This window comes from Lactuca serriola, chromosome 1 (assembly GCF_051521515.1).
Source record: "Lactuca serriola cultivar US96UC23 chromosome 1, Lser_US96UC23_V15, whole genome shotgun sequence".
In the NCBI taxonomy this organism is placed as follows: Eukaryota; Viridiplantae; Streptophyta; class Magnoliopsida; order Asterales; family Asteraceae; genus Lactuca; species Lactuca serriola.
Genome location: NC_136408.1, coordinates 105,058,755 through 105,119,681, shown reverse-complemented (window position 1 = coordinate 105,119,681; position 60,927 = coordinate 105,058,755). Strand labels below are relative to the sequence as shown.

Below are 60,927 nucleotides of genomic sequence, written 5' to 3'. Positions count from 1 at the left end.
TCTCTCTCTCTCTCTCTCTCTCTCTCTCTCTCTCTCTCTCTCTCTCTCTCTCTCTCTCTCTCTCTCTCTCTCTCTCTCTCTCTCTCTCTCTCTCTCTCTCTCTCTCTCTCTCTCTCTCTCTCTGAACACACACACTATTAACATAAACACACATAAATCAATTTATGGGTTTTTTAGGAATAACTGCTAGCATAAACATACATAAATTGATGGATGATTTAACTGAAAGAAGAAGAAGCACTGTATTTGGGTTTGAAATCGGATGTAATCTATTTGGGTTGTTTGGATTCCGATTTGGTATTCTACCTTTCCCCATGGATGAAGAAGCAATAAATTTGGGTTATGTTTGCAGGAAACGAAAACCACAAACCACAAATAGATATGGATTTTTGTTGATGCTACAACCAAACGACGTTAATAATGGTGTTTGTGGATGGATCTCCAGGGGATAGGAGGAAGACAGTCTTGCTACGCCCCTGACTTCAAATCGTCATCGATGGTGAATCTCCTAAGTTCGTCATCGTTCCAAGTGATGTTCATCGGGTGTGTGCCAGGTGGTGTTCATTGGAGCTCATCGTCATTTTAGGTGGTGTTCTTCGAGTAGAGTTTTGTATGTGACTTTCGTTTCAGATCTTGCATTCCCCATGCATCTTCGTTTCAGATCTGGAAAGAGCAAACCCACCTTCAAGCATAGTAACCTTTTTGTTCATGTGTAAAACTGGAGGTGGGAGTTATAAAGCTTGTATTTTGATGCAACTTTTACAGATTATTGAAATCGATTTTTACAATCTATGGTTCAGATCTAGGAGAGAGAGAGAGAGAGCCTATGGGTAGGTTGGACCGACATGTTTTTTAAAATTTTTCTTGTGTTTGTTTTCTAATTAATAAGGTATTAAAACAAATATGAAAATACAAAAAAGAAATGAGAAGGGAAAAATAGTCCTTTCAACATTTTTTGAACTAAAATCATAGGAAATTCTTGATTTTGGACCTTCCATGCAAGTTAAAAGCGTTTTGGACCATATCCAAAGTTTTTTGAATACCACAGAGACCAATTTTACAGTTTTGTCTTTGCAATACTTATGGTTAATGGTTGTTAGCATTTTTTAAAGGAAATGTGAGTCGCATATTACATTTTGGTAATAATCCAACTATCCAAATGTTTTCAACAACATAATGGTTTAATTAAAAGAGGCCCATAGAATAACGAAGAGAAAGGGACATGAATTCATAGGATATCAAAAGTGTCTAGCAATAATTTTATTCCATAGTTGTAAGAGTGTGTCCAACCTAGAGCAATATAAGATCTCCAAAAGCAAAATTGATGTCAATTAAAATGCATTACAAGAAACTCAGGCAACTAATCAATTACATTGTACTAAAGGGAGACCCTACAACACTAAGAGTTCCAGAAGAGTGACATCGTGTATGTACCGATGGAATACCTAAAACCCTAGAGGGGGTCACCTCTTGTGCTACAAGTTCCATCAATGGCTTCCCCTAGCAAAACATAACTTAAATCTACTCAAAAGTAAAGAAATTACATGAACACAGGCAAAAACTAGCCTAACCCCTTCAGACGTGCTCCTTCCGAAAATAACAAGTATCCAATGACATCTCGAACTGCAAATAATAAATCTTTTCAAAATGAGTTTCTTGACTATGTTTCCAATGAATAGGTGATAAATGACATCCAAAATCCAAAAAATTAAACAGAGTCAACGTATTGATTAACTATAATGAACAAAAGATATCAAAGACAACATAATTCAAAGATAATCTCTGAAAAAATTGATATAACAAGTAAAAGGGATTTCTCTTGCGACTTTCAAAAAGTCAAACACAAGGAGGTTTTCGAAGTAGAAACTTACCCATCAGCACTTCCACATAGGCATAGAGCGAGAAGTAGTTTATCCTCTCATCATTAAAATGCCAAACAATTTGGGAACTTAGGGTTTACTGCCCACCGACGAGTTTTTTACATAAACATAGTTATCGAAAATTTCATTTACCAAGTAAAGGTAGTTTCAACTTTATTTACCAACTAGTTGTATTTTTAATTAAAAAAAAACCTAGTAAACTCCGTTTCCTTCACACGATTTTCTCTCACGCGTTCCCTCCTTCGTTGTACTCGTCTTCATAGTGCTTCCATCGCAAGAACCACCTACGGCTCTCCTTCCACCGCCGGAATACCCTACAACCGCCCTAAGTCTGTCGGTCCTAGGTAAGTCCTTCTAATTGGCTTCTGTTGGTTAATGCTTTATTGCATAATATGTGTCTTTTCCTTATTGTTATAGGTTTCTTGTTTATCTTTTACTCCACTGTAATGTATGTTAATGGTTCTTTCATCACTTCAAACATGTTGCTACTGTGCGTGAGTTTCATTGCTTTTGTATTTAGTTTTTTTTACTATAATACCTGTTCTTTAAGATCTTGCAAAAGTAACTTATGTGATTCTTATAATACCTGTTCTTTTCTAGGGTAGTAAGTTTTGTAACATCATATAGTAAGTTTTGTAATATGATGTCAATATGATGTTAAGTTTTGTAACATGTGTTTTATATATTAATATGATGTTAAATCCTTTGAAATAAATACTTTTGTTTTTATAGATTTTCATTGCCATGACATCAAAATTTATTACATTATTATGTTATTGGGATGGAAAAATTTGTGACGGAGAAGAAGGTATAACTTACAACAAGTCTCCAAATCAAGCTATCAAGGTTCAATGCGGAATACAGTTCAATGAACTCATCGATCAAATCCATATTGCTACGTCGATTGATAAGCAACAAAAGCCCATTAAAGTAATTTGCAGATATCCATCGGTTGTTGGAAAAGTAATGAAATATATTCCTCTCTCAATTACGGATGACAATGTCATTGAGATCATATTTGATGCGTGTAGTCTCCATCAAGAACTAAGTAATATTGATCTATACTTAGAAGTTGAAGTCAATGGCATTAAAAATCACACAGAGACAGTATTGAAAAAAAACTAATTTTCTATATTGATTTTCAAAGTATTGATAAAAATCTTCTATATTAATTTTCAAAGTGTTGATAAGTGTGATAGTAAAATTAAAAGTCTACTCAAATTGGCCAACATTACTATAGTCTAGGGGCCAATTTTAAATAAAGAAAAAATGGCTTTACACCATATTTAGATAGTACCAACGTAAAGTTTTTGAGTTATTTCTTTTTTGTTATCTCACTGTTTCTATACGGTCATACACAAAAATTAGGAATAGATTTGGATCATCTTTGTTCCATCTCTAAACTTGATATCTTCATAATTATTTTTCATTACTTCCACGAAAATGCTAAGTTTTACTTTTATTTTTGTTGATTTTTTTTATATTAACTACAGATGTTGCGAAACTTTTTCGATAGAACAAGAAAGGGACACAACTTTATCACCTACTGCGATTCATACTATTGGTGTGTCATACATGATTCAAAATGAGGACTTCAACATGATTTCTCAGTTTTGCAGTTGTGAACAATGGAATGGATTGTAGATTTGACATGGACAATGAAGAAGATGAAATTGGTCAGGAAAATTTATATGATAATGAAAATGATAATGAATGAGATGCAAGTGTAATGAGAGATGTCATTAAGGTGCCGACTAGTTTTACAAGTTTAGAAGGAATAGATGTGGCTAATGTTGACAATTGGATGATGTCACAATCTGAGAATACAAATGATTTAATTCAAGATTTAAGAGAAAACTCTGTTAAAAGTAAGGAAGAACTTATCAGAGCCACCAAGCTTTACACGATTAAAAAGCGCCGACAATATGAGTTTATCGAAACATGTCCAACTATATGGAAGATAAGATGCAAGTTATGTTCATAAACTGGTTGTAAGTGGCAATTGTGTGCATATAAACGCCAACGTAGTGGGTATTTTGAGATAACACGATACACAGGTCCACATACTTATTTTAAAAATAGGATTACTCAAGACCACCTAAATCTAGATGCAAGCTTGATAGCTCAAGAAACAGAGCACCTTATTAAGGAACAAACATCTATTAGTGTCCCTACTTTGAGAGCAGAAATAATTGATAAATTAGGATACACTCCTTCATACAGGTAGGTTTGGTTAGGAAAGCAGAAGGCGATTGAACGAGTATATGGAAATTGGGAGGAATCTTATATTATTTTACCAAAATTTCTTACTGTACTCCAATTTTTTAATCCTGGAACAATAGTTGAATGGTGCACTACGAGATCAATTGATGTGGATCAAATAGAGTTTAGACATGTTTTTTGGGCTTTTTCTCCATCTATCAATGGATTTAAGCATTGTCGACCTGTTATTAGCATTGACGCGGCACATTTATATGACAAGTACAAGGGAAAGATGATGATTGCAATGCGAGTGATGGTAACAATCAAAATTTTTCCTTTAGCATTTGCTATTTTTTAGAATGAGTCATATAGTAGTTGGCATTGGTTTCTAAATCATGTCAAGAAGAATGTGGTAAAAGAAAAAGAGGGCATTTGTTTAATATCTGATTGCCATAGTAGAATACTAAAGGTTGTTAATGAGCGAGGATCTCCCTGGTTGGAGCCATATAGTATTCACAGGTATTATTTATTTTATTTCATTAACCACTTTTATGGTACGATTAATTTATAAATGACATTTGAAAATATTTTTACAGGTATTGTTTGCGACATTTCGTCAACAACTTCAATGACAAGTTTCGTAACTCACAATTGAAAGTTTTAGCTTACCGTGCTTGGAGTCAGAACCAAGTTCGTAAGTTCAATTCCATTATGGAAGAAATTGGAAAAGTAAGGGGATGTTTGGTATAATCTGAATTTTTAAGAGGTCTGAATTGCAATAAGGGTCTGAATTTTTAAAATCTGAATTTTAAAAGGTTGTTTGGTTGGAACCTCTGAATTATTGTGCTGAACAATAAAAATGACTATTTTACCCTTATGTATTATTTCTTTTAATTACAAATTTATACTTCTTATTAATACATCGTACTTTAAAAACTATGACCAATTATTCTAATTAGGTAGAAATAGGAAATACAATGCTATGATAGCTAAATAGAGGACAAATATACTGATAAAAATCCAAGAATCGTACGTATATAAACAATTTCAAAATCAAAACACTTTACATTTTAAATTCCTCTTTATATATATAAACAATTCCACATAAATTGTAATCATCTCTAACCTAACTGTAATCATGATTAGAATGTTTACAACTTTGAAAAACATAGATATTAAACACCATGAATCTTGAAATGCTATTTCTTCACTTTTTCCAGTCTCGTTTAGAAAGCGAAGACTAATAATAAATAATTAGAAACACAAAATCAATAAGCTTTAAACTATTAATAGCATTGAATTATGGCAGCCCCAACACAACAAAAATTGCAATCAACAATGAGAAGAACAAGAGCTAATTGCAAACTGAACACAACTCAAAAAACAATAACAGTTCATAAAACTACAATTCATATCTGAAACATAAGCACCACATTTGATTCAGTGTTTCTTTCTTAACTACAACCAAATTCACAATCTAACAGAATAAAAAAAGTGGAATCTACACATACGTTAAATTAAATAATCACATAAAGCATGAGATGGTGAACTTCATCAACAAATAAACAAGATAGCAGCAAAAAACATCACAAAAATCATGATTTTCTGAAGAACAAAACAACAAAAACCAATATTTGAAACAGTACAAAGCATCATTACCGATTTCAGCAAAAACCAAGAGAAAAGAAATGAAGAAATAGCGATTTTATGAAGAACGAAAATCATACATGCTTATGCAATTACGGCAAAAACAAAGAAAACGATCGCGCCGAAGTGAACGTGGGAGGGTGGCATACAACAAAAGCAAACAACAATCAAAGCAATTAGAGGAAGGTCTCCATTGTTGCCATCCTCAAACAGGGATAGTTGCGTAAGGTGAAGATTAGGGGATGACGACACTAAAGGAGGGATAGAGAACAGAGGCGGTGGCGAAGGGAGGTGTCGGAGGTGGTGTTGATGCTGGAAGGAAGTCGGAGCCTCAGAGGGTGTTTTTGTGTCTTGTATGCAATGGGGGGGGGGGGGGGGGGAGCATGTTTATGCGATTAGCGCAAAATGGGAAGCAGCCCTTTTTTTCTTCTTTCAGATGCGATAACATGTCTGACCGAATAAGATATAAATTTCAGATTCAGATATAAAATTAATAGCTAAACAAACACTCTTAATGGAAAAGATTCTGATATGCCTCTTATTAAGAGGCAAACAAACAGCCCCTAAATGCACAAGCTCGCCAATGGCCTTAGGGGAACTCACTTTGTAGATGGACACTTGCACATCATTGTGGAAAGCATTATGGATTGCTCACCACAAATATGTCAGAGATTTTCAACAGTGTACTTAAAGGTGCTCGTTTTTACCAATCACTTCATGTGTCCAACTTACATTCTATAGATTGGTTTACTACTTTGATGTCAAACATCTTTTAGGATCAACTGCTCAAGCTAAAGGAGATATGTTTACACCCCATGTGCTAGTAAAACAAGTAGCATCAATGTCAAAAGCTACTGCACACAGCTTGAAATCATTTAACCGAGCAAAAGGAATTTTAGCGGTGGTTACCCAGAAAGAAAAAAATGTGTAAGTTGTTTATTTGGAGATAAAATGTTCATGTAACAGAGACTTTTTAATGCTTTGATATTTTCTAAAACCCTTAAGGTCATCAGTTCGAAGACGCAAAGATATCTCCTCTCATTTATTCTGAAAAAAAAAATCATAAGATAAAATAGTATGAAACTGATTTCCTACACGCCATTTATGCTTTTTTTAATAAACAAAAAGAGACCACAATAAGATATAAGATTATTGATTATAAAATATGTTTATAAAACTATACAATACCTTAGTCTTAGTGCTTCTGAAGGTGGAGGATTTAACTATAAAACACAAAGAAATTATATAATCATGTCAATTTTCATTAAAACTAAATGAAAGTATATAATTACCTAATAAGAAATAACTTGCAAGTAAAATATTGTAATGAGAAATGAAAGTACAATGCTATAATAATTTTTGTTTTTTTGGAATCAAGAATTTAAGTGATCTAACCAAAAAAAAGTGACGAGTAAACCAGGGGGTAGGGGCATATAAGTAATTAAGCACTTGAGTTACCTATACCATAAGTCTTTCAAACCATGGAACTAGTAATTGACATTGTTCATATGTTAGTAAATTACATATGAATTATGGAGGAGGTACTCGTGCAAACAACAAAGAGCAGGTGGAGAAGAAGAAGTGTTGGTAAACCCAAAAATGAAACATCTTGAAGCAAGGTACTGATTTGGAATTACAAAACACTTGTATAAAATATACAGGTTATATTTTGATCCATGGTTGATTATGTGAAAGAAACCCCATTCTTTGCAGACTAAAGAGAGGATAGGGAGGGATGAAGGGTTTGTATATATATTTTGATACATCAAAAACAAAGAAGTTCTATTGAAATAAAGTAGACCTGATTGAAACTTGAAAAATAAACAACGAAAGTTGTTTTAAAGAAAATGTTAGATTGCACCAAGCTTATAAACTAGTTTCTAGGAGATAAACTTTATATTTTATCTTAATAACCATAGACAATTTTAATTTTAAATTATTCAAAAGTACCTATTCTTACAGTTAGAATGCCATGCCTCTAGTTATAAAACAAAGTCAATGAAGACTCTGTTTGATTGGCTTTTATGATTAAAACAAAGCCAATGAAGATGATTATAGGAACAGGAAAGCCAAAATATCTATAATCATGGAGGGAATTAGCATTTTAAACAATCAACTCTTTCATAAACAACCAAATGTAAGTGAAAATTTGCCAGATAAACAGTTCAGTAAGGTTGACGTAAAAGAACTAAAGAATACTACAATTGGTAGAACATTTTTGCTTTTGTGGAGGCTCGAGGGAACTGCATAATTTTCATCGCAATTTCAAGTCTTTTTTGAACATTAGAAGCTCTACTTATTTTAATGGTAAACTTCTGGAGAGAAGGGGAATGAGCAAGAAGAAGCTTTATAAAAAGCAGTTCCGGTTTTGATCCTTCTAAATATCTTATCTCCACAGTTGTCAGTCGACACAATTTATAGTCCAAGGAGTTTGGAGATTTCAAAATACTTGACGCAGGCCCGATGTCAGCTTGAGGCTCCTAAAATAGCATAAAAAATTCAACCACACTTTAGCTTCCAACTCGTGTATCGTATAACCAATATATATATATATATATATATATATATATATATATATATATATATATATATATATATATATATATAGGGATGAGCATGGGTCGGTTTGGGTCGGTTTTTGGCTAAAACCAAACCAAACCGTAGAAAGTCAGTTTTTCGGTTTTTAAAACCATATAGGTTCGGTTTTTGCATGGGTCGGTTTTTCGGTTTTCCGGGTTGGGTTTATGGGTTTTCGGTTTTAAACCGTGGGTTTATAAGCTCCTGTTTTTTTTTTCTAGTTTTTGGGTTCAAACCTAGTGAAAATACGTTGCGATAAATAGTATTATATCTACTTTAAATATACTAAAATAAGAGTGCGAATTCTAGTATTATAAAAACATAAAAGTGTTCAAAAGATCAAAGTTTAACACCATTAATAGTTTGTTGAAAATAAACATAAAGTATTAAAGAGATAAAATGTAAAGTCTAAAACTAAAAACTTAAATCATAATATAAAGAATATATGTGGGTCGGTTCGGTTTTTATGGGCGGGTTTATACATCAAAACCGAACCAAACCGTTATTTTTCGGTTTTTGTAAAATTCAAACCTAAACTATCGGTTATTGCTTTGGTTTCGGTTTTTCGGTTTTTGTTATGTCGGTTTTTTTTGGTTTTTCGGTTTTCGGTTCAGTTTTTGCTTATATATATATATATATATATATATATATATATATATATATATATATATATATATATATAGAGAGAGAGAGAGAGAGAGAGAGAGAGACACACACACACACTTTACCATCTCCAAGTTCATAGTCAGTGTTTTAAGATTTGGTGAGTTCCGAAGCAAACAAAGAGCACCATGAAGCTGATCCAAGTCCCCAAATTGAAATTTTCCGAACCACAAATGCCTTAAGCTATTAACTGGATGCGGAAACCACTTTGGAATATTTTCTGCAGTAAACATCTATGAGGTGAAAGTTAGATTTTAACTTGCCTAACTAGCATGAGAACCACATTTGAGATAAATAGTAGTACATCTTTGTGCAAACTCTTTTTGAGAATTATACCTTGAGGAACTGAGCATCGATATAAAAAAAACGAATTTTGGTCAAGTTACTTAACAATGTGGCGAACATGGCATCAGGATAAGCAATGACAGTTAAATTCCTCAGTTTTGTAGCCTTGATGTTGAAATTGTAGACATTTGTGCATGAATACAGGGACAACGTTTTTAGCTGTGGTAGGTTGATCTTAGTTCCACACAAGTTAGCCCCAAAATCAATATCCTTCAGAAGAAGTTTTTCAATGTTGAGAAATCCTTCAAACTCAAGTGGTGGCTTAAAAAAACAATTTTCCAGTTCCAACTTTGTCAACTCAAGACAATAAAACACATAAGAAGGAAGTTCATAATGTTGATTTGAACTAGTAAGAATGAGTTCCTTGACTCCATTTCTTGATAAGAGTAGCATCCATTGATCGACTTCTTGGAAGCTATCAACAGACATGTTTGGTATATGGTGATGAAATTTCAAGATAGGACCTTTGTGAAGGGTCAAGACTTGGTTTATGATCTTTATAAACTCATTATGACCAAAAGCTTCATTTTTTGCAAATTTCTTTGAAAACTTCTTATCAAAAACCAGAGCACGTATTTCTGTCCATCTATACCTCCATGTTTTAGATATAATGCTTGTCCTTACAGCATCTTCAAATGGGACCCGCTCTAAAATTGAGTCTACCAAGTCCTCTGGCAAGTTATTGATTCTATCTTCTCCAATACAAGTTACAGAACTCCTTTTATAATTCTGTCATTAGATTCAGAAATAAAAAGGGGACTTGGTTATTCCAAGAAAAATGGAAATCAATAAGAAACACAGAACAAGTTGACATTTCTGATACTCTTCTTAGTATCCTTTTATTATCAAAGGAGGTTTTGGGTGTGGTAACATAACTCATGAGAGAGAAATTGTTTTATTTGAAGTGCATATAATTTAATAACTGTAAGCATTTTTTAGGAAATGTAACTCAAAAATTAGTATTTTGTAACCTTATTAGATGATAATCCAAGTTTCTTAAAGAAGATAATGTTTTAACAAGAGGGCCACAGAAACTAGCAATGGACCAGAAATATGGTAGGGGCTGCATATATCATATCAAATGCAAGAAGAGTAACAAAGGGACATTGACTTGTTGTTTGTTCAAAAAGACATGAATGCCCTTTCACTCTCTTTCATCCAAAATAGCCCTAACAGCATGCCCTGATTTTTATGGTTCACCTCTGTTTTTTATAGCATTTAGCGGATACAATTTCTTAACAATCATTTAATCAGTATCTTCATTTCTGTGATCCAATGATACGTGATAACTTGATAAATCACAAAAAATGAAATCCCAAAATAGAGTTTACGTATTCAACTTGAATGTACAAAGCAATCATAAACATCATGATTCAAACACAATCTCTCAAATAAGTTCATATAGCAGTAAAAGGATATCGAGATCTCCCATACGACTTTCAAAGGAAAAATAAATAAATAAATAAACATGAAGGATAACGCTTTAATGCAGTACCTACCCATCTTACCCTCTGCCGATCATCTGCGGTAAAATGACACAGAGTTAGGGTTTACTCTTTACTGCCCACGGCCCTAAATTAAATAGAGAGTATATTTAGTTATTTACCATAGATGGCCCTGATGTATAGTAAAAGTTGCAAATTAAGTTCTTTTTTGGTTTTACACCCATGTTCTTGTGGTTTTATTTTACATGGGTTGAGTAAAGAAAATAAAATATTAAAAATGTAAATAATAAGTATTTTTTAAAATAAAATTTTGAAATAATAAATGAAGAAACATATTAATTGCAATTTAGTATAATATTTATTAAATTTGATAATATATATATATATATATATATATATATATATATATATATATATATATATATATATATATATATAAGTATTATATGGCTTTTATGTATAAGTATTATATGGCTTTTTAATTTTAAAAATTGAAAAAAGCTATAAATTGACATGTGAATATTATTTATTTTAAAAATATTACAAAATGACAAGTGTCAAAACTCATTAAAGATTGACATGTGGCAAAATTATCTTCATTTATTATAGTAGATTGTCCTTAAAACGTCTAATCTAATTTTTGGTTGTTTATTTTTATAGAATGATGAATTTGAGTGTGAATTTTTTTTCTTTTTATAATTTTTTAATCTTTTCGAGTCAACTACACGGATGGTTCTTATGGTTTGGAGTAATTTATTGCATCTTTGGTCCTATCAAACATACAAGTAAAATTTGTATTACTTCTGTTTGTCATTTCTAAATTAAAAAAATAATAGAAAAAAAAAATTAAAACATCCCCCCCCCCCAAGTCCACATTTTATTCCCACCCACCCTTTCCTTTTACATTTTAACAAATTTCCCCAAACCCTTTTTCCGACGAGAGAACGCTAACACTTTTCGAGAGAGAGAGAGAGAGAGAGAGAGAGAGAGAGAGAGAGACACCACCCCATCGACGACCAATTCCGATAATTTTTTATGGGAACTTAGAATGGAAGCTAAAACGCAAATTTTGAAGGTATGTGGGAGAATCAACAGATTTTGCCAGAGACATAAATGAAGCGACGGAGGTAACAAATTTCCTATTCTTGATCCTCTATTTTCTCACTGTTAAGTTTGATCCTGACACTCAAGATGTTGGTCTTAATTTTGGTTTGATTTTAATCTCTCTTTAATGGTGGATTTAGTTTTGGTAGGAAATTTGGTTTTTCATGTTGCAAAATTTATGGTTTATCAACCTACAAAATCTCGGTTTCATTTGGCAAAGTAGAAGATTTTCAAAATCGATGTGGGTGTGGTGTTGAGTGTTAGAGGTGAAGTATTAGGGATTTGACGGAGTCTTTGTGACTTTTCAGGGTCGACGAAAAGAAAGATGTGTACATCTCATTTTTTTCCGGTATGTTAATATTTATGTAGTTTTATTATTTAATTTAATTATTTTAATTTTAAAAACGAAGGAAACACCAAAATAACCTAAACTGAAATAGAAATGGAGAGGAGGGGTTGAAAGGGCATGTTTGAAACTTAAATTATTAGACTTCATGGAACTTAGGGACCATTTGCGTCAAATTTGCCAAAATAAATTCCCTTTATGGTTTCAAAACGAGAATGACCTATCTTTCATCATTATTTTTGTTCTAGGGGCAACCCCAAACCCTAGAATTGCAATCCTTGATGAGTAAGAGTTCACTCCAAAAAGAAAATTTCTAGAATTCTTGTGTTTGAAGACCTTACAGTATTGTTTGGACGATCCACGAAGATCAAACATTTGGATCTTCAAGAAATTTTAACTGAAGGTTCCTACGAAACAAATGAAAGTTTTGACCGGAGGTATTTCAATTTCTCTTTCTGGAGTTAGAGTTACCGGTTTTCAAACAAGGTAGAAGTTTTAGGAAGGTTTATGGAAATTATGTTTGGTACAAGCCTTGTTTGTAGCATTCAATCTCAATGGCCTAGGTAATATTTCTTCATTATTGAGTGTATTACAGATGTAGAGACATTATGTGTTCATATGGGGATGAACCCTAGTCAATAGGGTTAGGTGTTGGATCGAAAACCCTAACCCTAGTGTTAAAATGTGGTTGAGAGAATCAATATTATGTCTTGTTCTTAGTAACATTATAAATAATTCATGGAAAGTATTTTGGACCTGAAACCCATACCCAAGGTTCAGAAATTGATTATAGTAAATTTCATTAGATTTGACCTAAGCCTGAAAATGGCTTTAATTAGGTTGATAAATGTGATATTCACAAACTTGTCAAGATTGAGTTGCATGCTATGATATGTTGTTTTAAAATATTCGTAATAAATAGTAGAAAATCGTATGAAAAATTGTGATGTGTCCTTGAAAGGTTATAATGTTGAATTTTCATTGTATGGAGTAATGATACATAATTAATGGTTTTGAGGAGGCTAAAGTAGGTTCGAACACATTACTGTTTTGCGATGTATTCTAGGAAAATAAACCAATAACTAATATATATATATATATATATATATATATATATATATATATATATATATATATATATCATTATCATTATCATACATACTTATAAAACTAGCATTTTTTCTTGAATCTCATGCATTTGAAACACCCTTTTTTAACTTCCTCAAACCACATTCATTTGAAACCCTCTTTTTAAACTAATGCAACTCAGAAGTTTTTTTAATTATGATTTAACACTTAAAATATACTTTCTATCTCACTCTTTCTCTCTCTCTCTCTCTCTCTCTCTCTATATATATATATATATATATATATATATATATATATATATATATATATATATTATAATAGTGGTCAAAACACTTCAACCAAAATTCATTTAAAATCTAATATTGCAAATGCTTTTTAATAATAATTGTAAAAATTTCAATATGTGTTACTTAATTGATTGATTAATAAAAATATTAATGTTTTGAAACTCCTAACTCTTAAGCTTATATTATTTAATTTGTTACTTAACTAAAATATTTTTCCTACATAAAGACAACATTTTTATGTTTGGTTACTCATATTTGTTTATGTAATTAGAAAACACGGTGTATATAGAATGACTACTTCAATTTCACATAGGAATCGATACCACTAGAGAGGAATGTTGTCTTTAACCGGTGGTAGACGATCAACATACTCTTTTTTAATTATTTATATTAATGCTTAGTAATATCTATTTTATATTCCTATTCACCTTAATTTTTTAGGTACAAATTAAGGAAGAGGATTCTCGGCGCATCAACATAAAGTCAAACGTACACCTTGCAAAATATATAATTAAAATTAAATATCATATTTAGTAATCGACTTATTTAAAACTTTTGATGACATTTATGTATAATGATATATTTTGTATGACTTTATTCTTAATTTCAGTGTTTAATATTTGAAAGTTCATATACAAAATTTTGGATGTTTTGGTGTAATATAAATAATATAATACAAAGTTTATTAGTTCAATATTGTTTAGTAATAGCTCATTGAAAACAACTTATTTCTTATTTTATTTAAAAAAATATTATCGGGCATAAGAAAAGTAGGTTATATTAATTTTTTACAAAAACTTATAACATATATTGGATATTATAAAAGTAAAAGTAAAGTTTATAAGGTATGGACTATATTAGATAGTATCAAAATATAAAGTGATGGATTTTTATGTTATTTGATAATTCGGTTGATGCCCAAAACATGACAAAAACGTAAATTTCAACATATTTCTATTTTTTCCTATAATTATTTTAACCACTTAAATGCATTCTTATGCAACGCACAAGGTTACACCTAGTCTACCCTAATAAATGAAAATGTTATTGCCACTTGTCATTCTCTCATTTATTTGGCCACATGTCATTTTGTCATAATTTTGAAATATATTTATTTTTCACTTGTCAATTACTTCATTATTCATTTCCACTATATCATTAATTTAGTTTCCATAAATTAAACCTACTATAATAACTATTGATTTCAAATTTGAAATTTCAATTTAAATTTCAAATAAATTTAGACTTTAAACAATTGTGTTTAATCTACCCTAATAAATGAAAATGTTATTGCCAGTTGTCATTCTATCATTTATTTGACCACATGTCATTTTGTCATAATTTTGAAATATATTTAGTTTCCACTTGTCAATTACTTCATTATTCATTTCCACTATATCATTAATTTAGTTTTCATAAATTAAACCTACTATAATAACTATTGATTTCAAATTTGAAATTTCAATTTAAATTTCAAATAAATTTACACTTTAAACATTTGTATTTAACATTTTATTATAATAACTCGTTTAGTACACGGGTCTAACAATTAAACCCATAATTTTAATTAATTTATTTTTTGCACGTTTTTTTTTTCATAATTTTCACTTATTACATATTTCAAATTCAAAATAAACTTTTCATCTAATCGCTCATGTTTAACATTATGTTTTAATTAACCCGTATAATATATGGGTTTCACAACTATTATACTTATAAAGAAGGCATTTTTCCTTTCACCACATTCATTTGAAACTCTCATGACTATTCAATTTCTTACTAATAATGATTATAAGTTGGTTAATAAGGTTATATAAAGTTATGTTTTTTAACATTTAATATATTATACTTAATTTATTAGTTTTAATATATTGTTGGATGTAAACCATTATCATTTTAAAACTACAATTTTTGAACAATTTGTATAAATTACTTAAATTATTAATTTAAATATAACATTACATTGTCAACTTAAAATGAAATTTAGTTTAACTTAAACAACCCAAAGAATATTTTGTAAATAGTTAAAAGTGATAAATTGTAGTGTCTTTCTAATAATGATTATAAGTTGGTGAATAATCATCATTATCATTATCATTATCATTATCATTATCATCATTATATACTTATAATGGAGACATTTTTCCTTTCACCACATTCATTTGAAACTCCCATGCACTTTTCCTTTTACCGCATTCAATTGAAACTACCATGACTTTTCAATTTCTTTCTAATAATGATTATAAGTTGGTTAATAAGGTTATATAAAGTTATGTTTTTTAACTTTTAACATTTTATACTTAATTTATTAGTTTTAATATATTGTTGGATGTAAACCATTATCATTTTAAAGCTACAATTTTTGAACAATTTGTATAAAATACTTAAACTATAAATTTAAATATAACATTACATTGTCAACTTAAAATGAAATTTAGTTTAACTCAAACAACCCAAAGAATATTTTGTAAATAGTTAAAAGTGATAAATTGTAGGGTCTTTTTAATAATGGTTATAAGTTGGTTAATAAGGTTAAATAAATATCAAACCTTAAGGGTAATCATAAATAAACTAAATTTCAATATTGAAATAATATATTTACTTCTACTTGTAAGGTTATGTATTTAATTTTTAACATATTATACTTAATTTATGACATTTAATATGTTGTTTTATGTAAACCATTATCAGATTAAAGTTACAACTTTTAAACAGTTTGGACAAAATACATAAATTGTTATTTTAAATATAACATTACAATATCAACATAAATATAAATTTCAGTTCTACTTAAAAAATTCAAAGAATATTTTGTAAATAGTTAAAAGTGATAAATTATAGTGTTAAATGCAAAAAAATTGTAATATCAATGTCACAAAAATATTTCGTAAAGTTATATTTATAATCGTTAAAAATTTTCAACTAAGTAACTTAAAATAACTTATAATAGCAATAGTTAAAAATAACTATATACAAATGATTATATTGTTACTTTGAAAAAAAACAACGTTTAATGTTTTAAATAATTATAATAATAGAATTTAAAATGTTAACCAAATAAATTTCAAAAAATTAATTAACAATAACAACTATATATAAAATTAAACCATATATTATATTTAACTTTATTCATGAGTAACTCGCTGGTAGAGGTCATTCAAACGATTGAGATTATATCGTTATAACAGATGTATATATTAGCATATAATTCACAACAATCAGTATATAATATCAATTTAGTATACGAATTATTATATAAGATTTAACAACAACGTTATTGTTATAATTAATAAAACATATATTTATAAAAATTTCAACTATGTATGTTTTGCTGCGCAATGCGCGGGCGTTCGCCTAGTATATATATATATATATATATATATATATATATATATATATATATATATATATATATATATATATATATATATATATATATATATATATATATATATATATATATATAGTCGTTCAAAGTTAATATGGTTTAATATAGCCATTTTTCTTAAAGTATATTGATTTGAAACTCCAACAAAACTTTCAAGTAATTAATCACTACACTACCACTAAAGAGTTTTCAACTTATATATATTAACTTTCAACTAATTAGTTACTAAAAATCAAAAGTTCTCTCATTTATGGTACTTAGTTGTCGTTAATTGATATAGCTTTTATGTAGAACATATTTATAGAATTTGTAGAATAAGATGGAGAGAACGATAAATAAGAATACACAAACCTCCACTGGATGCATGTTTTTTGTGTAAAATGAGAAAGATGTAATCATGGTAATCAAAGATCTTAATTTGTATAAGTTAATGTATTTTTTGATATTTTTTCTTATTGTTCACATGGTCTTCTTTTATGAAATTGTAAGTTCAACTAATATAATATATATTGGTCCAAAAATTTTGTAGTTCAAATTTTATTTATATCCATTTTGTTCTATAATTCCTTCATGAGTTTGCATAAGCTATTATTATTATTATTATTATTATTATTATTATTATTATTATTATTATTATTATTATTATTATATTATATTATATATATATATATATATATATATATATATATATATATATATATATATATATATATATATATATATTAGAAATTGTTAGTCTTATTTACGAACTGTAGTTGTTAATTCACTAACAAACCCAAATACTAATGAATAATTTCTAATTCTCGGTTTAATATTGTTTGTTATAACATGAGAAATAAGTAGTAATTCATATGGTAGTATGTTTAGAAGCAAAAGAATAAAATTAGGTTGTATTTATTTTTTATATTAAAGTCTTCGTTTCTTTTTATATGATAACAATCGCCATTAATAAAAATAATTAATGAAATTAAAAATTTGCAATAAAATACGAAAACAATAATTTTTAAACCAGCTAGACGGCAAACAAAATTTTTAGCAAACCAACGAGACAATATTTGCAATTTATTTGATAAAAGCAAAGTTTTTTAAAATATTTCAAGAAAAATTAAATATTATAAAAATAATTATAATGTATAATATTATAAAACAAGAAGTTTAAGTTGCGTTTGGAATATATTATATACTAAGAAAAACCTAAATTTTCTTTTACTATTTTCTAAATTAAGTTTACATATGTATAATATAATTTTTATTTCGTAAATTAGGATTATATATATAGTAACTAAAACCCATGGTTAAAAAAGTAATTTCGAACATATTTTAAAATTTTAAAATTTTCAAAATAGCTATTTTAACTGTATGATTGCAAACTTGCGCAACGCGTGAGACTACGTCTACTATATATGTGTCTATATATATATATATATATATATATATATATATATATATATATATATATATATATAATACCTTATAAAACATATTTAGTCAAATGCCGAATTCTAAGTCGTACAAACCTTATTGCTATATGTACAAACTTTTTATGCATGGGTCAACATACATTCTAAATCTCGTTGGGACTTGACTAAGTCGCCATCCCCTATCCCGTCTAACAACCTCCCCCACTATATATGACCTTTCCCCCGCACTTTAATGCTATGTTCACTATTTATATAACCCATCACCTCCGACCTCACGCTCCCTTGACAACCACAAAAAAGCCATAATACACCGTTCTCCACCTCTTGCTCCACTACTATGCTATTCCAACCGCCGATCACTACCCATATGCCCTGCTTTCAGCGTCGCCGACTAGTCCCACCATCTGCCATCGATACCATCATCATCACCATCACTATTGTTTACCACCATCATTTACAATACCTAATGCCAACTTACTTCCCATTCCCCATCAACCTATGTCGGCTCCACTATAACTTTTACAAAATCTCGAAGCCCGACCACTATAGAAGAACCCCGAATGCCACTGATATTGCCATATTTATACATATTTTTAGGCAATATTGATTTACATTTTTATTAATATTTTGGTTATTTGCATAGAATAATGGTACTTATAAGCTAAAATTATATTTTGCAGGCAAATAGGAGCATTTTCGAAGATAGGGACTGAAACTGACAAGACATGGAACTTTGGAGGCTTGAAGAAAAGAAGAATGAAAAAATCAGCAAAAATATGTGCTCACGACGTGAGTATTTGATAACTCACGACGTGAGTGGAGATTTCAAGAAGATAAGCGTCCGGGAGGAGGAGTCCTTGCATAACACGGATATATCCGAACTCACGACGTGAGACATTATTTCTCACGACGTGAGATGTGAATTATCAGAATGTATAAATACCCTCCTCCATTACGACTTGAAAAACTTTTGGCTGAAGAAAGAGGTTCCATAAGGCAATTTTTAACAGATGAAAGGTTCTGGAAAACGGGTTTCAACACCAAAAGAATAGAGGTTCATAATTAGTTTACTTATTTGATACTTATGAACATGTTTGCTTATTTAGTTTGTGTTTGTTTGTTAGTTGCTATTATGAGCAGCTGAATCTAGCTGCTCTTGTCTGGCTAGATGAAGCTTCAAACTTATGAATAACTTAATTTTACATGGATTTATTTAGTTGGTGAATTGCATGTGTTTGATTTACTGTTACCTAGCATGCTTATTTTTGTTGCTTTAGTTGCTCAAATTCATGTTCTGTGTAGCTTAGTGACCATTAACTACAAGAACTTGATAACCTAATAAATTAGTGAACATTGAATTGCTAGAGCTAGGATCAACCAAAATCTTAGTTAGTGTAACACCGTGAATTTTCAAAATAATTTTTCGCAAATATAAAAACATTTCTCATTTAATTTCATAAAACATTAAGTTTAAATTTTCAATCCGTATCATACAAATCCCAAGATCACATAAATATATCAAAAGTCCCCTGCGTGTGTACAGATCAAGCCGGCGCCTTCCCACGGTCATCGCTAGTACCTGAAACAACAACACTAACACTGTAAGCACGAAGCTTAGTGAGTTCCCCAAAATACCACACAAAAAAACACATATTAGCCACTCGAGGCTATAACTCTATGGGTCCGTGCACCCAACTCTGTGAACCCTCAGGCTCTAACTCTAGGAACCTTCCGGTTCCAACTCTGTAAACATGCACAGCATATATCACATAGAAATAATGCAGTACAACCTATAAGATACATAACATACAAATACTCTGTCACATAACTCTGGTTACCTACTCAAGGTAAAGTATAGTGAGAAGACTCACCTCACGTATCTCGGTATCTCACGAATCCTGGAAATCCCTCGTGCTCGATCCTCCGAGCTCTACTCCTCCTATAACATCATATGTCTCTAATTAACACTTTTTATCTCTAAGCCTGACTATCCCTACAAAGTCAACACAGGTCAACTCTGGTCAACGGTCAACGGTCAACTTTGCCCGGACTCGGTGAATGCACAAGGGCAACTCGGCGAATCTAGACGTTTTCACCAACTCTCTAGGATTCCCTTTTTACACGTCGAGTACTCCCCCTGACTCGACGAGTTCCAACTGGCAGAATCGCGGGGCCACCCCGACTCAACTCACCGAGTCTCAAGAACAACTCGGCGAGTCCCAGCTCGACTCAGTCCACTTGACCACCCTTCCTAACTCGCCCTGACTCACTGAGTCAACCCATGACTCGACTGGACCACTCACTGGCCGATCTAAGGGAAATCTTCAAGCTACTCGCCGAGTCTGCTCATCGAACTCGGCGAGCCCATGCCATGCAATCACTCAAACTCGCTTCTAAGGTCAGATCTGTTCCATCAATTCATAGATCTGGCCTTCCTAGACTGATTCACCACGTAAAGCCCCTATCTTGGCGCACATAACACACCCCATGGTTCATAAATAGCGATTTGACCTAAGGCATAAGGATTCCAATCCAAAACCTCCATTGATTCCCAAAAAGCTTGGGCAAAGGGACACTCTGGACCCCCAAGGGTCCAGATCTATGGTCTAAATCGCTTAAGGGACCAAAGGAGCACTAGATCTAGCCACAAAAGGGTTCAATAAACCCTAAATCAATGTAAACATCAACATAGAAGAGGATAGCTCGAAGGTATTACCACAATAGTGATGCTCTGGACTCCAAACTCTCAGAAGATGGCTCCTCTTGCTTTCCCCTTAGCTGATTTTCCCTTTCCTTGCAAAATGACACCCCCAAGATCACTAATGGCCTCCTACTTTGCTCCAAACGCTCACACTCGATTAGGATTTCACTCAAGGGACTGGTGAGCACAAATGACGGCCATAAGGCCCTTTAAATAGGTCCCAAACCCGAGAAATTAGGGTTTCATTAAACAGCGCGGACTCGCCGAGTTCATATCCTGGACTCGCCGAGTCCATATCCTGGACTCGCCGAGTCCAGGCGAATCCCGCGTCCAGAATCGCGATCCTACTCGGCGAGTCTGAGCTCCAACTCGCCGAGTCCCCTCTCAAAACACCAAAAATTGAAAGCATAAAAGATACCTGGGAATTCGGGCTGTTACAACTCTCTCCCACTAGAACTAGACTTCGCCCTCGAAGTCTCGCTCTATAAATAGCTCCGGATGCTGCTCACGCATCTCACGCTCTGACTCCCAGGTCATTTCTGATCCCTTCCGATGTTGCCACTGAACCAACACCAAGGGTACCTCCTTGTTCCTCAGAACCTTGATCTGACGATCTCTGATGGCCACCGGCCTCTCGGCATAATTCAGGCTCGCATCCACCTGAATATCCTCTAATGGAACCACTGCCGACTCATCGGCTATACACTTTCTCAGCTGCGACACATGAAAAGTGTCGTGAATCTGCCCTAACTCTGCTGGTAAATCCAAACGATAGGCTACCCGGCCTACCCTCGCAATCACACGGAATGGTCCAATATATCGGGGCCCCAATTTGCCCCTCTTCCTGAATCGAATCACTCCTTTCCAAGGAGAGACCTTCAGGAGAACGAGATCGCCGACCTGAAACTCAAGCTCGGATCGACATCTGTCCGCATAACTCTTTTGTCGGTTCTGGGCGGTCAATAACCTCTGTCTGACCTGCTGAATCTGCTCTGTCATCTGAAGCACGATCTCTGTACTACCCATCACTCGCTGCCCAACCTCTCCCCAACAAATGGGGGTCCGACACCTCCTACCATACAACAGCTCAAAGTTTTAATTTGGACAATTTAAATTTCAAACCCTAGATTTTAAAAGGTTTAAAATACAACCCTATACTAATATAATATTACAAGATTAATATATATATATATATATATATATATATATATATATATATATATATATGTATAACTAAAATGCTAGTCTTACCGTTAGTAGGCCTCATTCACGAAGCCGATCTATAAGGTGGGTATAAGGTTGCGACCTATAAAATGGCGCTTAATGGGTGTACACTCACACCCACCGCTTGCTTGATCGGTGGAGGGTCTTTAGCCGAACGGGTAGGATAGGGCAACCTCATCCTCTCATTAAAAGTATAATAGGAAATACAAAGTAACTACACATATTTTAAAATTTCCCAATCTTAGTTACTTTAGGAAAAGTGAATTGATGCAATCCCATGAAATTACACTTTGCACCCTTGCTAAGAAGTTAGTGGAGCGTGTGTGGTTTACAGGCACACTAATTGGTTCTAAGCAAAGGTGACAAAGGGTGATTCATTGTTTATCATAGTTCGATGGAGCGTGTGTGGTTTACCGGCACATCGAATAGGTGATCGTTACAATGAAGGCACCATGTGAATTTGCATGGTAATTCACACCCGCTTTGTGATCCTCGGTATCCCAGTCACAAACTAGAGGGGCATATCGAGATTTAAACATGCCATTGAATAGTTTCAATGAATCTCATCCGATCCTAGGAATTCTCAATACATTTAGGACTAATAATTAGGTTTTATGGTGGAGAATTAGTGAATCGTCATTCACTTACCTTCAATTTATTTGCATGTTAGATTACGACATCCCTTTTCTAATATGTAAATGTTGTTGTTGGATCCTAGCCCTAATTTTTCTTATTGGGTGATAATTAGGGATTCATATTCTAATCTATCTTTATCCTTTCTATTTGTAGATGTCAAACGCCAACAACGCTGCTGCTAGTTCTTTCACGTTGATGAGCCTTTGCCAAAAGGTCACCTTCGATGGAACGAACTTAAGCGAATGGACAAGATACATTCGCACGATTGCTCGCTACGAGGACAAGGAGTATGTCCTCGACGAAAAGCTCGAGAAGATCAATCTAGAAATTGCTACTCCGGCTGAAATGGCTGCTTTTGAAAGTCATGAGCGAGATGCAACGAAGGTACATTGCATCATGATAGCCACCATGAACTCCGAATTCCAAAAGTCCTACGAGGACATGTACCCGTACGAGATGCATGAAGAGTTATTGGAGAGATACCACCAAAACGCGATACAAGAGCGATATGAGATTTTCACTAACATGATTTCCGCTAAGATGGGTCATGGAGAGTCTCTTACCGTGCACCCGCAAAAGATGCAAAGGTATGTCGACCGCCTTCGCAAGTTAAATGTTGACTTTGGGGAAGACTTGGCGATCGACATGGTGCTTCACTCTTTGCCTCCGATGTACAACCAATTTAGGATGACCTACCACATGAACAAAGAGGAAGTCACCCTAAGCAAACTCCAAGGTCTCTTGAGGGTCGCTGAGAGCAACTTCAAAGACAAGTCTGTTGCACCAACTCCCAATCCACCCGCTGCTCCTGTCTTGGCTATTGGTCAAGGAAAGGGAAAGAAGAGGAAGGCTTCGTCTAAGAACTATCGCAAGGTTAAAGCCCGAGATGGTGCCTCTTCTAGTGGGACCAAATTTGATCCCGCTAAGCCCTGCCCTACCCCGAAGGAGGCAGAGTGTCACCACTGCCACAAGATAGGACATTGGAAGAGAAGCTGCCCGGAATACCTGCAAGCCATCAAGGAAGGAAAGATCAAGCCATCTTTCGCAGGTATATATACAATTAAATCTAACGATTCTAATCATGCTATTTCTTGGGTTCTTGATACCGGTTGTGGTTACCACATTTGTTCTAATGTGTAGGAACTAAGAAGAAGTAGGGATGTGGAGCAAGGAAGAATCAATCTAATCATGGGGAACAGAAGATCATCGCCTGTGACCAAGATTGGAGTGTATTCTTTAGTGCTTAGGAATAATTTATGTTTAGATTTGAACAATTGTTGCTATTCGCCAGAAATGGCTAGAAACATCATTTCATTTCATGGTTTATATAGACAAGGTTTTAGATTTTCTTTTAATAATGAGAATGGTTCTATTTTAGCTTATCTAAATGGTGTCTTTTACTTTGAAGCTATACCATGTAATGGAATTTATGAAACTGTTATGATTGTTGATAACTTAGGAAATGATGTTTTGAATATAGATTCTTCCACTAGTATGGATAAAGCATCCTTGTGGCATTGTCGTCTTGGACATGTCAACAAGAAACGCATAGCCCAACTCCAAAAGGATGGAGTGTTGGAGTCATTCGACCTTAGGGAAGATGACACATGCGAGTCTTGTTTACTTGGAAAGATGACTAAGTCACCCTTCACGAGTACGTGTGAAAGGGGTGAGGGTCTATTGGACTTAATACATACCGATGTATGTGGACTGTTTAGATCAACCACGAAGGATGGGAACCGCTTCTACGTGACTTTTACCGATGATTATAGTAGATATGGGTATATCTATTTAATCAAGCAAAAGTCAGAAACTTTTGAAAAGTTCAAAGAGTTCAAGAATAAAGTGGAGAATCAATTGGGCAGGAAAATCAAGATGCTTCGATCCGATCGAGGAGGAGAGTACCTAAGTCTTGAATTCCATGATTATCTCAAGGAGTGTGGAATAGTTTCGCAATTGACGCCTCCTAGGACACCGCTGTTGAATGGTGTGGAAGAAAGGTGTAATCGAACCTTATTGGATATGGTTCGCTCTATGATGAGTCGTGCTTCACTACCTATATCTTTTTGGGGGTATGCCTTAGAGACTGCCGCCCATATCCTTAACCGAGTCCCTACTAAGAAGGTTGCCAAAACACCTCACAAGATGTGGACAGGGAAAGCTCCCTCGTTGGCACATATCAAGGTTTGGGGTTGCGAGGCTTTCGTAAGACGAGATACTCACGACAAGCTCGAACCTCGAAGTGAGCGATGTATTTTCGTCGGCTACCCACAGATATCCTTAGGATATCTCTTCTATAGACCGAAGGACAATGTTGTCTTTGTTGCGAGGAGAGGAGTTTTCCGAGAGCGAGAACTCATAGGCCAAGGAGACAGTAGGAGGCAAATCGAGCTTGAAGAAATTCAAGAGTCGATAGATGAAGGAACCTCTACCGCTGGCACTCAACCCGAGGAGGAAACTTCGGTTGAACTGATTGACGAATCCTTACCTCTTAGACGTTCCGATAGAGTTAGAGTTCTACCCCAGTTTTATGGTTTTCATATTACTACCGAAGGGGACACGTATATTAGTGATGGTACACTAATAAATCTTTATGAACCTAATAGCTATAAGGAAGCCATGGCAGGCCCGGAGTCTGCGAAATGGAAAAAGGCAATGGATAGCGAGATCCAATCCATGTATGATAACCAAGTGTGGAATTTGGTTGATTATGTGCCCGGACATAAGACCGTTGGGTGCAAATGGATCTTCAAGAAGAAGACCAACGTGGATGGAAACGTACACACATATAAAGCGCGATTGGTTGCGAAGGGCTTTACTCAAACTCCCAGAGTTGACTATGATGAGACCTTCTCACCAGTTGCGAAGATAAAATCTATTAGAGTGATGCTAGCGATTGCCGCATTTCATGATTATGAGATTTGGCAAATGGATGTCAAGACCGCTTTCCTTAACGGAAAGTTGGCTGAGGATGTTTACATAGCTCAGCCAGAGGGGTTTGTGGATCCGAAACATCCGAATAGAGTGTGTAAGCTTGAGAAGTCCATTTATAGACTTAAGCAAGAGTCTCGCAGATGGAATCTTTGCTTCGATGAGAAAGTCAAAGAGTTTGGATTTGTACGAAGCGAAGATGAGTCTTGTGTATATGTCAAAGCCAGTGGGAGTATAGTAAGCTTCTACGTTCTATATGTCGATGACATATTACTCATAGGAAACGACATCCCGACTCTGCAGGAGGTTAAGTCCTGGCTCGGGAAGTGCTTCGCTATGAAGGAACTCGGAGAGGCTTCTTACATTTTGGGAATAAGGATAGTAAGAGAAAGAAGTAAGAGACTAATTGGACTTAGTCAGAACACTTACTTGGAGAAGGTACTGAAACGTTTTTGTATGGAAAACTCGAAGAAGGGAGAATTACCGATACAAAGTAATGCCAAGTTGAGTAAGACTCAAAGTCCGAGTACCGAAGCTGAGATAGCAGAAATGAGCCGAGTTCCATACGCTTCCGCAGTTGGCTCAATCATGTACACTATGACTTGTACTCGCCCTGATGTAGCCTTCGCTTTGAGCATGGTTAGCAGATATCAAGGGAATCCTGGCAGAGCACATTGGATTGCGGTGAAGAATATCCTTAAGTACCTTCGGAGGAAGAAGGAATGGTTCTTAGTCCTCGGAGGGAGTGATGATTTGAAGGTGCGAGGGTATAGTGACGCTAGTTTTTAGACCGACACGGACAACTACCGTTCGCAGTCGGGCTGGGTCTTTACCCTAAATGGAGGAGTAGTGACATGGAAAAGTTCCAAGCAGGAAACCGTAGCTGATTCAACGTGCGAATCAGAGTACATTGCAGCGAGCGAAGCGTCGAAGGAGGCAATATGGCTAAAGAGCTTCATCGGTGATCTTGGAGTTGTACCTGCCATAAAGGAGCCCATGGAGATTTTTTGTGATAACGAAGGAGCGGTTTCCTTGACCAAGGAACCAAGGGATCATGGTAGATCACGATATATCGACAGAAAATATCACTTCATTAGACATCGTGTAGAAGAAGGACAACTCGTAGTGAAGAGGATATCATCAGAAGATAACCCAGCAGATCCGCTTACGAAGGGACTGAGTAGGGTTAAGCACTTGCAGCATGCTAAGAGTATTGGGCTAAAGGATGATATTAGCATAGATTAGATAGTATTAGAAACGTGTAATAGATAAATGTAATTAACATTTGATGATTAAATAAAGGAGTTTTATTTATGAGTAATGTTACTATCTTATGTTAATTGTTTAGCTATTGTTTCACTTTGCATGTTTTGACTTCCAGAATAATTGAGTTTATTAGGAATAATCGAATTGTTCAAATAGTCCATAATCGTTCATATGTTGGAAGTAGATATGAATGAAGATTGTCATGAATCGGTGCGTAGATTGTCTAAATGGTATTAGACATAGCAAAGGGTTGCTGCGACGTTCATGAGTGCTTATGAACTAGTTTTGAGCATTGGAACAAACCCGCGCTTGCTGGAATCACCTTATGGAATATGATATAAAAGGGTGATCGCAAGACGATAATATCATATAGTCTTAAAACCTAGATATATGGTTTATTATTTGCTAATTGATTGTACATTGATAATGCGAAAACGCATTGGTAACTCAATGTTATAAAACGCATTGTTGTGTATAGTTGATTATTGAATAAGTAAATGCATATAAGTCGAAGTTTATCTGTAACTTTTATCTAAGAAGGTAAAAGCGATATCTCGGCCGCTCGATGATTTGATTTGACTTATGTGCCGGGCCCGGTCAGAACTGAATTGATGTGTTCAATTAAGTTCTATGTCGAATAAATCAGAGATCGAGAAACCTAAATGCTTGACTAACCATTCCATAGAATTGTCAGCATGATATCTAACAGAGGACTGTACGATCCCTTATCTAAAGGACAAGATTGATTAGATCAAAGTTTGACAGCGTCTTTGAGAGCTACGATTGCAAACCGAATTGTACTTGTGCATATAGTTACTAGACTTATCCAAGTGGGAGACTGTTGGAATAATGTCTAAGGCTGCAACTATATTAGGCAAGTAATTAACCCGGTTGTGCATGGTCCTTTTGGGTTGCCTTCACCATAGCAACTTGATAGGATGATTTATTAAGAGAGAGTAAATATTATTAGTATATTATGAGAATAATATAAAGAATAAGATATTGTTATTTGACTAATATAAGTCATAAATTAATTGGAATTAATTTGGTGACTTAAAGAGATTAATTAAATAAGAGGGTATAAACTGTCAATTGTTTGATAGTTAAACTTTAGACTGTAAATCCATATTGATATGCATTGGATGGATTCTAGAAGCTAAGGATAGCTTCAAATCGTCCAAGGGGTTATCTAAGGAATGAATTTGGATAGCCTAAAGAGAAGATTATCTAATTAGGGTTTAGGCTGTAACCCTTAAGGAGTCTACAAGTATAAATAGACCCTATGGCAAAGGGAAATCGGCACCTCATCTAAAGTAAGAAAACCCTGGCCGATTTCCTCCCCTCTCCTCTCTCCCAAATCATCCTCCTTGCTATTTGGTGTTTGTAAGCCATTAAAGGAGTGACAATTGTGACTCTAGAAGCTCCAAGACAACAAGATCAACAAGGAATTCAAAGGTATGATTCTAGATCTGTTTCAATATTGTTATTACACCTAAATAGTCATTAGAAGTCTTGGATTCAAAGCATGTTTGATTAGAAAGCCTAGATCCAAGCATTAGGGTTTTGCATACGCACATAGGAAAGTTCTTATGGCTAAAACCCATCAGCTGCTACATGCACCGTACTAGTCTGGCATGCAAAAATGGCCATTAAATGCTTAATACTTGGGACTTCAACGTCCAACTTTAGATCTGAGTCCATTAAGACGTCCTAAGGCATAAAGTTGGCAGCTTTATGCCTTTACATGTTCCATATGCTCCCAACAACCCATTAAGACCTTTCCAAGAGTCTTAATCCATGCATGAGGTCAAAACACCCATCAAGAGTCCATTTTATGGTATGAATGAGTGAATGGACCTCAGATCTATTCTTCCTAAGCTCTGGAGTTACTCAAACTCTCAAGAGATAACCTATGAACATAAAAAGGGACTATATAGAAAACCCTAGCTCCAGAAATGACTATGATGACCAAGGAGAAAGCTTTTTACCTCCTCAATCTTCCTAAGTTGCTATAAATGCAAGATTCAGAAGCCCTTCCTGGTTTAAGTTTGTTTCTTCCTCTTCCTTGTAGCTAACACACCAAGAAGATGGTATTAAAGCACTCACAAGCTCAAGAACAGGCACTTTAATGATTCTAGGGTTTCAGGGACGTTTGAGGGTTAAGCAGGCTATTAGGGTGAAGCTTAAATGAGATAAGGATGCTTATATAGGTCTTATGTATGGAAATTAGGGTTTGAACATTCGTCACGTACGCCCCGCATACCGTTTGGTACGCACAGTGTATGTGCTGACCCTTCGCGATCATCCATGCATGGTACACTAAGGGTACTCCTGAATTACGCCCAACGTACTTAAGGGACCACTATGCAATACTTATAATTTCAATGGTTCCAAGGGTAATACCTGATTTGGAGTGTTACAGATGAGGCATATCAACCGACGAAACAAAATTTGCATTATTGATTACATGTTGAAGTTTATCTAAAAACAACTCAAAATTATACATGTTAAATTTTTTTACATGTCTGTCTGAACAACCTTTCTACTACCTTATTGTGACCAATACTAGCTCTAAATTCTGGCCAACATTCATACAACAAAACCCATGATATGAATCCAGGTAGACAATACATAGGGATAATTCTATGAACTTGGACATATTACTTATGAATACGACTTCCTCATTGTCCCCAAGGAATTCCTTGAGTATACGTAGGAATCAGATTCAACCTTCATCACTCTGTATAATTCCCAAACCAAACGCTAACATTACTTCGTAGTGGTTTCCATCCAAGGAAACCGCTATTAACATTAAACCTAAGTAGGTCCCATATAAAGAGACACTACCTATAAAGATAAATGGTATCATGTGTGTTAGAAATGGTTGAATCTACAAAAGAAATGGTACAAGTATTAGTTAAACTATAACTCCAAATACATAATGTATACATTATAGAAATATCTTACCACACATCCTAAGGCCAAACAACATAAATCAAATTGGTCCATGGCAGTTTTATGTATTTTTGTTATGGTGTTGGGACCGGTTATTTCAAAATTATGAAATATTACGTGTAGGTTGGCAAAACTTTTTTGGTGAACTCCATTTTATGAGCTCATTTTGAAATACATTTATATAACTAAAATTAGTTAAAAGAAAGATGATTGCAAAATGAGTCTAATTTACCACATTTATAGGTTAAGAATATAGCTTTATTATCAAAGTTTTAAAATTCATGGTGACATGACAATTCACTGATGAAATTAAAATTCAATGGTTGTATGAAAAATATTATTAAATGTTTGAAATTCATTGCAAAAGTGTATATGTTTGTAGTCAAAGTGACATTAAAAATTCTTGGCGAAATGACATTTCACTAGTCAAAGTGACATGACAATTCACTAGTTATATGACAACTTTTCATAAACTTTTAGTAAAAATGTACATGTCCGTAGTCAAGTGACATGACAATTCCCAGATGAAATGAAAATTCACTTGTTGTATAACAAATATTAATAAATGTATGAAATTCATAGTAAAAGTGTAAATTTTTATAGTTAAAGTGAAAATTCCATACTGAAATGACATATGTTTGGTTAAATTGAAAATCATATTAAATGCATGAAATTCATAGATAATTCGATATAAGGCACCTAAAATCATTATATATATATATATATATATATATATATATATATATATATATATATATATATATATATATATATATATATATATATATATATATATATATTAATCTTTATCCCCATGATGTCTTCGAATCAGAAAAATTAGATTTTCATTTACATAATTATCAAGTGCAACACCACTAGCACCATTAAGAGCAAGGATCAGTTGGCCTTGAGTGAAATTGGCCCATTCTAGACCTTCATATGTCGTCTTAATTGCATGAGGATGAGCAGCTGCTTCTGCAAACCTCTTCTAGACATGCAACTCCACCTGTCCTTCCTTTCTTCTAAAACCTGTAACTAAAATCACCATCACCATTGGAGAGTGTCACCTCAAACCTACAACTAGATCAAAAACCCCACTATTCTTCCATTCTAGAAAATCCTTTGATCTAAAATCCTCAAACTACAGAAACAATAAACAGGAAGAAACTTTAGATCAAGCATATAATAGGGGAAAATCGACGACATCAGGGCAAAAACTTTCTGTTTCCGAGTGTTAAATGCTTTTTGTAATAACTATAGATCAAGCGTATAATAGGGGCAAAACAACTATGTCTTTTAGATTAGAGAAATCGGAGGCAATAAAACATGATCGACCATCATATCTCAAACTTGAGAGCCGGAGATTTGAAAGAGACATAAATTTGTGGATGTCAGAAATCAGATAGTAATTTCCTCTTCGTCGTTGATTTGGATGTGGATTTTGTTGATTTCTTCAATGATATTCATATCAATAAATTTTTAGTTTGTAGTTTTTTGAATTTAATGGTTCATCAATAACTAACCTTTTTATGAATTTGTTAATGTTTGTAGTTGTGCGACTACTTAATCATGAGAGTTTTTGTATATGGTAAATTAGGACTTGTCAATAATGCTTGAAAGAATGTCTTTTTATGTGGGTGATTTTGATGCATATAAACTAAAGCATTAAAAAGTTTGCATCTTTTTTACGTATTTACCCATAGTTTTTTCCCACTTTTGAAGATCCAACTTTGCTACCGACTCAAACATTGTTGATGTTACCACCTTGAAGATTACTAGATTAGTCATTGAAGATCCAAAGTTGGTTGTGTTGTCTCATTGTTTGTGTAGGAGGGATATGTTGTGCGTTGCTATTATCTAGATTGTACTTGGGTAGGTTGTCATTTGCTAGTTTTTATTTAATAAAATTCTTTTTCTTTCAAAAGAACTTTGAATATGCACATCCTAGTAACATACTCATATGTCCATTTATGCTAAAAGTTCTTATAGTTACATGTTAAAAAGCACAACACTCTAGTTAACTTGCCATTTTTAAACAAAGGAGTTGCACCTTGTAACATTAAGGTTATGAAGGCTGCTATGGAGAATGCTGCTAATCAAGGTATATTCATTATATAAATACACCATCAAACTAATATGAGAAATATTAACGTATTTTTATTGATTTATTGCCTCTAACTGCATAAATGGATGTTAAAAATGGTCATGAAAAATAATCAAAGAAAAGCAAGAAAAATAAGTTGAAATACAATGGTGAAACAAAGCTAAATGACAAAGAGAATAACAATGTTACAAATGGAGATGTTGCTCCTGAAACCAAATCAGGAAAGAAGAAAAAGAAGACGATGTGAAGTGGAACGCATGCAAGATGCAAAGCTTGTGAACTTAACAAACATGTCAACAAGAGGATATGAAATGGCACATAGGGTTAGGTTGCTTGATGACCCCATATTTTGTTATATTTTATTATTACACCATTGTATTTCTAAGTTTGTTTATTTATAAAATCAATTCCAGTAGAATGCATATATAAATATTTGGATATGTAATAGTAAAAACACAAATCTGCATATATGTATTTCATTTATTTTTCAAACATCTAATTTTTTTGGAGGATCGAATGTATTAATAAATTTCAATTATTTTCTTTTTGAAAAACATGTTTTTTTAATAAATTCATAAATTTGCAATTTTATTTTGAAACTTTTAAGTTAAAATAAAAAACTAAAAACTAAAAACACGTTTATTTTAGAAAACAAAAATCTGATATTAATAAAAAAAGAATATTTGAAATTGTTAAAGCTTATTTTTAATATTTTTTTTGGAGTGGTTATATATATATATATATATATATATATATATATATATATATATATATATATATATATATATATATATATATATATATATATATATATATATATATATATATATATATATACACACGTGAAAGTTGTCTATTTAGGCAGTTTTGCATGCATTGAGAAATCGAGTGTGAAACTGAAACAAAACAGTTAGCTCTACTTAAATTACATATATAACCTTATAGCATATACGTAATGTTTAATAAGTAAAAGAAAATAAGAATGATGTGTAAAATTGTAATTGGTTCTTTGCATTTTCACAAGATATATACATTTTCGCATGAACCTTCCTCTATATATATACTAGGTTACAACCCGTGGAAACTATGGGTACAAATTTTATAAAATTTTATTAAACTAATAAAACATAAGTTTTGTTTAAACTTTTATATTGATTATTTAAAATTAATATATAATTTTATTTGAATATCTATAGGTGATGTGATGTAGATGGTATAATGTAGCATGATTTTATAAAAACTAAAATAATCAAATTAATGAAATCAAAAAGTAAAATAGCATTGTACTTTGAAAGTGCATTGTTATTTACGACCATATAAAAAAAACATTTACGCAATTATCAATTACCCTTGTTTTACTACAAGCACTAAAAAATATGTTTAATTATAAATAGTTGTTTTTTAATAGAAAGGACAAAAAATCTCCTAAAAACATCTGTGAGACGAAATTTCAAAAAAATTGGGTATTGTAAATAAGCCATAAAGTAAACTGTCAAAGGAATTGTAATATGAGGGAATCGAATAGCATATTTTTCAAGAGAGGAAGTAACAAAAAAAAAGTGATTATTTTTATTCTTGAAGATATGAGGTTTAAAGTTATTGGTTTTAAGAATGGTTACATGTGATTTGATTATGAAGTAAAGAGGAAGTGGGGAATTCATGTTGATAAGATTAATGATGATGTTTAGCTGAAATTTTAATAAGATAAATTGAATGTGGTTAGTTTGGGATTTAAATACTTGAAAGAAAGTCTGGTCTAAAATATGGGATAGTCTAGGAAATAAAAGAAAAGGTGGCAATATGGTATTTTGGTTGTTAGTAGTGCTAATAAAAACTTCTATTGTAATGATACTTTGGTGCTAATAAAAACTTCTATTGTAATGATACTTTGTTAGTGATCTGTAAAATGAAAATTCGAAAGTGCAGTGTGGAAAATGGATATTTTTTTGAAGGGCATGATGGTCTTTTATTAAAAAAAATGAAAGTTCAAAAGAAAAAGGAGGTTTGCGGTGAGATGTACAGTAAAGCAAAAGGGCTAAATGATTGGTTAAAATGATTTACTTTATTTGCTTATTTTAGCATCATCCTTTTTATTAATAACATCATACTTCCAGTTTCTATTGTTAAGGCTGACAAACTTACCATTTACAGCAAAAGAATTAAATATATAAATACAGTTTATAACATTAAATGAACTTTCATTTTGGTGCTCCTGGTGTTCCTTCAACCCATCTCCTCAACCTATAATTTTCATAAGATGAAAAATAAGACTTTGAACACTAAAATTTTCATTCAAGAACACAAGCACTCAACTAAATTTGGCATCCAAGAACACAAGTACAATCTACATACTCAAATCTGGCATCCAAGAACACTATGTTAATCTACACTAAAATTAACCTTCTCCCGGTGCATTTATTTGTGTATTATAGTGGCCAGACTTTCTTTTCTTTCTTATATATAATTGTTTCTGAAATAAGAAGATAATAAAGAATAATCACAGTTATTTGTAATATGTATATGAAAAAAAAAGGAATCACAAAATAAAATAACTTACAACCAAGTGCTTCAATCCAATGGCAACCTTCCCACCCGAATTAATTACAGCCAACTACAAACTAACTCAAAACCCATAAACTTGTCAGAATCCTCTTTTCCTGACGAATAATTGGTGATTCTCTCTTTTAATTTCTATAAATATTGGATTTTGTAGTTAAGATTCATCTCTGATGAGTATAAATTGAAATTAGATGAATTATAGATAAGGAGTGAGAAGAAGGAAGGAAACCTGCTCATATGCCGCTGAAAATCTTTGCCTATCAAATAAAATGTAACACATTTATAAAAGAAATTGGGTTTTTAAGCTTAATCAATACCGATCCAATGCTGAGAGATTCCGTTGTTGAAAATCACAAAGGAAATTCACTCTTGACGAAAAGTAGTTGGAGGTTTATGAATAAAGAGAGGGGAATGGTTAAAGAGAATTCAAATTAAGAAATACTGATTTGGTTACTGATTGATCGGCTTCTTGGTATTATGAAAGAAGAGAATTCAAATTTTGAAAGCCCTAAAATTACGATTTTTGAAACGTAACAATAGAAGAGGAACAAAAGTTTCTAAATGAGATTTTTGAAATAGGGCACACCCTGAATATTAGTGTAAACATTGAAAATGGTATCAATCTTGCCTTTCTTTTTCTTCTTCCTCCAAATTCGAACCAAACATATTAACATAGGATTCTAGGTTTTCGTTTATCAACATCCAATATTTCCAAATCCGATCCTGGATATCAAAATTGTGGTTGTTGATATATCATAATCAAAAACTAATTGTAAGGGTCTTTTTATCAAGATAAACAAATCGTACCAAGGAAGTAGAACAAATGTTGTTGACATGACGATCTAACTGAAGAAAACAAACCACGTCCTTCATTTTCTTCCTCAAGTATAGAATTCATTTTCTCCCTCAAGCCCAGAAATAGTAGACAATTATGCAAGAATCACAAATGTAAAAAGGAAATTAATCTTCCAAACACCCAAAACCAAAACCCATGGTTAAATCATCCAACAGAAGATGCGTTAGCGGAAGATGAGCTGTGATTTCTGAAGAAAAGTAGATGAGAATCGAAGGTTTATTTAAAAATTAAATAGTATCTAGTTTCCAAAATCAAGAATGTCAAATTGACGGAAATAGAGGCGTGATTTATTTTAGTTTTAAAGAATAAACGGATGAGTAAACAACGTTTAGGGGTTTTAAAAGCTGAAGGGTAAATTAGGTATTTTACTTTGAAATTTTGATAGATGGAGAAGATGCCATGTAAGATAAATGGTTTGTTTTATTAGAGTAGAGGATATATATATATATATATATATATATATATATATATATATATATATATATATATATATATATATATATATATATTTATAAAATTAAATTAATATGGTAAAGAAATAAATAAGAACATAAAATAAAACTAGTTGTGAGGGGTGGATTTAAGAAATTGACTAAAAGCGGGACAAAAACTAATACTATATTTTTATAACAAATATTAAGTCTTAATGATGGTATAGATAAATCAAATATCCTCCAACTTTTTCTTCCTTTTATATTCCTACACACTTATAATTTATATGAGGCGACAATAGTCAATGTTAGTGTCTAAAGAATTTGAGTAGTTTCGTTAGAATCTCCCGCATTTTCATTATTATGCCTCAAAATCCATGTCATGTCCATCAACCCATAAGCACATAAGGTTAACAACTTCTCCGTAAAAAAGGTCATATGACTAGCACCAATGTTTTAAAAAGGTTTTTTTAGTTGAACCAGTCTTTTGAACGGTTACCGGTTCGATAGCCGGTACAACCGGTTCTATTGTCAGTCTACATATAGTAGTGATGTGTGTCAACCTTCGAGTTGTGTACACTACGGGTAACGTGATTGATCGATCAATCCATTCAATTTGTTTTGGAAATGGACTGTGTTTTTAAAAGGTTAGGTGAAATCCAATTATACAAGTCTAATAAACCGGTTGAAATGGACTGGTTCAATCTGGTTTTTTAGCAAACCATCCGGTTTAATCCAATTTAGAAATTGGCATAACTTAATCACTGTTGAACCGCCCTCATCCCATGTTCCTGTTCCAACCAGCCAAAACCGGTTTTTAAAACAGACTAGCACTTGGATCTTCACGAAAGCGCTAGGACTATATAGAGATGAACTTTTTGGTCTATGGAGCACTTGTTTCTTACTATATATAACTTTTAATATCGCAGTTTTTTTTTACTTAATCTTATTTCTAAACAAATTTAATAAACAAACTTTGTTGGATTGTAATAGCTGTTTGTTATATCTTAAATGTAAGAAGACGAAAAGCTAGGGCCTTGTAGCCATGTCAACCTAACTTGACCGAGGTCTTTGTGGAAATAAGAAAATCGCAAGGGTAGCAAAGCAAATAGGTTACACATATAGGTGGGTGTGTAAAGGGGAGATTTTATATAAATCTCACATTTTACTTGGTTGAAGTCTTGATTTCGGTTGTAGGTATCTATCTATCAACATTTTCGTAACTCGTTTATCATCTGCTTTTACATTGTAGTTAATCCTGTGATTTAAATAAAATAGTAATAATAATAATAAACAAGTTGTTTTTTAATGTGAAACTGTGAAAGTTTATAGTAGGCGAATTGTACATATTTTGTGAAAAGACCAACAAAATACTAGTTTACAAGAAAGAGCGAATTGTATGTATTATGTTAATGTAAATACAAAAATTTCATCATACTTGGTAGTTCTAACAATCAGTAGTGTGTTTGAACATTCTTACATACTTGATTATCGCTTGGGATTCAAGTAGAACATTTTCGCTTTAGGTGAGATTCGAGGGTACTGCATAACATCCTTAGCAATGTCAAGTATTTTTTTAGCATCAAGAGCTCCACTAGGTGTGATAGTAAACTTGTCGAGAGAAGGGGAATGGGTAAGAAGAAGCTTTATGAAAAGCAGTTCTGGTTTTGATCCTTCTAAATATGCTATCTCTACAGTTTGCAATCGGTTCAATGTACAATCCAAACAATTTGGGGATTCCAAATGATTTGAAGCTGGACCCACATCAACTCGAGGAACCTAGAAATACACAAAATGCAACCACAATTTACCATCTAATTCTTGTATCATATAACCCAAAAAGTTGTAGTTTTATCATTCGTTCTTTACTTTACCATTGCCATGAATATACACAATGTTTCAAGATTTGGTGAGTTCCGCAGCAAACAAAGAACACTACGAAGTTGATGCAAATCAGCAAGTTGATAATGCAACAACGCCAGACGCTTTAAACTATAAATTGCATGTGGAAGCAATTTTGGAATTTTTTCTGCAATCAAACACTGTGAGATGAAAGTTAGTTTTTTTAAAAAAGAGCAAAGGTTACGCATAAAATGTTTACCTTAAGAAAATGACTGTCGACATAAAAGTGTTCAATTCTAGGCAAGTTACTCAACATTGTGGCCAAATTCATTTTTTCAACTCCTACAAAATCTTGTATGGGTTTCTTGAGAGCAATCCCAGCCACAAATAGGCATGGACTGTCAAACAACTGGAGCAACATGGCATCAGGACAAGCAGCCACAGTCAAAATCCGCAGTTTTGTAGCCTTAATGTTGAAACTGTAAACATTTTTACACATATGCAGGGTCAACTTCTTAAGCTGTGGTAGTTTGATCTTAGTTCCACACAATCTAGAACCAAAATCAATATCCTTCAGAAGAAGTTCTTCAAGGTTGAGAAATCCTTCAAACTCAAGTGGTGGATTGAAGCGACACTTCTGAAGTTCTAACTTTGTCAATTCTGGACAAGAAAACAAATAAGAAGGAAGTTCATAATTGCGATTTAAATTAGTTATAATGAGTTCCCTAACATTGTTTCTTGATAGGAGTAGCATGAATTGATCGACTTCTTGGAAGTTATCAAGAAAAATATTTGGTATATGGAGATGAAATTTCGAGATAGGACCCTTGTGAAGGATCAAGACTTTGTTTATGATCCTTATAACCCCGTTATGATCAAAAGCTCTATTGTTTGCGAATTTTTTGGAGAAGTGCTCATCAAAAGCTAGTGTACTCATTGTGGTCCATTTGTGCCTCCACTTTTTTGATATAATGCTTGTCCTTACAGCATCTTCAATCGGGAGGCTCTCTAAGATTGAGTCTATCAAGTGTTCCGGTAAGTTACTGATCCTATCTTCCTCACCACAACCGACAACCCTCCATTTATTTCTATCTGTTATTAGATTCACAAAAAAAAAGGCAAAGTTATATCAATAGAAAATAAAATCCAATAAGAAACATTGGGCAACTTGACCTTTCTAATACTCTTCCTATTGTCAATGACACTTTTAGGTGTGGTAGCATAGCTCATGAGAAAGAAACTATCTCATTGAATACTTATGATTTGATGGTTGTAAGTTTTTTTTAAGGATATGTGGCACACAAATTACATTTTGTAACCCTAAAAGATAATAATCCAAGTGTCTTTAACATCATAATGGTTTAAAACATGGAATATCGAAGGGAAATCTGTGGGGAAGCCTGCATGGATTCGGAAGCTATGAACAAGCTTGAAGTTGTATCAATGGCTTCCCCTGACAAAACCAAATCTAAAAACTATTCAATTATCTTGCGAATGTCATGTAATAAATCTTCTGGAAATCGGTTTCCTTATTTTTTTTTTACTGTGGATACGTAATGATTGATAATGACTACCCAAAAACATAGTTTACGTTTCCAATTGGAAGGAGCAAAAGAGATCCTGAATAGCATATTTCAAACGAAACACACGACTTTCGAAGAATAAAAATATGGAGGCTTATGAAATAGAAACTTACCCATCTTACAATCGGACGAACAAATAGTATATCTGTCGGGGTAAACTGTCTATCAATTTGGGAATTAGGGTTTACTGCTCAATCAGATAAAGGACTAACACTATAAAACAATTATGTTCACACTGTAACGATTTAATAGAGGAAATAAAAACGATTTAAATTAATAAAGGAAGAAAAAGAAGAAGAAAAAGAAGAAGGAACATAAGGAAATAAAAGATATTCTATTTGTTTTAATTTTTTAAATCGATGAATCGGACAAAAAGGAAATTAAAGTTTAAAGTTTAAACAGTGGGGAACGGTTGTTTAATTGGTTGAAATGAAATACAACATTGTTGTTTATATTTATTTCTAGTGAAATTAATTAAATACATATTCTATTATTTTATATTGTATTTTATTAAAAGAGACTTTTATTCTAATATTTTAGGTTAGTTTACAGTTTAATCAGAAATTAAGTTTTGTTTACAACAAAAGTCAAATTACCTGCTAAGACTTCGAAATAAGCTTTCGTGTTTGGTAATATCTTGTCTTTTTTTTTTTATTACCTGATCCAAATTTTGGGTTTTTTTTGAAGATTATGTTATTTTTTTTTTTTACCAATTATCCTTAAACTAATGTATATTTTTTTGAAGATTATGTTTTCGTTGTCACTCAATTTGAAACTTTTTCATGTATCTTTTCTAAACTTTCACTGATTGTAACATTGCGGATTTTGATTAAATTTTCAATTGTTTTCGAAGTCTTCGTTTATGACTCGTGTGTGAAACCAAAAGTTTTCATAAAAACATAAATAAGCATACTTCATAATATTTTACCATCAATAAGGTGATTTATTTTGGTCTTTAAGTCTTGGAATCAACTCGTGCTGGAGTAGAGAATCAGGAGCATGAAGGGTTGGCCACATCTGTCTGCCATGTTTTTATTACTTAGTTATGTCTGAATTTATTCAAGTGTTGTTTGTAATAGAATTTGATACATAATATACATATTTTCCTCATATTTGTTCATCATATGGATAGTATGTTGCAAACATCATAGAGTTAATATATTGTTATGGTTTGGATCTACACGTGCTCTTAATCAATTACACCGAATATGATTGCTCAAATCAATTTATTACAAAGGGATAATGGAATATGATATAAATTGGGCAATATGAAAATGCAAGTTAAATGTTATTCGGATCATATTTTTCATTGCATTTTGTGTGAATGTATATGAGTTTTGACCCTACGAGTCCAAATAATCGATATCAAGTATCGAACAATATCATATTAATTAGATTTTTGGGTTAGCTTTCACATGCCAGAGTTAACTTATAAGGCTAGAAAACTGTGAAGAATTTACCAACAAGTTTAAATACTAAGTATGGGTAAAAAATAACATAATTTTTGGAAAAGCCCCAAATTTTGATCAATTAATAAAATAAGACGAGATACTGGCTAAATCTATGAAACCGGCCACGAAAGGTTATTCCAAAATTTTAACCAATAATTTGTCTTTTTGTAAACAAAAATTAATTTAGTATAAACCGTAAACTGACTTGAAATATTATGATTTTATTAGAGATTTTCCTTTATTAAAATACTAATGACTTTTTTAATTTACGGCCTCATTTGTCTTTATTTTTTGATTCTATACCTTGAATATATATATATATATATATATATATATATATATATATATATATATATATATATATATATATATATATATATATACATCCGGACCCAAATACATTACTACAAAGGGACTTCTATTTTGAAAATTATGATCTGAATTATTAACTTTTTTTTTTGTTTTGTAAATTAGATATGAACTTTTTTATAAAGTAACGTGTAATTAAAATGATGAATATATTTTCGGCTTCAAAATCCATTTTATATTGTTAGAAAATGTACTTTTCAATGAAAACTTTTAATCATTGATTATTCTGGGCCTAATATATTTTCATTTCTTTACATGATAAATAATTTTTAAATAGGTTGGCTTTATACGTGCAAAAAACACTAATCCACGAGTATAAATGCAAAAATAATAAATAGCGGGTAGCTAAGATCTTAAAATTAAAATATGAACCTTTAGTTTTATATGTATATAAGCTTTTTCTCTTTGGTTTTTTTAGAAAGCTAAATTCTTAAACCTATGAAGGGGCTATTTGATATTTTTTTGATGTCTGCTTGTCAAAGGTTTAACTTGGTCTACTATTTGATTGAATCTACATGTTATTAAAATCATCGTAATTGATTGTGCTGAATGATAAAAATTATTATTTTATCTTTTTATTCTGTTTAAAACTCAAACAATACAAATTCAACTTTTTATCAAATAAGTATCAATTAGTGATAAACTCAAACAATACAAATTCAACTTTTTATCAAATAAGTATCAATTAATATCACTGATGTGTTGATTACTTATTATTAAAATGAATCATAACAACACCATGTCAGTTAGAAAATATAATAAACTTTTGCAAATCTCAATTCAAATGAGGGTAAATAGCACAAAAGTCATAAAGTTTACATAAAACTCGATTTTGACATTGCGTTATATTTTGTCTCAAATTGGATACTTAATTTTCAGTTTGTTACAACTCCGACCAATTCACCAGTCAACCTGGTTGCCAACTGATGTGGCATGATGATATGTAGTTTTCATGACATGACATTCTGACATTGAATGCTAACGTATAAAAATTGAAAAATATTACACAAAAATATTTTGTTTCCACTTTTTTTCTATTTTTACACAGTTTTATTTATTTATTTCAATTTTGACATTCCATTTTTTTTGTTCCAAATCCAACATTATTTTTTTCCCGAAATTGTTCAATGACAACCATTCTCCATTTGAAACTGTATAAATACTTTTTTTTTTTTAATTTTTTATTTTTTTTTTTACATTTGAAACCGTATAAATACAGTTTTTCCATTTAAAAAGTCATTTTTGCATAAATACAAGGTTTTTTTTTACATCCACACCATAATGTCCCGATTGAAAAGTTTGAGCTAGCCAATCAACAATTCTCTGTTTAAATTTCAAGAAACATGTTAGACCTTTGGTCATTAAGAATTTATTTGTAACATAGGACGGGATCCTAACCTTGACATCTCCTCTTAAATGGCTATCTCCTGAGGTTGAAAGTACGTCAAAAACACTGTCACTAACCCGGAGTACACAAAGATGGATCTAAGTTTTCAATGGCACAAGGATAAAAGTACTTCTGCAATCACAATTAGATGACAAAGGGAACCTTACCAAGCACATTCCACCACCAAGATCAAACACTAGAACTTTTTCATTGTGGTATTTTTTTCTCAAAACCATAAGCTAATGAAGCATTTGGGTCATTGATAATGAGAAGAACTTCAATACCTGCGATTCGGCCAACATCTTTGGTTGTTGGCACTCTTACTACTTCTTTCGTGACTTTATCACTTCAAAAATTTCGATGCACATTACACAAGCTTCCTCAGCACCTAAAGCCAAAAAAGTGAAGCGACAATTAGTTCTTTTTTTGCTTAAAACAAGCTCACGAATCCATGATTGGCTGTAAGAAAAGATGAATTCCATTAAAATAAACGACTGATGAAGATCGGTCAATGAAGATGAATTGAAATGGGTACCTGTGCAAAAATTTCTTCAGGAACGACTTGTTTCCTGAAAACAGGGCAATCTAAGTTGACTTTTCCATTATCGTCTCTGATAACCTAATAAGAAACTTGCTTTGATTCTTCATCGACTTCAATCATTTTCCTTAGAGAAAAACATGTTCTCCAGACTCACCACCTCCTGCAGTTCGCAATCTGACCAACTAACCACTCTTATGTATCTGAGCGCGGCTGAGTAGGTGAACGCAGGCTTCGACGTCAATTTGGTCGATTGTGTTTCCAGTGCTCAAGTGATTGTGGTAAGAGAACAGACTAATGTCGATTCACCAAGAGTATTGTGGTCAACTTAATTTTTTTTATAATTAAAATGATTTAAATAACAAATAATGAGTATAAAAATGTTTAAAAAAAATAGGATTTTAGCAAATATGATATTTCCGACGCTTATAAACAGTATATATCAAACGTTCCTACGCATTTCCTATGGAATAATTGGTAGTAAATCCGTAGGAACAAGGCGTTACCTACAGATTTCCTACAAAAAACAGGTTGTAGGGAAAACCCTTGTGGGTAATTTTTTCCTACAAATTAGCTACAAACGTTCCTACGCATTTCCTACAGAATATTTTGTTACAAATTTTAACTACGGAATACCTACGGAACACGTTAACTACGGAGTACTTACAGATTACCTACGGGTTATTTAGCTACGAAACTCCTACAAAATACATACATATTATTTTCCTACGGAATACCTACGAAATGATTTTCCTACAGAATACCTACCAACTCCTTTACCTACGGATTACCTACCAACTGATTTTCCTACAGAATACCTACCAACTACTTTACCTACAGATTATCTACCATCATTTTTTCCTACGAAATACCTACATATTTTATTGGATTTTATTTCCTACCGAATACCTACTGAATATTTATTTCCTACAAATTTTCTATGAATTTTTTTACCAGTTTTTATTGCTATATTAAATTTATAATTCCGACAGATTTATAATTTAAAAAATATCCAAATTTTCTGCTAAAAAAACCAAATAAATAATTAAAATAATAGTCAAATACCATTACATTCATTACCATTAAAATAGTCACTAACATGCCATTCATACATTCAAATACTCAAAATACCATTACAAAAACTAAGAACTAGTCAATAACATAACATTAATTGAGTGTTCTAAAACAAAACTAAGAACTACTTGGTGGATTATCGGACAGATTAATTTATTTCATAAAGGCCACCAATTGTCGTTGCACTTGCAATTCCATTTCATTTCGCATTTGTTGCATTTGCAAATTCATTTCACTTTGTTTTTCTTCCATGGCTTGTTCCATGTTTGACATTTTTTGTCGCAACTCATTTACCTAAATATAGCAAGACAAACACATGTAGTTAGTAAATGTAATTCAACTTTAAACCATGATAGCAATGTACTTTACTTTTAATTCAATATAAAAACACACTATTGCTAATAAAAATGTACATTGTTTTTAACATCTATAATAATAACTTTTTATATGCATAATAATAACATACTATATTTTTATCCATTATACCATTGTACTTTACATTTCCAATCCATAATATCAATATATTTAAATTATTATTAATAACAACAATTTACTTTACCAAATATCAATAATAACAACATACTATAACTTTCACCTATTATAGCATTATGTTTTACCTAATTTAATAATAGCAACAAAGTATTATTTTCAACCATAATAACAATGCACTTTACCTAATATTAATAATGACAACATATTTCAATTTTCACCCGTAACAACAATGTACCTTACCAATATGAACATATATTTTTCAGCCATATTAAGTACCTCTTTACTTGATTTTTTTTCTCTATAATATATTATGTAAATAATAGTACCTCCTGTTGTGACTTTGCAAAGTCAGCAAAAGATGAAGTTAACTCATAAGAATATGCATCCGTCATCAGAAAGTGAAGATCCGAGTATCCTGCCCCATAGATAGGACCTTTTTGTTTCCCGCCTTTCCTAAGCAATTGTGTTTGGGTCCACAATTCAGGATCATTCACATTATGTTGAGTCGGATCATCACCATATTTTTGAGGTAGGGCTGTGTTATATAATTCCTACAACATACCAAAAGAAAGTTTTTGTTATTGTACTAAAGAGTAAAAACTAATATTAGTAAATATATAAAAAGATAGAGACAACTTACGATCGCCACTCTAGATGTCTCATTCACAAAATCCACTTGCGCCTCTTTATCTCCCCCAAAATATATTTTCTTTGATTCGGCGGTAAGATGTGTTTTATAATAAAGATCAATGAATGAGGGGTCTTCACCCGTCAACTGTTTCTATATAAACGACACAATATAATTGATATAATTAGTGTTGAAAGAAAAATGGATCACTAAAATCTATAATTAGGATTATTTACCAATTTAAGACGGTGCTCCTCAAATCCAATGCTACCACCCGTATGTCTGGCTAAACATCTATATGTATTTCAGCAGGATTGTAATTTGCAAGAATCTCAAAGTTATCATTAATCTCTGCGATAACGTGGCCAACTTTTCTTGCAGAATTTACCGATGCTTCCTTAGTATCCCTCATTCTACCCCTGTAGCGATCTTTCAGTGTATTCTCAAACCCTTCACGAATTAACCCTTCTTCATTTGGATCCCACCGGTATTGAGTCTGTAAAAAATAAAAAGTAAAAGTTTAAAATGCAAAATAACAGTGAATGAGAAATAGATAATAAAAATAAATAATTGATATATTACCCTAAAACGCTCAAACATTTGAGTGACAACTTCCTTTAGAAATTTTTTATAAGTAATCCAAGGTTCATTTATAGACTGCCAAAATATCTTTACGATCGCCCGATGAATACTTTGTCTCCCACACCTACAATATTGAAATAACCATATAAGGATAATTATAACCTTAAAAATAGTAAATTTATAATAATTAAAAAAAGACTTACTTGTACCCCTTTCGTGTGATAACTGGCCTATGAGAGCCATTCGAATCTGCATCATTTGATCCACCATGTGTACCCGAATAATGGGGCGTCTAAACCATTGGTGATTCAGGCTCATGCCCATGCTCAGGCTCATTTTCATGCTCAGGCCCATTATAGAAAAAATCACTAGCAGGGTCTTCATTGTTGCATGTCATCTCATAACCATATGCAATACCATTCCCAATATTCTGTACCACCCCTGTATCTGCTATAGCATCAGTCAAGCCCATGTGGGTATTTACGTCACCCATGTTACTACTCCCTGAGAATCCTGACCTTTCCGTCCTAACTAAAGTGCGTGAAAGGCCACCCGACAAAGGGATGCGTGGAAGGCCATTAGGGCCGGGCGATGACCTCGCTCCCGATACAAAACCACCGTGTGGAAGGCCACTAGGATCAAGCAAAGGTGATGAACCGGATCCTGGTACAGAACCACCTATAAGAGGGATGCGTGGAAGGCCACTAGAATCAGGTAAAGGTGATGACTTGGCTCCTGGTACAGAACCACCTGTGAAATGGATGCGTGGAAGGCCACTAGGATCAGGCAAAGGTGATGACCTGGCTCCTGGTACTGAACCACATATAAGAGGGATGCGTGGAAGGCCACTAGGATCAGGTAAAGGTGATGACTTGGCTCCTGGTACAGAACCACCTGTGAGATGGATGCGTGGAAGGCCACTAGGATCAGGCAAAGGTGATGACCTGGCTCCTGGTACTGAACCACTTGTAAGAGGGATGCGTGGAAGGCCACTAGGATCAGGCAAAGGTGATGACCTGGCTCCTGGTACAAAACCACCTGTAAGAGGGATGTGTTGAAGGCCACTACGGTTAGGCAAAGACGATGACCTACCACCCGATGAAGGACGAACCGGAAAAAAGTTACATGCTAGGCCTTTATCCAACATGCTTCGTTTATATAACAAAAATAGTCAAATATGTTAGATGATAATAAAAAATAACAAATAGACTAGTATCTACATACCATATTATAAATTAAAAGTAAAACAAGATAACAAATATATTAAAGTGTATATACCATATAACATAAAACAAACTTCCTAACATTCGTCCTCATCTGGATAGTAGTCAAAATAAAATGGTTCGTCTCTATCATCTTCATCTGTATCATCTTCTTGGTTTTCCGCTTCAGAACCCTCACTCTCATCGGAAGATATTTGCTCAAAGTTAGTTCTATTTGAGGCTAGGCTCAAACGTTCACTAACATTTACTTCATTCGGTAACTCAAACCGTTCATCAAGATGAAAGACTCCATTTGCTTCAGTACTTCCATCAAGCGCAACTTCCGTTTCAGCTTTGGTGACTTCATATACCCCTCTTGGTTTTGTCTTGACAACTGCCCAAAGATCTTTTAATTCATCTGTCACCGCAGGATATGGTGTATAAAATACGTGTTCCGCTTGTGATGCCAAACAAAAAGGATCATTAGTTTCAATATGAGACGTAGGTTTAACATCAACCAATTTATTCTTATTAACTACTACACCACGGATATTATCAAACCAAGTGCATTTGAATAGCACAACAGTCGAGCGCCCAATGTCATAATAGTCAATCTCTAGGATCTCATCCAATAAGCCGTAGTAGTCTGACTCTTCGCCATTATATATCTCCCCCCTCACGCATAGTCCATAGTTATTTGTTGCACGTCCTTTACCATATTCTTGTGTGTGGAACTTATAACCATTTATAAAGTAGCCGTTATAAGACCGAGCATTGTTCAAGGGTCCATTTGCTAAAGGTTCTAAATGTTTAGCACTTCCATCAGTTGAGTCCCCCGTTACCTACATTAAAGAGCATATATGCAAAATGTTTCTTGAAAAAAAAATACAAAACTTAACAAGTATGATTGAATTGGTTTTACTTACTTTGTATTTAAACCATTCTGCAAAGTATTTATCTCTAAGTACTGAAATTGGTTCATTTTGATATGATGCTTGGGCTGCTCGATCAAATTATGTGATGAAAGGGGCAACTTCTACACAGTTTAGTAGGATGTAAGTGTGTGCTTTGTGAAGTTCTTCATGTTTCAAGGGTCTTTTCTTTCCACCCTTTTCATATAATCTTCTTGATGGAAAGGCAAATACGCTTAATATATCTCCACTTGAAGAGTTGTCATGTTGTCAACCGTGGGGGCAAAATATAAAGAACAATAGGTAGCGATTTCATTCACTAGATGTTCATTGACGATTGAACCTTCAACCCTTGCTTTGTTCCGAATTCTTCTTTTTATTATGCCCAACTTTCTATATTTAGAAATTATCAAGAACGTGTTATGAATACTAAAAAGAACGTGTAAAAGTTTAATACTTAATATTACAAACAAAATGATTACCTCTCGTATTGATAGATCCATCTGTATTGCACCGGACCACCAAGAATTGCTTCATCAGCTAAATGTATGATTAGGTGTTCCATGGAATCAAAGAAACTAGGAGGGAATATTTTCTCCAACTTGCAGATGGTTTGAGCAATACTGCGTTTCATGTTGTACAAGTCCTCCATATGCAATGTTTTTGAGCATAATACTCGAAAAAACATGCATAACTCTGTTATGGCCTCATATACCATATTTGGAACAAACCCTCTAATAGCAAGTGGAAACAAACGTTGCATAAAGACGTGACAGTCATGGCTCTTGAAACCGTAAAAACTACCATTTTTGATGTTCACACAATTCCCTATATTCGATGCATATCCGTCTGGAAATTTCAACTTTTTCAGCCAAGCACAAATTTTTTTAACATCGACCCTCTCTAAAGTGTAGTCTCCTTTCTTGATCCAAGCCTTCCCTTTTTTGTCCCGGACGGGGTTTAGAAGAGGCCGGTCACATAGCATCTCAAGATCTTGTCTTGCACTCAATTTATCTTTAGATTTCGGGGTGTCCATACTTGTATGAAACATATTTTCAAACACATTCTTCTCGATATGCATCAGATCAAGGTTATGTCGGATCAATAAATGACGCCAATAGGGAAGCTCCCAAAAATGCTCCTCTTTACCCAATTATGTGTCACTCCAAAACCATCCGGCTTTATATAATTTGGATGATACGAAGTCCCTTCATAAACAGTGTTAAAATGTTTGACTGTCTGCCAAATTTCTTCTCCGGTTGGGTACGAAATATCTACTTCGCTCTTCGATGTCTTGTTTTTCTTAAAATTAATCTTATCTTTTTTGAAAGTGTGGCCTTTGCGTAAGTATTTTCTATGACAGTCAAACCAACAATGTTTATTTCCCCTTTGAAGCCAGAATGATTCTGATTGATCCAAACAATATGGGCAAGCTAACTTACCATGTGTGCTCCATCCGGACAACATTGCATAAGCAGGGAAATCACTAACTGTCCACATCAATATAGCTCTCATCTGGAAATTTTCCCTTCGATGAGCATCATAAGTTTCAATGCCATCTATGAACAACATCTTTAACTCGTGCACTAAAGGTTGTAGGAAAACATCCAAATTTTGACCAGGATTCTTCGGCTCAGGAATGATCAAAGGAAGCAATATGTATTGATGTTTTAAGGCCAACCAAGGAGGTAGGTTGTATATTGTGATAAACACTGGCCAACATGAATACGAACTCCCATTTGAATTATTTGGACTAAACCCATCGGTACATAACCCAAGTCGGATATTACGTGTCTCTTGTGCAAAATCAGGAAAAACTTCATCAAAATGACTCCAAGCTCGACCTTCACTAGGATGTATCATCTTTTCATGATCTATCGGATGATCTGAGTGCCAAGTCAAATGTTGAGCCGTCTTCTTCGAATAGAACAACCTTTGAAGTCTATATCTAACAGGCATGTAAGTCATGAACAAATTAGGAACCTTGTTGCCCTTTTCCATGTATCTACTTTCATTACATACTGCACAACGATCCAGATTAGCATGATGTCCATAGAATAACATGCAATGGTTTATACACACATGAATCCATTGTGAAGGCAGTTGTAATGGCTTCAACATTTTCTTGGTATCGTAAAAGTTGTTAGGAAGCTTCTCACCTATAGGTAGACTGTCTTTGATTATAGGAATTAATCTATCAAATGAAGAGTCTGATACATTGCACTCCGATTTCTAGTTCAACAATCTGGTGGTGGTGGAGAGTGTGGAAGCTTTTTTAGACCCGTCCCATAAAGGCTCGCTAACTTGGTTCAATATTTTATAGAAAGTTTGGGCTGATTGATTTGGGTTTTATTGTGCTTGTTGACAATAAGGAGCATGTTGATAGTAAGGAGCCTCATGTTGATGCATGCTTTCGATAATTATCTGCTCATATCTACGATAATCACCCACACCTTCATCATTGTCTTGAGCCGTTTCAGAGATTGAACATTGACCAATTTCTTGTGTTGGATATAATTCCCCATGTGTATACCAAAACATATAATCTTCCATGAATCCATTTTGGCATAGATGCAATTCAACTAAATTTCTTGTCTTGTAATAACGATTTTTGCATTTCTTACACGGGCATCTAATTTCAAAAACCTCCACCCCTTCCGCAATACTATGTTGGATGTTTGTTGCGTTCGTTTAAGCAAAGTCCAAAAAATAATTGACATAATGTCGAAATTCAGTATTGAAAGCCCCATTCATAGTGAGTCTCATTGTGTACATCCATTCTCTATTTGATGTCATTTCTATCTGTAAACAACATTTAATCTATCATTCTACTTGATTAAACCCTAAACAAATGAACATAGCAATGTACTTTACACTAAACAAATAAACATGTCATTGTAGCATAACCTAAACAAATAAGCATAGCAATACATGAAACACTAATCAAATATGTTGATGCAATAAATGAAACTATTTAAAACTAACCGATTAACAATTTAAAACTAATAAATAACAATTAAATGGGAAAATAATATTTTGTGTTTGCCTCTAAGTTTCCATATAATTTTTTAAACACTTTTTTGTTGTTTGCTTTAATGATATTGTGCTTGCAAAACTTTTGATCATTTGATTTAAGCTAATTTTAAGTATAATGCTAATGATAGTATTTAAAGGCACTGTAAGTAGAAGTTGTGAAGTCTAACTATCTAGGAACCATAGAAGTTGTATAAGCGCTTGCAAAACTTTTTCACAACAGCATATTATGTTATAAAGGAGCTGTTTTCTATGTATTATTCAGCTTGGTTCAAAATTCTCTTAAACCATTGACGGGTTTTTTTTTTTTTTTTTTTTTTTTTTTCTTTTTCATTTCTTGACAAGTCAACCATGGGTAAAAAGAATCATTTAAAATAATATATAAATTATCATAACTGAAACAATTGCAAAATACAATTAGAAATAATTAGTAGAGAGAATTATGTGATAATTGGTGGGTGGAATTAAGCCCCATAATACATCTGTTTATACCAGAAAAACAATACGTAAATCATATTAAGAGGTCAAAATACTACTTAAGCTAAAAGTACTCTAATGGTATATTACTTTATAGTTTATTATTATTTACTTAAGCTAATGGTATATTACTTTATGGTTTATTATTATATACCCATATGGCCATACACCACTTGGTGAAAGACTGTAAGTGTTCACCCTGCCTTGTACTACTCATGTGCAAATAACACAGAGACACAAAATTCGTAGCAGATTAAAAGCTAAAACACCCAAAAGAAATAAAAAGTCAAATAATCTTACAATAAGTGAGCTACATGTTTTGAACTAGAAAAATAGAAGTTTTAGGTCAAACCTCCTTGCAATATCTTGATGCAGCAGTATTTTACTGTTTAGTCTTGATCAAAATAAACCAACATTTACAATATACACGATATGCAACCTTAATTGAAGATATATACAACACACACAACTTATTTAACATAGAATTTATCAAAATTAAGATTAACATTACATGTTATACATAAACTAGATTTCTGAAAATTTGAAGTCTTGTGAATGTGTGAGCAAATGAAAGTGAAATACATACCCGGGGTGTCGCAGAAGGTGGTATGGTGCAGCAACGGTGGTGGAACGGGGCAACGCCGACGGATATGTGATGCAGTGGAGCGGGAAATTGACGGATCAGAAATCGCCCGTGTAAGATAGGGTTTTGTTGGGGTAGGTTTGATCAATGAGTGCTGGACATCAGTAAAGTGGGAATTGGGTTTTTAGGAGGCGTAGCAAATTTGTAGGCATAAATGTGGCGTAGGTATTTTGTAGGTATCTACAAATTGGAAAACTGAAGTATTATAATTAAATATCATTTAAAAATTATCTATATAAATATCCTATATTAATATAGTATCTACGGTTTTATTTCAAAGGTATAAGTGCTACGTTTTTTTTTAAATATAATTAATATAATATATAAATATCCTATTTAAGCAACATATGCAGGATTTTCAGTGGATTTCTCATTGACAGTGAGGGTTGCGACAGGGGCATAGATGAACCACCTACATGAGAGATGAGATTTTGATAAGTTAGAACAGGAATCATTTGGTATTTCTAGAGTAAATAGTTTGAGGAGCAAAGCTTTATAAGTATAAAGTGAGCAAGGGAGTGAGGAAGACAGTTATCAGTGGAGGAGGTAGACATGGCTGTGGAGGAGGAGGGAGAAAATGGAAGGAAGGAAAGAGGCCGATATGCTCTAATACCATAAAACTCTTTAGAAAAGAGTATTCTGTGCATTTCAATGAAAAATATACATACAAAGCACAAATATATAGGGAAGACAAAGTACACGAAAAGGCAAAATAACACCCAATAATAAACACAGGAACTTGGAAAGACACATAACATCTCTGTTTTGAATGAGGTAAAGTAATAATTATAAAGAAGAAGGTATAAAGAAAAATCATTGTTCCCTTCTTCATGCACAAAACTATTTACAAGTATTAACACACACCATATAGAAGCAAAAATTAACTATGAGTAGGTTCGCACTCAATTATAAAGAAGAAACTATAAAGAGAAATAATCTGTCTTACTTGCCATTTTTATCAAAATCATCCCAAAGCAAACAAGACAAGAGGAACAAAAAGAAATAAAAGATAACCTAAATATACTTATAATGACGAAATTATAGAGCTAAATTGCAATGTAGTTGAACATTCTTAGGGAAATACGGCTAGGGATCCAAGTAGAATAGTTTTGCCTTTGTTGACGCTCGAGGGAATTGCATAACATCCTTCGCAATGTCATGTATTTTTTTAGCATCAAGATCTCCATTTGGTGTGATGGTAAACTTGTTGAGAGAAGGGGAATGAGCAAGAAGAAGCTTTATAAAAAGAAGTTCCGGTTTTGATCCTCTTAAATGTCTCATCTCAACAACTTGCAACTGATCTAATGTACAATCCAAGCAGTTTGGGGATTCCAAACGATTTGAAGCTGGTCCCACATCAATATGATGCTCCTGAAACAACATAAAAACGCAACAGCACTTTACCATCCAAATCTTGTTTTATATATAATATGATTTTAACACTCTTCACTTTACCATAAGGTGTGTAACAGTGAGTTTTTCCAGCTTCGGTGAGTTTCGAAGCAAGCAAAGAGCAACATCAAGTTGATCCAAATCATCAACTTGAAAACGGATCAACCACATATGCTTTAAACGACTAATCGCACGTGGAAGCAATTTAGGAATCTTTTCTACAACCAAAGACTGTGAGATGAAAATTAGATTTAACTTACCTAGAAAACATTAGTATTATTTACATAAGAGTACGAAATGTATAACCCTTTATGCAAACAACAATTGGGGAAGAGAAAAGGTTAAGAATAAAAAAGTTTACCATAATAAAATTACTGTCGGTATAAATGTATCGAAGTCTGGGCAAGTTACTCAACATTGTGGCCAAATTCATTTTTTCAACTCCTACAAAATCCTGTGTGTAATCCTGTGAAGAAATGAAAACTGAAATAAGACATGGACTGTCCAATAACCCGAGCAACAAGGCATCAGGACAAGCAATGACAGTCAACTTCCGCAGTTTTGTAGCCTTAATGTTAAATTTGTAAACATTTTTGCAACTAAAAAGGAACAACTTCTTAAGCTTTGGTAGGTTGATCTTATTTCCACAGCTAGTCCCAAAATCAACATCCTCCAAATTGAGTTCTTTAAGATTGAGAAATCCGTTAAACTCAAGTGGCGGCTTATAGATACAGTTTCGCAGTTCCAACTTTGTCAAATCCAGACAAGAAAACACATAAGAAGGTAGTTCATAATGTTGATTTGAATAGGTAAGGACTAGTTCAGTGACACCGTTTCTTGATAAGAATGACATCCATTGACCAATTGCTTGCAAGCTATCATGAAATATATATGATATATGGAGATGAAATTTCAAGATAGGACCATTGTGAAGGAACAAGACTTTGTTTATGATACCTATAAACCTATTACGACCAAAATCTCCATTGCTTGCAAATTTATTAGAGAAATTTTTATCAAAAACCAGCACCCTCATTGTGGTCCATCTGTACCTCCATTTTTTTGATATAATGCTTGTCCTTACAACATCTTCAATCGGGAGCCTCTCTATGATTGAGTCTATCAAGTGTTCTGGCAAGTTACTGAGATTATCTTCCTCACCACAACTGACAACAGTCCTTTTATTTCTATCTGTTATTAGATTCACAAAAGAGACCAAGTTATATAAATATAAAAAGAAATCTAATAACAATCATGGAGCAATTTGACATGTCAAATACGCTTCTTAATATCCTTTCATTATCAATGAAACTTTTTGGTGTGGTAGCATACTAGCATAGCTTGTGCGAAACAAAATGTCTCGTTCACAATACTTATGATTTAACGGTCATGAGCATTTTTAAAGAAAAGTGACTCACATGTCACATACCTAAGTTATTTCAAAGCAATTGGAATGAATAAGAGACATGGACTAAGTTTTACTTACATTTACCCATAATAGAAACATAATACATCTTGTTACATACAATAACAATGCAAAACCTGAAATTTGTATAATGTACTCTGTTTTTGTTCATATTAGCAATGTACTTATATTTATACAGATATCACATAAATGCATTTACAATCCCTTACCGATAATAACAATGCACTTGCATATTTTTATTGATGATAACATTATGCAACATGAAACTTGTAATCTTGTAAGCATTTTCCAAGTTTCAGGTTATACATATTGCTCTTTGTTGGTAAATAAATGGAAATATAAGTACTTTTCTATTAGGGGTGGATAATGAAGTATATTTCCCACATTGGTATCGGGAGTAAGGTCCATTGGAAATTTCGACACTTTTGTGATTGTTCAATGGCATCTAATATTACCTTTTTTTATTATTAGTTTTTCTCACAAAAAGTATGATATTTGAGTACAGAGGTTCTTATGTTGGTGCCTTCCAAGGAGGGAGTTAATACATAAAATTAGCACAATCGAGTAGTATAGGTCTTTGACTCTTTGCTATTTCTTTTTGAAACGACGGTCTTTGCTAATTAATTCATTTTTATGTGCATTTAGGTAGTGTTTGGTGCATAGGACTGGACTGAACAGTATTGAACTCGATAGAACTAGTCAAATTATCTATGAAGCATTTGCTATCACTAGGACGGGACATAACATGAGATTAAAAAGACCGGATTGTCTCCGAGACATATATATATATATATATATATATATATATATATATATATATATATATATATATATATATATATATATATATGTAAGCAATTGTAGAAATTCATAAGATAAAAAGACGAATGTATGTAGGAGGTTAGAATTTGATAATAACTAAAGTGTTTCAGTTTCAAGAGGCCATTAGAGGGTGTCTGGATGGTTGTTTAATGAAGGCAAAGAGATGAGAAAAGAATGTTGGGGTATTTTTGTAACTATGTTTTGTTCCACCTTTTTGGATGGGATTAAAATCTAATAAGATAGTTTCATTTGACTTGGTCAACAACTACTTTTGTTCTTGTCCCATCCATGCCAAACGTTATCGATAAAGCCTTGTTATGTATAGTATTATGTTTAGTCTCATGTACAAATCTCTGCCTTAAGTACTTAAGTACTTATCTACTTATTTATCCTCAAACTTAATACCTTATAGTTACATCAGTTCTACAGGTAAAACCTAACTTATAGAAACTCAAACTAATGAAATTGTATGACCATATAACATATGGAAAACCACTCCCTTGCAAAATTAGGCACTATCCAGTTAACTTTCCAACAAACTACATCTTCAGAAAATTGGTTTACTGATTTATGTTTTTAAACGGGAATGTGAAAGTTGACAAAGAAATTCTAAAAACAGAGTTTATGTATTCAACTTGAATGAACAAAAGAGATCATAAACAACAGAATTCAAACAAAATTTAGAAAATAAATGGAGGTTTACGTATTAGAAACTTACTCATCACTTGAAGATACCCTTCACTCAGAGCGACCAAGTAGTTTATCTTCGTGTTAAAATCTCAAAATTCTGAGATGAAATTGAAACGACGATTGGAGCGATCATCCACGTTTTATATGTAACGAAAAGGTTTTTGGAGCTATAATTTACCGCATATCGATTTCTAGATTAAACCACTCCCTAAATTAAATATGAGATTTTCTAGCATGCCCTAATCGCATACATAAAAAGCATTAATTGAACTATTAATTATAAGGAATATTACTATAATTAAAAGTGAAATTCATTAATTATAGAAAATATTCTTCATAATTAATGCATTTCATATTTAATTATGGTAATATTTCCCATAATTAATAGTTTTTAAGTGTCCTTTTAGAGCACATGTCAGAAGATCCTCAAAGTCAATTGTTTCATATGGTGTGCAATTCAAAACAAGATAGCTTCGATGGTGGGTCTTAGAGCTAGAGGTATGATTACCCAAACTATCACTTGTGGCGCATGTATCAATGAAGAAGAGGATGCTGATCTCATTTTGGTAAAAGGTCCGTTTGCCAAAGTTGTGAGAAGTACTTGGTTTTGCTTCAAACTGGGGGAGAAGTCCGAAGATAAAAGACCGGTTTCCCTCCATATGTTATGGTCTTTTCTGGCATCTATGAAATTATCATAATGACCGGATGTTTAGACAGGTGTTTTTTAAGCCATCGTTAGACAGGTGTTTTTTAAGCCATCGTATGGTGAAGAGCGAATCAAATCAACATTATTTTTGTGGGTTAAATGTAGACGTAATGGTGGACCCTATTCATGGGATGAGTCATGAATGGTCATCATCTCTATTTTGTATCTGATACTTTTTGTGCTCTGTATTTTGTTACTCTCTTTTTCCCCTCGATAGTTACTTACTAATCGCGAATGTCTTTTCAATGATATTTTCCGTTTTCTAAAAAAAAATGTTAGAAAATCCCATTAAATATAGACAAATTTGCGTAAAGGTCCATGTACTTTATAAAAGTCATAGCTTCATTTATTATTATTATTATTATTATTATTATTATTATTATTATTATTTTAAAAAGTGGATGGTTTCTGTAGTTTCAACTTTCAATTATTTGCGTGGATGATAGTTATGTAATTATGTAAACGTGTTAAAGATCTAAACACAACATGCTAAATTTGGATTGGGTTCAAGTTGAATTGACGGATTATGTCACTTTTTGTCATCTCTAAATGTGATTTTTAAAAGTAAGTTACAACTCTTTAAAAAAAAAAAAAATCATTTTTCTATAAACTATAAAGAAGTGAAATAGGTTTTCGTTTTTGCCAATAAATTCTAGAAACACAATACAAGATTTCACATTCAACAAATGCAAGTGTACCTACTTTAAAATATCATAAAAAATAAACATAACATTAATTCTATTCCTATCATCCGCAAATCAATACCACTTTAAACTACATGCAAGGTAGACGTGCAAACAACAAAGGCCATTGCCATTTGCAATGCTGAAATCAGCATGTTGCCTAAAGGAGTAATATAGTGATCCAAAGTATAAAGCAACAGAATTCATACTTAGCATTTATCAAAATCGCCAAGGGGAATAAAAACAAAAGAAAGATAAGGATGTAAGTATAAAGCTACATTGCAATATAGCTGAACATTCCTCATTACAGAATTACAGATCGGGATTCAAGTAGAACATTTTTGCTTTTGTTGAGGCTCGAGGGAACTGCATAATATCCATCGTAATGTCAAGTCGTTTTTGAATATCAGAAGCTTCACTTGGTCTAAGGTTAAACTTCTGAAGAGAAGGGGAATGAGCAAGAAGAAGCTTTATACAAAGCAATTCTGGTTTTGATCCTTCTAAATATCTTATCTCAACAGTTTGCAATCGATCCAATGTACAGTCCAAACAGTTTGGGGATTCCAAATAATTTGAAGCAGGTCCCACATCCACTCGAGGCTCTCCTGAAACAACACAACAATGCAACCGAAGTTTAGCTCCCAAGTCTTGCATTATATAAGTAAAATAATTATATAATTTTAGCACTTGTTACTTTACCATTTCCAAGGGCATCCCCAGTGTCTTTAGATTTGGTGACTTCTGAAGCAAACAAAGAGCACCATTAAGTTGATCCACGTCACCATGTTGAAATTTTCGGAACCACAAACGCTTTAAACTATTAACCGGATGCGGAAACCACTTTGGAATATTTTCTGCAGTAAAAATCTATGAGGTGAAAGTTAGATTTTAACTTGCCTAAACTACATGAAAAATATATCTTTTGTGCAAATTCCTTTTGAAAATTATACCTTAAGAAACTGAGCATCGACGAAAAAACATTTAATTCTGGTCGTGTTACTTAACATTGTGGTCAACATGGCATCAGGACAAGCAATGACAGTCAAATTTTGCAGTTTTGTAAGCTTAATATTGAAATTGTAAACGTTTGTGCACTTATGAAGGGACAACTGCTTAAGTTGTGGTAGGTTGATCTTAGCTCCACACAAGTTAGCCCCAAAGTCAATACGTCGGAGAAAAAGATCTTTAAGATTTAGAAATCCTTCAAAATTAAGTGGTGGTTTAAAGAAACAGTTTTTCAGTTTCAACTTTTTCAATTCTAGACAAAGAAACACATACGAAGGAAGTTCATAACATAGATTGAAGTGGTAAGATTGAGCTCCTTGACTCCGTTTCTTGATAAGAGTAGCATCCATTGATCGACTTCTTGGAAGCTATCAAGAGAAATGTCTGGTATATGGAGATGAGATGAAATTTCAAGATACGACCCTTGTGAAGGGTCAAAACTTGGTTTATGATCCTTATAAACCCATTACGACCAAAAGCTTCGTTTTATGCAAATCTGTTTAACTGTTTATCAAAAACCAGCGCCTGTGTTCAGTCAATATGTACCTCAAGTTTTTAGATATAATGCTTCTCCTTATAAACCCATTATGACCAAAAGCTTTGTTTTTTGCCATCTTTTTTGAGAAGTGGTTATTAAAAACCAGTGCCTTCATTTCGGTCCATCTGTACCTCCATATTTTTGATATAATGCTTGTTTTTACAGCATCTTGAACAGGGACCCGCTCTAAGACTGAGGCTATCAAGTGATCTGGCAAGTTACTGATTCTGTCTTCTCCAACACAAGCTACAGACCTCCTTTTATATTTTCCTGTCATTAGATTGAGAAACAAAAATGGGACTTGGTTATTTCAAGGAAAATTGAAAGCTTAAGCAATAAGAAACACTAAACAACTTGACATTTCTAATACTCTTCTTAATATCCTTTTAATATCAGTGGAGGTTTGGGAGTGGTAACATTACTCATTATAAATAAACACTTTTATTTGCAATAGACAAAACTATAAAATTGGTCCCTGAGGTATTCAAAAAACTTTGGATAGGGTCCAAAACGTTTTTAACTTGCATGGAAGGTCCAAAATCAAGAATTTCCTTTGGTTTTAGTCCCTGGAGGACTTGAAAAGACTGTTTTGCCCTTTCCATTTCATTTTTTGTATTTTTTTTATTTTCTTTTATAATTTATTAATTAAAAATTAAAAATGAAGGAATTGGGTCCACACCCACCTCTCTCTCTCTCTCTCTCTCTCTCTCTCTCTCTCTCTCTCTCTCTCTCTCTCTCTCTCTCTCTCTCTCTCTCTCTCTCTCTCTCTCTCTCTCTCTCTCTCTCTCTCTCTCTCTCTCTCTCTCTCTCTCTCTCTCTCTCTCTCTCTCTCTCTCTCTCTCTCTCTCTCTCTCTCTCTCTCTCTCTCTCTCTCTCTCTCTCTCTCTCTCTCTCTCTCTCTCTCTCTCCTGAACACACACACTATTAACATAAACACACATAAATCAATTTATGGGTTTTTTAGGAATAACTGCTAGCATAAACATACATAAATTGATGGATGATTTAACTGAAAGAAGAAGAAGCACTGTATTTGGGTTTGAAATCGGATGTAATCTATTTGGGTTGTTTGGATTCCGATTTGGTATTCTACCTTTCCCCATGGATGAAGAAGCAATAAATTTGGGTTATGTTTGCAGGAAACGAAAACCACAAACCACAAATAGATATGGATTTTTGTTGATGCTACAACCAAACGACGTTAATAATGGTGTTTGTGGATGGATCTCCAGGGGATAGGAGGAAGACAGTCTTGCTACGCCCCTGACTTCAAATCGTCATCGATGGTGAATCTCCTAAGTTCGTCATCGTTCCAAGTGATGTTCATCGGGTGTGTGCCAGGTGGTGTTCATTGGAGCTCATCGTCATTTTAGGTGGTGTTCTTCGAGTAGAGTTT

The 60,927-nt window shown here is 33.1% G+C and overlaps 4 protein-coding genes and 1 pseudogene across 4 annotated transcripts; 1 reads left to right on the top strand and 4 right to left on the bottom strand.

Moving 5' to 3' along the window:
• Window positions 1-1,739: 1,739 nt before the first annotated feature.
• On the top strand, window positions 1,740-4,939 carry LOC145059837 (uncharacterized). Its single transcript, XM_079007615.1, has 9 exons — window positions 1,740-1,905; window positions 2,298-2,374; window positions 2,613-2,987; window positions 3,374-3,444; window positions 3,492-3,556; window positions 4,223-4,398; window positions 4,441-4,601; window positions 4,679-4,811; window positions 4,898-4,939. The coding sequence occupies exons 1-9, from the start codon at window positions 1,740-1,742 to the stop codon at window positions 4,937-4,939; spliced, it is 1,266 nt and encodes a 421-aa protein (XP_078863741.1).
• A 429-nt stretch (window positions 4,940-5,368) lies between these two features.
• On the bottom strand, window positions 5,369-10,983 carry LOC145059831 (F-box/FBD/LRR-repeat protein At1g13570-like). The gene is made up of 5 exons (XM_079007609.1): window positions 10,921-10,983; window positions 9,306-10,043; window positions 9,035-9,202; window positions 6,918-6,952; window positions 5,369-5,447 (listed from the first exon to the last, which is right to left on the bottom strand). Exons 1-5 carry the CDS (start codon window positions 10,981-10,983, stop codon window positions 5,369-5,371), a joined length of 1,083 nt encoding a protein of 360 aa, XP_078863735.1.
• Window positions 10,984-37,545: 26,562 nt separating this feature from the next.
• LOC145059823 (F-box/FBD/LRR-repeat protein At1g13570-like) lies at window positions 37,546-39,599 on the bottom strand. The gene is made up of 4 exons (XM_079007604.1): window positions 39,596-39,599; window positions 38,159-38,991; window positions 37,932-38,099; window positions 37,546-37,836 (listed from the first exon to the last, which is right to left on the bottom strand). The coding sequence occupies exons 1-4, from the start codon at window positions 39,597-39,599 to the stop codon at window positions 37,546-37,548; spliced, it is 1,296 nt and encodes a 431-aa protein (XP_078863730.1).
• Window positions 39,600-47,303: 7,704 nt separating this feature from the next.
• Window positions 47,304-49,152, bottom strand: LOC145059817 (uncharacterized). The gene is made up of 3 exons (XM_079007598.1): window positions 48,599-49,152; window positions 48,368-48,509; window positions 47,304-48,047 (listed from the first exon to the last, which is right to left on the bottom strand). The coding sequence occupies exons 1-3, from the start codon at window positions 49,150-49,152 to the stop codon at window positions 47,304-47,306; spliced, it is 1,440 nt and encodes a 479-aa protein (XP_078863724.1).
• A 9,526-nt stretch (window positions 49,153-58,678) lies between these two features.
• LOC145059811 (F-box/FBD/LRR-repeat protein At1g13570-like) lies at window positions 58,679-59,808 on the bottom strand (annotated as a pseudogene).
• Between the last annotated feature and the right edge of the window lie 1,119 nt (window positions 59,809-60,927).

What these genes read in the sequence shown, in the direction of transcription:
- LOC145059817 (XM_079007598.1), bottom strand. Translation starts at nt 49,152, where the DNA reads ATGGACACCCCGAAATCTAAAGATAAATTGAGTGCAAGACAAGATCTT. An exon ending in TGGATCTATCAATACGAGAG is followed by an intron (nt 48,510 to 48,598) that starts GTAATCATTTTG and finishes TTCTAAATATAG; the next exon opens with AAAGTTGGGCATAATAAAAA. An exon ending in ACAACATGACAACTCTTCAA is followed by an intron (nt 48,048 to 48,367) that starts GTGGAGATATAT and finishes TCTTTAATGTAG; the next exon opens with GTAACGGGGGACTCAACTGA.
- LOC145059823 (XM_079007604.1), bottom strand. An exon ending in TCGACAGTCATTTTCTTAAG is followed by an intron (nt 38,100 to 38,158) that starts GTAAACATTTTA and finishes TTCATCTCACAG; the next exon opens with TGTTTGATTGCAGAAAAAAT. An exon ending in TGTGTATATTCATGGCAATG is followed by an intron (nt 37,837 to 37,931) that starts GTAAAGTAAAGA and finishes GTGTATTTCTAG; the next exon opens with GTTCCTCGAGTTGATGTGGG.
- LOC145059831 (XM_079007609.1), bottom strand. Translation starts at nt 10,983, where the DNA reads ATGGGTGTAAAACCAAAAAAGAACTTAATTTGCAACTTTTACTATACA. An exon ending in TGACTATGAACTTGGAGATG is followed by an intron (nt 6,953 to 9,034) that starts GTAAAGTGTGTG and finishes TGTGTTTTATAG; the next exon opens with TTAAATCCTCCACCTTCAGA. An exon ending in TCAGAAGCACTAAGACTAAG is followed by an intron (nt 5,448 to 6,917) that starts GTATTGTATAGT and finishes AGTTGTGTTCAG; the next exon opens with TTTGCAATTAGCTCTTGTTC.
- LOC145059837 (XM_079007615.1), top strand. Translation starts at nt 1,740, where the DNA reads ATGAACAAAAGATATCAAAGACAACATAATTCAAAGATAATCTCTGAA. An exon ending in TACTGCGATTCATACTATTG is followed by an intron (nt 3,445 to 3,491) that starts GTGTGTCATACA and finishes ATGATTTCTCAG; the next exon opens with TTTTGCAGTTGTGAACAATG. An exon ending in CAATGAAGAAGATGAAATTG is followed by an intron (nt 3,557 to 4,222) that starts GTCAGGAAAATT and finishes CTGGAACAATAG; the next exon opens with TTGAATGGTGCACTACGAGA.